Source organism: Solanum verrucosum, unplaced genomic scaffold, assembly GCF_900185275.1.
Source record: "Solanum verrucosum unplaced genomic scaffold, falcon-dt-bn FXZP01000126.1, whole genome shotgun sequence".
NCBI classification, from domain to species: Eukaryota; Viridiplantae; Streptophyta; class Magnoliopsida; order Solanales; family Solanaceae; genus Solanum; species Solanum verrucosum.
In genome coordinates, this window is record NW_026020033.1 from 467165 (window position 1) to 539253 (window position 72089).

General features: G+C 36.3%; 1 protein-coding gene across 1 annotated transcript; it reads right to left on the minus strand.

Annotated features, from left to right (window-relative positions):
* Positions 1-8500: 8500 nt before the first annotated feature.
* Positions 8501-56121, minus strand: LOC125821597 (uncharacterized). The gene is made up of 13 exons (XM_049501016.1): positions 55690-56121; positions 54189-54915; positions 43363-49343; positions 40919-42396; positions 31945-32208; positions 30211-30431; positions 22339-22610; positions 18268-21313; positions 18052-18184; positions 16695-17209; positions 15587-16489; positions 14954-15145; positions 8501-8766 (listed from the first exon to the last, which is right to left on the minus strand). The coding sequence occupies exons 1-13, from the start codon at positions 56031-56033 to the stop codon at positions 8569-8571; spliced, it is 14274 nt and encodes a 4757-aa protein (XP_049356973.1). The 5' UTR covers positions 56034-56121; the 3' UTR covers positions 8501-8568.
* Between the last annotated feature and the right edge of the window lie 15968 nt (positions 56122-72089).

A 72089-nucleotide genomic window follows, 5' to 3' on the forward strand; every position in this document is an offset into this window, starting at 1 on the left:
TACTTAAACATGTTTTGACTTCACTTTGATCATGCATCCTCATATTGTTATTCATAATGCCTATGAAACTATTTCTTGTATTTCGATTGTGTCCTTGTCTATTGTTGTGTTGCACCCCGCATACTTAGTGCATTCCAAGTACTAACACATATTTTGCCTACATGATGTCACCATGTAGGGACCGGAGCTACTCTTGATCCTTCTCTCCATTCACGTGGCTAGTACGGTGCTTATCCGAGTTTGTTGGTGAGTCCTCAATGATTCGAGGGCTATGTTATGTTTCCTACTCCTATGTTTTGAGACTTTAGCTTGCAATTGTATTTTGACTATGAGGGCAGCCGGTAGTATGTCATGGCCCCCGTCCTATCTATGTATGTAGAGGTGTGCGTTGGATAAGTATTTTGTAAATGAGCTTGACTCTTGTTCTATGATGTCTTTTTGAAATGGTTTGCCCTTAGTCCCTATTTCCCGTTAATTAATGTTGATTGTACTTCCGCGACCGATGAAGTGTGATGACAAGTTTGAGAGACTTGTTTGGGGTTCCTTCGGGTTCCTCATTCGCCATGTCACGTCTAGGCCCTAGGCTTGGGTCGTGACAAAACTCAATCATGGATAGCTACCAAACCCATATCCTCAAACTATAGGCCATAAATATGCTCCAATATAGTGGAAAAAGCCTTACCAAAAGTTAGAACTTAAATAGAATCGAAGATATCAAGCCAGACCAACTTGTGGGCTAAAAGTAGAATGTCCAAAACCAAAGGTCTCTTCAAAACTGAAAGGAAAACTCCTCATATTCACCACCTTCTACTTCAAGGCATCCAAACCACATTCGCTCTGCAAGGATGGTCAAAATAGAGAGGACATAGTTCTTCAGGATCTCAATTAGCCTCGAAATGAGGTCTTTCTGGATCAAAATATACTAAAGAATCACGTGATCCATGAATATCTCACAATGAACTCTGTATGGGTAGTACCTTGAAAGCATAAGCGTGAAAAATACCACCACCAACCCCAAATCATGAGGGGGTTAGTTGCGCTCGTGAACCTTAAGCTACCTCGATGCATAAATAGTCACCCGACCCTGCTGCATCAAAACACAACCCAAACCAATGTTGGATGCATCATAATACATTGTAAACCCTTTGCCCTCAACTAGAAGAGTTGAATAAGAGCGGTGGTAAGCAACTCCTTGAGCTTCAGAAAGCTCGCCTTACACTCATCGGATCACTCAAAGGGAACATCCAATCTAGTCAGCCTAGTCAAAGGCACAACTATAGAATGTTACATGTGACTATTGCCATAAGGATAGGCATATCAAGAAATATTATTTCAGGTACAAGAGAGATATGAAACAACAAAAGAAAGAAGGCGATAATGAAAATCGTGTTGTTGTTGTTGCTAACGATGACCTTATTGTTTCTTGTGATGAAAATGTCATCAATCTTGTTTACGATGAGTCTAGCTGATTTGTGGATTCTGGTGTTATTTCTTATGTTATGCCAAAGAATGAATTATTTTCTTATACTCGAGGTAATTTTGGGATGTCGAAAATGGGCAATAATCATGAGGTTGCAATTCTTGGTATTGGGACAGTTTGTTTGGAAAGCAACAATGGTTACAAACTAGTTCTCAATAATGTCAAGCATGCTCCAGATGTTCACTTGAATTTAATTTCAGTGGGATACCTTGATGATGAGGGTTATGTTAATACCCTTGGTGCTAGCCAGTGGAAGCTTACTAGAGGTTCGATGGCTGTGGCCCGTGGTGACAAGTTGTCTAACCTATACATTTTTCAAGGCTCTATTTTTAGAGGCTCGGTAAATTTGGTGGAGAATGATACTTCATCAGAGTTATGGCATAAAAGACTAAGTCATATGGGCGAGAAAGGGATGGACAATTTGGCTAAGAAGAATTTTCTTTGTAGCGTGAAACAAGCAAAGTTGAACAAATGTGTTCATTGCTTAGCCGATAAACAAAAAAGAGTTTCTTTTCAGATTCATCCGCCTTCAAGGAAGCTTGATTTCCTGGAGTTGGTACATTCTGATTTGTGTGGTCCTTTTAAGGTAAGGTCTCATGGTAGTGCACTTTACTTTGTGACTTTTATTGATGATCATTCTCGCAAACTCTGGGCATTCCCTTTGAATTTCAAGGATCTGGTACTTGATGTGTTCAAGAATTTTCAAGCCTTGGTTGAGAGACAGACAAGGAAGAAATTGAAATGCATTCATTTTGATAATGGTGGTGAGTATGGTCCTTTTGATAGATATTGCAGAGAGCAGGGTATTCAGCATCAGAATACTCCTCCAAAGACTCCTCAGCTAAATGGTTTAGTAGAGAGGATGAACAAACTCTTGTTGAAAGGGTTTGATGTATGCTTTCAGATACTAAGCTATCACATTCCTTTTGAATTTGGTCTGGTAAGAATGTTTCTTCTGATCATCTTAAAGTTTTTGGGTGCCTTTGTGCATGCTCCTAAGGATGAAAGACTTGGGACGAGCAAGGCAGATTCTTGACATGCAGATTGTCTGTGATAGAGAGGCCTAGAAGTTGTTGTTGTCATATGAGAAGTACATTCATAAAGTACTTCATACATTAAACATGGACAAAGTTAAGGTTGTCACTACTATACACTTCAAATTGAGTATTAAGCATTATCCTTCTAGTGATGGTGAGAAGGAAGTTATGAAGAAAGTTCCTTATGCTTCAGTTGTTGGTAATTTGATGTACGCAGTGGTGTGTACAAGACCAGATATTACTCATGATGTTGGTATTGTTAGCCATTTTCTTTGAGCACCAGAATGTTGTGAAGTGGATTATTAGATATCTTTGTGGCACTTCTAGTTTGAGTTTGTGTTTTGGTACAGGGAATCCTATTCTTTGTGGTTACACTGATTCAGATATAACTGGTGATGTTGATACTCGTAAGTCTACTTCAGGCTACTTGATTACTTTTGTAAGGGAGGGTTGTGTCTTGACAATCTAGGTTGCAAGAATGTGTTTCTTTATCTACTACAGAGGTTGAGCTTATTGCAACTATTGAAGCTTGCAAAGAGTTGTTCTGGATGGGGAGATTTTTGGGGGAACTTGGTTGTGCTCAAGAGAGGTATGTGCTTTATTGCGACAGTCATACTGCCATTCATCTTGGTGAGAATTCTACATTTCATGGTCAGTCTAAACACATTGATGTGACGTATCATTGGATTTGAGAGGTGTTGGATTCTAAGTTTCTTGAACTTGAAAAGATTCATACCAATGATAATGGTTCTAACATGATGACTAAAGCATTTCCAAAAGGGAAATTTGAAGAATGTTGCATGATCGTCGGGATGGCGGTCTCTTCCACATAGTCGGTAAGGGGAGAATTGTTGGGTTTTGAGTATTTTTCTCTTCCTATGTGGATAAATAAAAGTTCAAGATTTTGAGTCTCCTTCCTTTCCTATGTGGACAAATTTAAGCCCAATTTGGACTAGCTCACTTTGCCCATAAATCTAATATTATGGTGCATATGTAAGACTTTCTTTTAAGTCTTATTTTGACGAATCACAAGAGTTTGATCAGCAACCATATAGAGAGAAAAGTGAGAGAGTGCATATTTTCTCACAAACCCTAGCAGCCAATTTCAATCGCGATTCCCGCTTCGTTTCTTGTCTGATTGAGCTGATTTTGGATAGCTTGTTCCTTCAACTTAATCTTTGACTGGGAACTGAGAGAGGGTGATTTCAAGTCTTGTAGCTCTAGATTTCAGCTCGTGAACATTAGCTGCGGTTTGGTATGTTTACTCCTTTTTTATTCTCTAGTTTTTGGTGCTATCTTGTAGTTGTGTTGCTCATTGTTTGACACTTTGTTGGTGGCCATTTGGAGAACACTTTCTAATTCTTGTTGACTTTAGTGGAGCTTTGGCCTTGTGGTTTAAGCTCTTCACACCGAAGAGGTTTTCCACGTTAAATTTGGTGTTTCATGTGTTGATTTATTTTCTTTGCTATGGTTGATTTGTTTGCTGCCCCCAAACAATGTTTTTCTTGTATTAGTTTGTCTTCTCTTGGTTCAAATAGAAAGGAAAAATTTGGACTTGAGTTTCTTCCACTATTGCCCCATCGTGCACATTTATTTTGTGCTTGCCTTCCCAACATTTCAAACCTGTACTATAATGCTAATTTTGAAGTGGTTAAACTTGTAAAAATTTATAAGCATATACTATGTCCTAAATAGGGATCCTAGAAACGGCTCTAAACTTTTCATAAGTAAACAATGAAGCTATCAAAAGCTCCCATCATATTTTTTTCTCCAAGTTAATAAATTATAGTGTCTTAATCGGAAAAGCTTAGTTCGAGGAGGTCAAAGTTAGACTTACCACATATTACTTGGACTTCTTTCTAAAATGAACGAGACATGGAGTATATGTAATGACATGAAGGCAAGTTCTTGTCCTTTAGATATGATGCAGAAGTGCCCTTGGTCTATCCTTGATTAGAGATTTCTCTATGAAAAATATGAATCGGAATTTGAAGTAGGGGAGGGAGAAGGAGCCCTTGACCCGCAGGAGGATTTATTCATGGGTAAATCACATAAATATGCTAAATTAAAGAAATATTTACCATCTATGTCAATATAATTTTTCTAACTAAATATAACAATTTTTTGGAATTAAGAAAATTGTACATTCGCTTGCCTCTTTCTCTGCCCTTTATTCCTCTTCCTCCACGCTTTTTTTTATTCTTCTTCTTCTTCGTCTCTTTCTCTATCATTATTATCTTCCTCCTCTTCTTTCTTTTTTTTTTTAGAAAAAAAATCCTCTTCTTCCTCTTTGAAATTCTTATTTAAATAACTATTTTGAAATCAAATTTTGCCCATATTTCATTATTTTACCCAAAAATACGACGAGAAAAGGAATGGAAAGATGAAAATTTGTACAAAATCGTGTTTTCAAGCAGAAATTTCAAATCTCTAAAATTACAGCAACAAGAGTTCACCATTGATGGACATTATAAAGCTTCAAATTTTGAATTCATTATTTGAATTTTACGAATTTGTGATTAGTTTGGATAGGTTGTTCCTACAAATAATTGAAAATGTCGTTTGAAATTTATATCTCAATTTTAAGAGGGTTTGGTAAAGTTTAAATTGATTTTAGGAGAAATATTAGATTAAAACTTGAAAAAGGTGAAGTTTATGGAACTGTATGGCAATTGTATTAAAGTTGTATTAGATATGTTTCATAATTGTATTAAAATTGTATTAAAATCATGAACAATACATTTATAATACATATTACAAACTTCACTCTTTTTTAGTGATATCAATCAAAATAATTTAAGTAACACACCCGTAATACATTTATAATATAGGATGCAATACATTTGTAATACATATTGCAAATGCCGCTCTTTTTCTTAGTGATACAAATCAAAATAATTTATAAGATATATATAATACAGGTTTTATTCATGAATAGTACATTTATAATACATATTGCACACTTCACTCCTTTCTTAGTGATACCAGCAAGAATAATTTAGGTAACACATTAATAATACCTTTATAAGACACCTACATTACATTTTAATACATATTGCACCCGTCACTCATTTTCTTAGTGATAAATTAAAATAATTTATAAGACACATATAATATAAGTTTTATTCATAAGCAATCCATTTATAATGCATATTGCAACCATCACACATTTTCTTAGTGATACAAATCAAATAATTTATAAGACACATATAATATAAGTTTTATTCATGAACAATACATTTCTAATACATATTGCAGACTTTACTCTCTTCTTAGTGATACCAACTAAATGATTTACGTAACACACTTATAATACATGCACACTACATTTTTAATACATATTGCAAACATCACTCGTGTTTTTAGTGATACAAACCAAAACAATTTATAAGATACATATAATACATGTTTTATTCATTAATAATACAAGTTTAATTCAATCTATAGATTATTGTCTTGTCTTTCGTTAGTAACGTTTTTTATTCATTCTTAATTTTCTCTTCTAATTCTAATACACTTTAAATGTAAATTTAATTCATTTTGTAGTTTATTATTTGTTACTATTAGATTACTTGTTTAATTCATTATTGATATAAGTTTAATTCACTCTATAGGTCATTGTCTCGTGTTTCATTAGTTACATTTTTTATCCATGCTTAATTCTCTCTTCTAACTCCACTTTAATATTTGTGTAATACACTTTTAATACAAGTTAATTCATTTTACATTTTATTGATTTTTGTTATGATTGAATTACTTGTTTAATTCATTATTGATACAAGTTTTATTCAGTTTACAAATCACAGAATGCTCTTTCATTTGCTACATTTTGCATGCGTGTTTAATTCACTTCTAATTCAACTTTAATATGTGTGTAATACATTTTTAATTCAAGTTTAATTCATTTGGCAGTTATTATGTTTCTTCATTTGTTACGATTAGATTACTTTCTGCTCTTTCGTTTGCGATTAGTTTGGATAGGTTGTTCCTACGAATAATTGAAAATATCGTTTGAAGTTTATATCTCAATTTCAAGATGGTTTGGTTAAGTTTAGAATTGATTTTAGGAGAAATATTAGATTGAAGCTCGAAAAGGATGAAGTTTACTGAACTATATCGCGTTTGTATTAAAGTTGTATTAGATATGTTTCATAATTGTATTAAAATTGTATTAAAATCATGAATAATACATCCTACATTTATAATACATATTGCAAATTTCACTTCCTTTTTAATGATATCAACTAAAGTAATTTAGGTAACACACTTATAATACATGCACAATACATTTTTAATACATATTGCAAGCATCACTCACGTTCTTAGTGATACAAACCAAAAATAATATACAAGACACATATAATACATGTTTCATTCATGAATAATATAAGTTTAATTCAGTTTATAGATCATTGTCTTGTCTTTCATTAGTTACGTTTTTCATTCATTCTTGGTTCTCTCTTCTAATTTAACTTTAATATTGTGTAATACAATTTTCATGCAAATTTAATTTATTTTGCAGTTTTTTGGTTGATTTGTTACTATTAAATTACTTGTTTAATTCATTATTGATACAAGTTTAATTCACTCTATAGACCATTGTCCGGTCTTTCATTAGTTACTTTTTTTATTCATGCTTAATTCTCTTTTCTAATTCAATTTTAATATTAGTGTAATACAGTTTTAATACGAGTTTAATTCATTTTGCAATTTGTTGGTTGATTTGTTACGATTTGATTACTTGTTTAATTCATTATTGATACAAGTTTTATTCAGTTTACAGATCATAGAATAGTCTTTCGTTTGGTATATTTTGCATTCATGTTTAATTCTCATCTAATTCAATTTTAATATGTGTGTAATACATTTTAATTCAAGTTTAGTTCATTTTGCAGTTTGTTATATCTCTTCATTTGTTACGGTTAGATTACTTGTCTAATTAATTATTGATACGAATTATTGACTACTATACGAAAGAAAGTAGAGAGAGAAAGAAAGGGAGAAAGAACAATAGAAAGAGAGGGAGAAAGAGCAGCATAAAGAAAGAAAGGAGAAACAACAATGTACAGAAAGAAAGAAATGGAGAAAGAACAACGTACAGAAAGAACAAAGAAATGGAGAAAGAATAACAGAAAGAAAGAAAGAAAGGGATACAGAGCGAGAAAGAGAGACAAATTTAAAAAGGCAGGAGAGAAAAAGAAGAAAGAGGCAAGAGAGAAAGATAAATATAATAAAATACATAATATTGTTAGATATTGCTATAAATGGTAATAATTAAAGAGTATATTTAAAATAAGTAATTATTTTGTAAAAGGAATTCACTCAAGTAATTAATCCTTTATTGAATCACATAGTTTGGGCTCCTAAATTATGGCACCCTTGGGGCTTTCTATTTGATTGTATCGAAAGGCCCAATGAATTGAAATTTTCCTATTAGTCCAGGTCATTTCGGGGCAAGTGGATCATCCATGTAAAGACGTATGGTTGGAACTAGGTGTATTATGCCAGTATCCAGACCTTCTGAGATGCTGGTACAACCTGGGAGATAATATAAGGCATAAAAAGTTTCAATCAGTAATTATTTCCAATTTCACTGTCCTAGAATTAAAACACACTGTAAAAAAATAGTAACACTTCAATTGTGACTTGAATAGACATCATTTAAAACACCATAGCCAATTTATATACATGATTAGACCTTATCAAGAAAAAAATCTATACATGACTAGATTATAAGAGACCCTTATGAATACTACCATATGCCATTTTCTGTACATGACTAGATCATAAGAGACCCTATCCTATACAATTACCTATAAAGTTGAGCTTTATATATCGCTCCATCTACAACAATTTCTTTTCTGACTCTATAAAAATAAGGGGTTTACTCTAATACGGTATCCAGAAGAAAGCCCCTTGGAAACTGGGAGAACAATTCAAGTAAACACTCTTCAAAACTGCATCAGCTCTCCTTTAGCAAATGATAGCATACCACACAAACGAATACCAATGAAGAACACGGAAGGAGGCTTGGTTGCAGCAATAATGTATTCAGGGCCGGAACATCCTCATAACCTTGGAGACTTGAAGCCGACAGAATGGGCACCTTGAAACTGCAGACGAGCATCTACGACAAAGCACATGACCACAAGGGACTATAGTAACATCAACTTCAGTGTTGAGACAGATGCGGCACAGCCATGCTGCTTTAGCTGTGTCAGCTTCTTTCGTAGCCATGTCAGACTTTTCCTGCAAATTCACAAGATTCACCAAGTTCTTATTCTAATAATTTGGCTGTGTACTCTGCACAAAATTATATTTGCAACTTTGAGAAACCGATCCAGATCATATGGTGGCATTCATAGGGGGACCAAGAAATTACATTCTGTAAAATAATGCAACCATTGAAAAGACAGGCGGGGATTTTAGAATTATATTGCGACACAGTTCATTTCTATTTCACAAATGAAGATACGATTTTTAGCGAATCGTAGATTTATAATCAGTTTCAGAGAAAAAACAGCTGCTTATATTCAATATTGAGAACCAAACTTGCACTGATAATAGCAAGATAGAGGGCAACACCAATGGAGATAAGAAGGGTAATGAAAAGGAGATGGACTCAGAAAAGGAATGAGGGGAGAGAGAATTTTGCAACAACAATATACATACCCCATTCTTGCTAACCTTATTTCCTTTTTTACCAGTTCCCTAATTGCACCCCTATTTTTAACAAGCCTACTGACCGGGATCCCAGATATAATCTGTTAACCTTTGTGAAGACCTTCTGGCCCTATTGATTCTTCTCAGCCCAATAGCTGTTTATGTGATATCCACATCTGACTAGGGTTGATTCATGGCAATAACCCATCCGCAACAAGAACCTCATCATCAGGGTTCGAGTAAGGCAACATTGATATCATAGCAGTGATTCTATTAAGACTTGAATGTGGATCAGGCACTACCTCTCAATAAGATATAGGTCTAGAGAACTGCTAGCAAACAAACCCATGAGAACAATGTAGACAAGAAGCAAGGCTCAATGACTCAAATTCTTCTTTGACTTTGTACAGCAGAACATTAGGGGATAACTCTTCTACAGATCCAGCCAACTTTACTTATCTCTGCCCAATTTCAAAAGAACTTTGCTATCAGCTAAGTTGCTCGTACAGAGGTGCGGGTGTGGGTATCCAAGACGGATGCAAATCCGAGAGTCAGATTCGCCAAAATCTAAATTTTAAGATTTGGGGGTACAAATCCGAGTATGGATACGGGTGCGGGGATTCGGCTAAAAGGATGTTATATGAGTGTGTGTGTATATATATATATAATTTAATTGAATTATACCATACATACTGTTAGAATAGGAATAGGTTTATACAATCCTATCAGAATAGGAATAGGTTTATACAATCCTATTAGAATAGGAATAGGTTTATACAATCCTATGAGAATAGAAATAGGTTTATACAATCCTATTAGAATAGGAATAGGAATAGAAATAGAAATAGGAATACTAAATAGTATTCTACTTGGTAAAGGATTGTATTGTAGTATCTATAAATAGGGTCTCAATGTAATAATGTACACAACAACAATTCAATAATATTCTTTTTCTATATTTCTCACATGGTATCAGAGCTTCTACGATCTTGGTAGAAAATCAAAGAGCTTCCGTTGCCGGCGGGTGGCTATTACCCATATATGCTGCCCGTCTGACCAATGATTATGTTAGCAAAAGTTGGGTCACCGTGTATCTTTCCGGCGACTATTTTCTCATATTTGGTTAATGTAATCACCGTGCCATCTTTTCGGTGACTACTTTTCATATTTAATTTGTGTAGCACCGTGCCATCATTCCAGTGACTACTTTTTCATATTTAATTTATGTAGCACCGTGCCATCCTTTCGGCGACTACCTTTTTTTGCATATCTTATTTGTGTAGCAGCGTGCATCTCTGCGGACTACTTCTCATATTTAATTTGCGTAGTACCGTGGATTTTTTCGAACTACTTTCTCATATCTGAGTGGCACAACACCGTGTGTCTTTTCGGTGACTCCCCAAATTTGATTTGTGTAGTTTCATTCATCTTTCCGGTGACTCCTCAAATCTGATTTGCATAGGATTGTGCCGTCATTTCAATCCTACCCATATAATTATTATTTTTTCCAGTAGGGTTGTGCCATCATTCCGACCCTACTCATATTATTTCTCTTTTTCAATAGGGTCGTCGTGCCATCAATCCGACCTCTCCTATATTCCGACCCTACCCATATAATTTTATTTCTTAGATTGTGACCACTTTCGGCCATCAAATCTAATACTCCGACGTATGAGCATGTTCTGGGCAATTTTTTGGTGACTTGTTTTGTTTAATATCGACTCATCTATTGATTCCAACATGATCCATATATTTATACTAGATTTTGAGCACTTTGTTGCTTAGGGGGAGCTTAATAGCCTTGTATGTCGATTATGTGAGTCACTCTATTGTCTGAAACAATCTTTGCAAGTTTGGTTTGGGAAGTTCGACATTGTACTTTTATCACTCTGTGTTTTATCGGCATTATGCATCAAATTCAGTATTTCATGAGAAGACCAAGCACATTGAGATTGACTGAATTATGCATCAAATTCAGTATTTCATGAGAAGACTAAGCACATTTAGATTGACTGTCAAATTTGTGAAGTCAAGTGATCAACTTGCAGATATCTCACCAAACCCCTCATCGGTCCTCGTATTAATTACATTTGTAACAAGCTAGGTACATGAATTGTATGCACTAGCTTGAGGGGGAGTGTTAGAATAGGAATAGGTTTATACAATCCTATTAGAATAGGAATAGGAATAGAAATAGAAATAGGAATACTAAATAGTATTCTACTTGGTAAAGGATTGTATTGTAGTATCTATAAATAGGGTCTCAATGTAATAATGTACACAACAACAATTCAATAATATTCTTTTTCTATATTTCTCACACATACTACTAAACAACGGCATAAAATACCACTAAGAAAATTTGTGAAATATATATAATGATTAATTGCATACAAAATAAAAGGAGTGTAGTTGTTAAAGAAGAGAGAATATTTAGTGATTATTCAATTAATTTGGTTAATTAATGAAGTCACGGTATTTTGCCGACCCAATTGTACACAGTTGTGGCATCTTTTATTTACTAATTAATCACAGTAGTTCCTTTTTTTCTAAAATCTTTCTTTAGCGTGTTTAGTTTATTTAATGATCTCCTATGGTACAGCTTTACACAACGACTACCAAAGAAACCCTTCGTCTCTAAGTTCTTTTTCAAGAAAAAGCTATGTACTTTTTCAACAAAAAACGCATCTTCCTCCTCTGTGCTTGAATCCTCTGTACTTTTTCAAGCTTCTCCTTTCAAGAAGCTTCGCCAGCTCCACCTCCTCCAAATCTGAAGACGTCGCCGGCAATTTTTTTCTAGGCTCCGGTCAAAGTGTCCGGATCAGATTGACCGAATCCAACACACATCCCGCACCGGTGTTGCGTCGAGACGGGTTGGCCTCCGAAAATGAAGAGTCCGCGCCACTTAGGCTATCAGAACCGACCAACGCAAACAAACACTTTACCACGTGTGTCAAGCAAGACGTCCTCTTTACTCAATTGGAGGTTCCAAGAGCTAGTAACATGTTCATTATAGTGGAACAGGATGTTAGTAAAACTCTCTAACTCAAAACTTTTATACAAGAGCACTGCCATACTTTGAAAGTGTACGAATAAGAATCTAGCAACTCGATGAATTTGGTACACACCCATGTTTTTTCACGTCTCTGAGAAGTCGACAAGAGAAGTCTACCTCATTGACTATAGATATTGCTTGTATCATTCAAGCATAAGTAAATATAGAAGGAGAAATACCTTCCACAGCATTTCTTAAAATACATTTAGAGTGACTTTTGAACAATATCCAGCCAATAGAATTTCCTACACCTGATCGTACAAATTACAACCTAAAAGTGGGTTCACAAGAGAAAGTATTCCACATATGCAATAGAATTCTATTTGCTTGCCCCTGGTGAACCAGTTCTCTTTGAGAACAACCTCTTCATCTTAATAACAATCTATCTAAAATTCCTTGGCTATAGCCATTTCCTTGGCCTTTTACTGATCGCAACGTAAGTAAATTTTCCCAAGTGATGAGAAACTATAAGTGCTTCAACCTGTACTTCAGTTTCCAAACATAAACCGTCTCTCAGTGTGTGCAAAACAACAGTAGAAAGCATAAGGTAGTCCAGACGACCCATGTTGCCGGCAATGGTTGTTTTACACACCAACAATACTATTCTCTTGATGAATATTAGACTCATGCTCTTCAAAGTGTACAACATTACCAAAGTTTTCAGCCAAAACCCGAAATTCAATATGCTAGTGTTGTGAAAGGCGATAGCCATTGCGCCTTTGGCGAGAGGCAAGGCTAGGAGAAGCCTTCACGCCTACTACTGGCAAGGAGTGGCGATCTCACAAAGGAGAGAAATAGCGAGTGGTGATGTGGTGAGGCAAAGCAACAGAGGCGAAAGGTGTTATTAAAAAAATGTGGTTTAATAATTAAAAGGCAATATTAGGGTTTATTTTAACAAAGCCACAAACCATGACTCTCTTCTCCGTATTTCTCTTCAGCAACACAACTCCTCCTCAGCTTCAGCCTAAGTGGTGATCTCACAAAGGAGAGAAATAGCGAGAGTGGTGATGTGGCGAGGCGAAGCAACAGAGGCGAGGTCTTTCCTATTGTTTTTTAAAAACGTGATTTAATAATTAAAACGCAATATTAGGGTTTATTTTGACAAAGCCACAAACCATGACTCTCTTCTCCGTATTTCTCTTCAGCAACGCAACTCCTCAGCTACAGCCTTCAGATACTCGTCTTCTTTTCTCTTCTTCTTTCTTCTTCTTCTTTCTTCTTCTTTCTCCTCTGCTTCGTGGCTACTCTTCAGCCACAAACAACACTCTTCTCCTGCTCCTCCTCCCCCTCCCCCTCCCCCTCTTCAGCAACGCAAATCCAAAATTTATGCAGCTTCTTCTATCCCTTCCTCTTTACACCAAAAATAAAAAGTAGTCAAGCAGTTCCATTTGACTTTCTCTATTGAATTAGCCTTGTTATCATAGCATCTGCTATTTCTTTCTTTCCAAATAGACCACCAAATGCATGATGGTATTATACTCCACAACTTTTTCTTAGATTTTCTCCCCCCTCTGCTGATCCAACAGCTAAGTAGATCTTAATTAATCTCACAACTTATGCGCAGATTCATTCCAAAAAGAGAAATAGCCTTGCATTATCACATCTCAATGATCTAGTGTACATCAAGTACAATAGAACATTGAAATGTCATTATGATGCTTGTGATACCATTGATTCAATTGCCTTGGATAATATTGATGAGGCAAATGAATGGTTAGTTGGACGCCCCGAAGATCAAGAAGATGACTAGTATATGAGGGAGGTGATCTTGATTGGGATATTGTTGCTATGACAGTGGAGCTGACGAGAATATCTATCGTCTTAGGGGAAGTTCTTCAAGTTCAAGATCGCTTAACAAGGGCAAGGAGTACATACTACTACATCTACAAGTTCAAGTCAGACTCGGACCCTAACTGATCAAGAATCTGACAAGGAAGAAGATGAGGAGCAATATATAAATGGATCTTGGACTTCAAGAATTTGAAAATCTTGAAGAAGAATAGACTTCTAGAGTTCTAGTATTGCTTGTCAATTGTCTTATGAATTATCAAATCATTCAAGTTCTAGACTTTTACTATCTACTATTAGTTTTTGAATTGAAATATTTGTTAATGTGTTATTACTACTGAGATTTTGGTTATTTATGTATGCAATTAAATACTTTAGGTTTTTGGTATTAATTGGCGCCTCAATTCAAAAAGCCACTCGCCTCATCACAAGGCAGACCCGGGTCGCCTTTCACCATCCAAAACACTGCAATATGCATAGGATTTTGAATGCACTTCTCAAGGGACACAACATCATTTCCAAATGCAACTGCTACTTCATGCCTCATACTCAATCCCAACAATGGGTTTATTTTAGAAGGAACACATCAAATATTCAGCATTTAAGCTGGTGATTGCATTTGATCGCTCCAAATATGCAGACTCAATATCTGATGTCAGAAGGCATGAACAACACATATTCCACCTTTCACCAAACGCTTGGTCCACTCTACTGTCCAATTATTCCAGACATGCAGTAACAGTTTCAGTTTGAATGAAAGGAATTTTAAGGTTTGGGAAAATATGCAACCATGACAGTCCGTTGCCCAAGGACACGTGTGCATCATAAACCAAGAAGAATTGGGGGAGGGACAGAATGATCATGTTGTAGTAGGAAACAATGCTGCGAGAACCATAAATGGCAAATGTGCCGCTAAACAAGGAAAGATACCTGCTCGAGTAAGAGTGCCGCTTGAGAATCCTTGAATTGCTCTTGCAATGTGATTGTTGTCTCCAGTAATGATTGCTTTTCCACGTCCATACTGATTCCTGCCGCAGAAAGCATCTCCTGAACTGCCTGGACTAATTCTGCAGCAGACACTCGGCCATGTTGGAGTGCTTGAAGCTGCTGCTGGTGGTTCCCCTATCAGAAGCATCATTCAACTCTTTAAGTAACAAATATTAGATCAATTTTCGCAAAAAGTAGACCTAGAACCAACGTTTTGTTAAAATTCCAGTCGATTACTATATGAGAAGGGAGGGGTTTTTAGCAAACACCCATTTATCGCAGGGAGGGTAGATAAGATAACATGTACAGATGGTTTGCTTGGATGTAGTGATAGGAATGCAGGTCTTTAAAAATCAATTACAATTGGGGTACTCATTAAATATTACTGCAATGAAAGTGGAAATGTGGAAACACAACTGATCAATTATTAGGAAAAGTGACTAGAATTTTCCAACTCTACTACTATAAGAAAAAGATGGAGTTCAAAAAGTTTTTGCTCAAAGCACTAAAGAATGCACACTACTATAAAATGTAAATCATTTGATTCTAAATAGGAAATTTAGCACGGGTATGTACCTCAGAAGGTCTTGACTGAACTCTTCCAGTAACACCCTCACTCCTACTACTGTCCATCGTACAATAACCCTCAGGAAAAACAGCCGACGAATCCTCACCAGAGATGGTGACACTTTTGAACGAGAAGACATGAGAAGATAGAAGAAGCTCAACCAATCCCAGTGATATTTCTACTTTGAATCTGTAGAGGGCTTGGCCAGCTGATGGTCTCACATTCTCTGAAACCCTACCATACCTCAACTTTTCTCCATTCTGCTGCCGCCAAGCTACTATTTCTCCAGCATAAAAGGGTCTTAATGGGTGAAATTGCACTTGTAAAGCATCGTGGGGTAGTATATCCATGCCAAGAAGACCATCTTTTTCACTTCTGCATCCATTAGCTTGCATATGAGAATTGAGTTTCAAGATATCGACAAGGGCAGTCTCAGAGCCCTCGGGACAGAGGAATAGAGAGCCTATTGGCAATGGGATGGGGAAGTCCAATACCCTGCTTACAGCAATCGCTATCACATCAGCAATAGACACATAGTCTGGTGGTTCAGCAATCAACACAGAAGATTTAGACGGTTCAACAAAGTAAAGGGCCCGGTGACGTGATGTATCCTTCCACTCTGGGAACATCGATTCTTGTCTAACTCGAGTAATATCCAAAGATTTTGGAAGGAGCACAAAGTGTGTATGTAGACATTGAACAAATCTCAACTTCTCCGCAACCAATTTCAATGAACTTTGTATATCCTCTAAGGTAGCATGATCAATGCCAGGGATGTTGCTTTCCATGCTACTGACAACAGTCCACACTGCAGCTTGAAAGGATCTGCTCAACAACTTGTGTCTTATAGCTTCAATTGGAACTGATCCAATGCATTCCAAAGATTGCAAATGTTCTTCACAGTATAGTTCCTGGAAAGATAGCCCATCAATTTCATATTAGAGACTCATGTGGCCATACAGAAAAACATGTTAGCATGCTAATCATTCAGGGAAGAAAAAGGGGGTAAACAATTTCAAATACATATAACAAACATGACGTCTGCAGCTGCACGAACATGATCAGAATCTTATATAGACTAGAAATACATACAAGTAACCAGATCCTTCTGGGTACCTCTATAACCACATCTGAAAGCTTTTTGATTCCAAAGGCAATACATAACTTCTCTGGGAGATCTTGGTGGACGAACCTCAGCTTGGAAATCTCAATAAACTTAATATAGCTAGAACCATAAGAATCTATGTATACACATGACTTAGCATGTACAAGTCTGCAATCATTATCAGGGACAATTGCTTCAGAATGCCAACTGCTCATGTCCGAAGTGTTTGATTGATCACAGATGAAATGCACAATTCCCGTCACAGCACGGAATTCATTTGGATTTAAACGCTGATATCCACATGCTTTTTGAAGATTCAAAAGGAGAGTCTTTGCAGATGAGATGGAAAGTGTGTCCTGGAGGCCCAAGTCTCTAAGTATATTGACATAAGGCAGGTAGAGTGAAGGGAGTTCAAAGGCAAATGGGGAAAGATTAATTGTCAGACGTGTGAAAAGGCAGCTTGCTGTCACCAAACGTGTACCATTTGCGGCAGGCATGAAGGCCACTTGGCACAATGCCTCCTTGTCTGCCAAGAAAAAGAAAAGATGCAGAAAATTTTTTATCAGCGGACAAACAAAACCAGAAATGCAAATAACACAGGCTATCTACTTCAAATCAAATCAATTTCAAAGTGACTGAAGGAAGTCTTTCAGGAAAAAAAGAAAGCAAAAGTTCCGATCTGAAATAGTAGCTATCCTTACTGCATCCACCAAGATTTCTACAATGGAAAATACCTTGCGCCTAAGCCAACTCCTTATAACAGATGGTTCATTGTCCTGATAGTTCATTGTCCAGTTTCAGAAAAACATCTTGAGCATAAGGTTATCCATCTCTTCATCACATTGTCCTGAGTCAAAGATGCTTCTTTGGCCAATAACCAGATGAAACATAATGTTTTGTAAGGTATCCTATTTTTTCAAATTTGTTTCCACAGCCAATTTCGATTATGATGGCTAAGGTTGATCCATCATCCTGTAAGCTTTGTTAACTCTGAATACACCTTTGTTGTTGCCACTCCACCATATTATATCCTCCCCAATCTGAAGCCCATTAAAGGTGTCCACTATGTTAAGAAATTCAGTGACTCTCATAATTCCCCAATCATTTAGCTGCCTCCTAAAGGTAAAGTTCCACCCATGTGGTGTCCATAGCTTTGCTATGGATCTTTGTTGGAACAAAGCTAGATTGAAGATATTTGGGAATAAAGCTTCATTGCCTTATTCATCCTTCCAAAACATGGGTCTTTCTTCCATTCACCACTTTTTTCTTTAAGGAGTTAATACACCTCAGCCCACATATCTCTTATAGATCTCCATAAACTGGCCCCATATGGATAAGCAAGAAAAAGGATAAGCAAAACACACATACCTGAAGAAGAGAGAGAACTCCAGACTCTGTCAAGATACTTCAATACATCAAAGGAAGCTTCATCAATTGTCTTTATGCCTGTAGTAGCTGGCCAATGAGCAAGTGTGTCTTCACCACTATTTCTTCCAATAACCTATAGTAACATTTAGCTACATGCTTAAATGACTCGGTAAAGTAGTATCATTTAATATAAATACAACGAAATAACCACCATACCTGGAGGTGCCTCAAAACTGTAGGAGATGCTGGAGGACTTCTCAAATTTAGACCCCCCCAAGAGTATTCTGGTGGGACAATGCTCTGCCTAGAAAGAATGGGGGAACAACTCCAAGCAAGCGGCCAATCCTTTAATATAATAGCTTCAGAATATGAACACAACACTCGCTTCCCACTTCTCTTGCCACCAGCATTTGGAAAGCCCTTCTCAGCAGGAACACATGCTATCTTCCCAAAAATACTGCAAAAGTGGTTACTGTAAAGGACAGCAAAGTTTGATATTATAGCTTTCACAAGGCTTTCTGCCAACAACCAGATTTCAAACGATACTTCATCCTGTGAGCTGAATAAATCTTTCTCAAGATCATCAATAAGTCCTGAAGGTGGCATGAAGTCTCTTCCAAGTGACTCAACTCTCTTGGCACATTCAAGGATAACATCAGATTCAGCTGAAGTGTGAAGGCCCACTTTCTTCAAAATGCGTAGCCATCCTTCGGAAATAAACCTTTCTCCAGGAAATCTAATTCTCATGCCTGAGAACACTGATGTTAATAAAGCATCACTGGGATCAAACAGATCAGTTGGTTTAAAGAGTTCTGCAGACATTTCATCAGCGCTCCTAACAAATTTAGTCTCCTTAAGTACTTCAATAATTGATGAGTCTTCTTGTAGGTCCTGCCAATTTGAGTATAGGTAGATCAAAATATCTTCCTGTACAGACTGAGGCTTCTCATCAAATCCAGGCAATCCAAATTTGACAAAAATTTGTTGATCTTGCAACTCCGGGACCCCAAGGGCTCGAAAAAGAGGTTTCTCATTAGAATCAGTAGAAACAGATAGACAGCGTTCATCAAATGGCTTAAGAAAGGTATTGGAAGGAATCATACAAAGCTCATGACTCTGCAATCTCGTATACGTTCCCACAACTGTCTTGTATATAGGCAAATCACGCAGCACTTCAAGCTCCTCTCTTCCATAGCCAGAGCTATTTGCAGAAAAATCAGAAGCAAAGAGGGTAAAAAGCTCATCACGCTCTGAATCTGGAAAGGAAGTGAGTTCTGGAAAGTAGCCAGCATTTTTAGCTGCGACAAGCTTCGATGTTATAACTTGACCTAACGATTTCCCCTCACTGGGTAAGCATTTGCAACGACCAGCACAATCCAAGAAAGAGCTATCAAAAATGGGTATATTGCACTGGTTCAGCATCGACCTCAACCAAGGGTACTTTCTCTCTGCAACTTTAAATGATAAGCTGTAGGATTGAATTCCTTCAGATTCCAAAGGTAATCCAGACAAATCAGCTTCTCTACTTGACCTATCGTCAAGTTCAATAGAGTCTAAATTACTCACAACAGGTGGAATGAAAACAAGTTTTCGCTCCTTTACACGGCATAGGACTGGACGACCAAGAAAAGCTGGAATAAGTGGCCAATCAGCGAAAAGTTCCAGGTCATCTGAACAGTCCTCGACCATCTTCCAGAAAAGTCTAATCCAGTTAGGAGAAGGACCACATTCACTTGAAGAAGTAGCATTGTTCTCCCATGAGAACCAGGGTGCCATATTTGAGTCAACCACATGATTCACCCAGTTTTCATGGAAGAGAAACCTCATATGATTAGCCAGCAAAATAAGGGAGAAACTCTGCAGCTTTAATAATGATTGAATTGTGCTGTTAGAGAAAATGCTCAACAATATTGATCTATCCAGTACTTTAGGATGAAGAAATTTAGCAGCTAAAGAAATCATTAGTGATTGTTGATCCTTGTTTCCAACCCAAAGTTCAGTAGCTCCCAGCCTTGTAAGATGATTTGTTCCTGTTGGACAGGGTAACCCTCTGAGTTCACTAGCTACAGCTAGTAGCTTTTGATCATTTCTATCTCTAATACTATCCCCGATGGTTCCCGAAACAACATTCCTTTGGGATAAAGGACCTCCTCCACGACCAATATCTTCAACAACAACTCGGCCTAGATCAAATAAGGCCTTTCCTAAACTTGTCATCATTTCAAGGGCGTCTCCTCCAGAACTGCTTGAAGGTTGCAGAGTGTTGTGAGTTCTACGAGAACTGGAGCTTGATTCAGAGAAAGAATTAGTGTGACCTTCACTAGATTCTTTAACAGAATCTAAGTTGCTAGTGTCTCTGAATGAATCAGGCATACTTGGTTCACTGGTTTCTAAAAGCTGGATATCTGATAAGCAATATTCAAGTACATCTATGTAAGTCTCAACTGATCGGAGAACAATAGATGTTGAAGAAGCCCGAAGAAGGTCCCGGACCATCTTAGGTTTGATTTCCCTGACTGTAACCCCTAAGGCTTGTATTTCACTAACCAGCTCCCATGGTACTGAGAAAACTGGATAATGTTCTTTCACAAAGGCACAAACTGTAGTTGGAAGCAAGCCACCATCCATTCCAGTGCCAGGCTGAGATAGAAACATACCCTCCTCGGCCTTTACTAGGTTTCCTGAATACAACTGCCAAACAGGAAGATCCATAAGACGAGCATAGAATGGCTGAATAACTTGCTGAGTGACACATCCCCAATCTGCTTTAGAAACCTTCATTGACATGAAATCGTTTCCATCTTGCTCTTGTTTAATCAGCAAATTTCTAGTCGACCTGGGCCAAAATGAATAGATCTGATCACCATATGCATTCAGAGTCAAACTGACAGCTCGGGCCACACTAGGCTCCAGAAGAGAAGTTGATGGTTCCCTCCTCAACTTTTGCATTTCCAATACCAGCTTCACATAAGAATCACGAACACAACACATAAGTTCTCGATTCCAAGCTTCAATCAATTGATTTCCAGCATCAAACTGTGGCCCTGCCAAAGACTCCATTTCTTGGTCCTTGAAAAGAAAACGTCCCTGATTATGACACACTAGGAAATATCCGAGTATAGTGACTGGTATGTTTATAGTACTTGACAGTGGAAGTGGGGACATGATAAAGCTTGATGAACAAGTATTGCTAGGCTGTCCATTTTGCGATATCAGTGCTGCAACACCACCAACAGGTGTAAGGTTGTATGCCATGTACCGCCTGCAAAAACCGCTAGTAAGAAAGTTGCTGCTCCAAAAATGGCAGATTGATGGAGAACATGCTTTCCAGGGAATTGTTACAGTAAATATCAAGGGGGATGGGGTGGGGTGGGGGGGTTCAATGGTGGATTCTAGAAGGAATTACAACCCTGAAAAAGTGCATTCTATTCGTTTTCCAAGAGGCATTCAAATTCCTAAGGATAATCTAACAGTGCTCATTTGTTCTACACAATAGTCTATTTATTTGTTCTTGCAGACCTACCAGAATGATACCAATTACTATATTTTAACAAAAAGGGGTAAGATTGGATCTGTCTGTGACTTCACTACAAGAACAAGTATGATATTCATCAAGGAGTAAGCGTCAGTCTAGTTCTATATATCAGACTAAAGGAGCCAACCCTCCCAGTAATGAAATTGGAGCTTTATTTTTTTAAAATAAAACTCAAATATAAAATAAAAAGAAACTACTGCAAGTGAATCACACAGTTAAAAACATATTCCATTCTAGTTTACCATCAACGGGAGACTGCATAAATGAAATATTATGAGTCAAACTACTTGAAATGTTCAGGGACATATGAAACACCTTTCAGATTTTCAGCCAAAGCCAACCACCAAACATCTACCATAGTCGTGAAGGTTCCATGACTAAAAAGTTTTGTCTATTCCCCTTCATCTAAAGTTTTATTTCCAGAAGATTATCCTTTAACCAGAAAATCTTTAAAGAACTACTTCACTAAAGTTTCCTGAAAGTACTGTGTGCCGCCTTTCTCCCTGCTTAAATGTCCAAACTTCATCATTGCCAGTCCCAAACAATGTCTACTTCCCTTCAAAACCCTACCCTATTGGATTTATCAATACACTTCTCTTTCTAACTTTTACCTTTTTTCCGTTAGCAAAACAAAACACTACTAGTTTCTGTGACCACCAGGGGTGCCCAAGTCAGAAGAGGACCATTCACCTTGGGATGTAGGGAAAATGAATTTGCTCATTGTACATAGTTCAATGCATCTGGTAATTTACCTGTCAAGTGCCATGTTCCTTGTTTGTCCTGAACCCAGACTAAGCACAACAAGCCAACGGTCAACTATTTTAGTTCCTTGTTTCCAAGAATTCACATCTATGACTTGTAGCTTGATTGCTGAATTTGAGCTACTGAATAGACTTGATAGCTGGAACTTTTTCCACTTCTTCTCTGAGAAAGGATTTCTACTAACTGAATACAACGGATCAAGGTCAACAGAATATTCCAAGGATGGTTGAGGGCTTCCTTGCTCCCATATTGACGATGAAATCTGAAAATGTTGTTTCACCAACAGAGCAATGTTATGGAGATAAGATCAACAAAGGATAAGCACACAGCCAATTGACAATGAAATTTAAAAAATGTTGTTTCACTGTTGACCTACTGAACAATGTTATAGAGATCAGACCAAAAAAGAATATGCACACAGTAATTTAAAATATAAAGCAAAAGATTGAATGAAATAAATCAAACATTTATGTTCAGATCTTCCTCAAAAGCTAACCAAGAAAGGACAAATCTCCAGCCCCCAAGGCCTAGCTCAAGTGGCAAAAGGTGGAGGATTTGTGGCTTAGGTCGCAGGTTCAAGCCCCACACCATGCAAATCGAAGGCCGGTATTTAAGTGGAGAAGGGTAGAGGGGTGGGCCAATTATCCACTAAGTTTAGAAGGTTGTGATTGGTCCAAAGGGCGGGTCACAAACGGATTTCTCGGTCATTAAAATAAAATAAAAAAGGACAAATCTCCAGTCCAGTTCTTTGACCTAAACCTTAGGTATAACAAATATAAAGAACCTTCACCATTCAAGAACTCAACAGCTCTCAAACCACTCTAGCCAGTATGGCTGTGTTTCTTGTGCTCTTCTTCCTTTTTCAGTTTGTTTATGTGCGTCCCAAAACATTTTTAGCAAGAAATACAATATTAATAGGAATAATACACAAATGGTCAAGATAGAAAATGAAAATAAGGAAACTGGAGATCAGATTGGCAAGATTAGCAAAATCATACAACATACATATTTAGCATTTGAGGTTTAGGAGAAATGTTCAGCAATGGAAAATCAACTAATTTAACTAGCTAGACCTGCTTCATAAGCATGTCACATTAGATGATATATGGGACGTGGAGATCGAGGGAGGACAGATGGCATGTTCACAGTCATATCTTACTACTATTGATTGCTATAAGATTGGTCTTCCCGTATCAACGATTTGGATCCCCTGGGCATCAGAGTTGTGCTGCTTTAAAAGGTTGGCTGCTAGGAGTGTGATATTAACTGCTGAAAAACTGAGAAAGGGAGGAATCACATATGTGAGTTGGCGTTTCATGCACTAAAGCTTGGGGGAGATGTACATCACCTCCTGTTGCATCGTAAGGTAGTTATGAAGTTGTTGTGGATAATATAAAACTGGTTTGGAGTGCAGTGGATGATTTCCTGCTTGTATAGATGCTTGGGCATCTTTCCCAGAGAATCATATATTTATTTATTTTTTGAGAGAAGTACCAGTTAGTCTATATTTATCCACAGGTATACTACCTCAAAAGTGTAGTTCCCCTCCAAAAGTGTTGTAATTACATAGGATCCTATAACTACCAAGTTACAGCCAATCTATAGTTGTGCTGATTACTTTTGAGCTATCTAAGACTACTTGTTTACACCAAAAATAATATAGAGCTAAACAATTAAGCTTAAGTCTTTGTATGTTGCTCTACTTTCCTTCAAAACATCTCTGGTTCCTCTCTAGCCATATTGTCCACCATATACATGATTGGACAATCTTCCATCTCTCCTCCTTTCTTCCTGCATTTCCATCCCTATTCCAGCACTTCAAAACCTCTTTGATCCTTCTTGGTTTCACCCATTTGATCTCTCTCATATTTGTGAACATTTGCCACAGCTGGTTTGTCCATTTGCAGTGTAAGAAGAGATGGTTGACTGTCTCTCCTTGCTCTTCACACAAAAAACACCTGGAACACAGGTGAAAACCTCTTTTGTTCAAGTTCTCATGTGTCAAAACTACCTCCTTAGCTAACAACCAAGTAAAACAGTTTACTTTAAAGGATATTTTAGTTTTCCATATCATCTTCCAAGGCCATTCTACTTCCTCAATGCCAACTGTGTTGAGATCTTCATATGCTGAGTTAACAGTGAAACACCCTTTGCTTCCCACATTCCATACCAGTTAATCCTCTTCATCAGACAAGTTGCTAAATTGTGCTAGGGTGACAAAAAACTCTGTTATTCTACACATCTCCCAATCATTTAAGTTTCTCCTGAAGTGCAAATTCCACCCTTGATCATTCCATAATTCTGCTACAGTTGCTTGCTGCATTTGACATAGATTGTAGAGGTAAGGAAACCTTTGGCTTAGTGGAACCTGTCCACACCATTTGTCCTTCCAGAAAACCACCTTTCTACCATTTCCCACCTTACAGTGTGATCTTTCTAGCACCAGATCCCATAGATCTCCATACACTAGACCCATATGGAGAGGCCACCTCTGTTGTCATCCACTTATCCCTCATTCCATATTTTGCAGCAATTACCTCCTTCCACAATGAGTTCTCAGCAGATGCAAACTTCCATAACCACTTCATCATAAGACTTTGGTTCTGAAACTTCATGTTCTGATGCCTACACCCCCAATCTTCTTGCTTATGCTCATTTCTTCCCATTTGACAAGATACTTTCTCTTATCATCATTTCCTTGCCAAAAGAAGGTTCTTCTGAGTACCTCTATTCTATTGATTACACTAGCTGGTGCTGGAAAAAATGTATGTTGGTAAGGCATCCAGTACACTGTTGATCATAGTAAGTCTTCCCCCCCAAGATAAGCATTGACTTTTCCAGTTTGCTAATTTTCTCTCACGCCACTCCAAATGCTCATTGACTTACTTTTTGCACCTAATGGCATGCTATGTTGGCGGACTCTTCATTTTTGCAGGCGAACCCGTCTCGACACAACACTAGTGCGGGCGCGGGTGCGTGTCGAATTCGGTCAATCCGATCCGGACACTTTGACCAGAGCCGAGAAAAAAATTTGGGGAAAAGGAGATCAGTTTCCGGCGACCTCTTCAAAGAGGAGGCGGAGCTATACGAAGCTTGAAAAAGTACAGAGAAGAAGAAAGAGGAGGAGTTTTTTCTTGAAAAAGTACAGGAAGTACAACTTTTTTATCTTTTTTGAAAAAGTAGTCTTTTCAACTTTTCTTGAAAAAGAAAACTAGAGACGAAGGGTTTCTCTAGATAAGTGTCTTCTTTTTTATTTATAAAATAAATCATACTTTTAATGTTTATTATATTCTCTCTCTTCTTTAACAATTAGTAGTCCTTTTATTTTGTATGTAATTATACCAAAATATGCAATGCATTACTATATATATTTCATAAATAATTTTAGTAATATTTTATTATATATATATATCCACTTATTTGATTATATTAGATATACTATTATTGTTGTTATTGATATAATTTATTTTTAGAGGTACGCTAAAAATAATAAGCAATTATACCATGTATATATAATATTACACCTTATATTATATATACCTGGTATACCAATTAGCCGTATCCCCGCACCCGTATCCATACTCGGATTCACACCCCCGAATCTTAAAATTTAAATTTTGCCGAATCCGACTCTCGGATTCGCATCCGTCTCGGATACCCGCACCCGAGTCCAAGCAACTTAGATGGCATGCCCAAGTAGATGGTGGGTAGCTCCCCTATTTCCCCCCCAATGTATTGGCCGGCTCCTCAATTTGTACTACTTCATTAATTGGGTAGATATAGCTTTTCCCCCAGTTTATATGAAGGTCTGAAAATTATGAAAATAGTCCTCAAAATCAGAAAATGGTCCCTCACTGCTTTACAAAAAACTAAAGTATCATCCACATACTGTAGGTGAGTGATTTCTAGGTTGTTTCTTGCCCTGTTTTGCACTTGGAAACCTCTGATCCAGTCTTTGGCCTTTGCTGTGTTGATCAGCCTGCTCATCCCCTCCATTGCTAGAATGAACAAGAAAGGTGAGAGTGGACCTCCCTACCTCAACCCCCTTTGAGAAGAGAAAAAACCAGTGGGGTTTCTGTTAATCAGAACTGAAAACTTGACTGTACCTATACAATATTTGATCCACCTGATCCATTTAGAAGAATCCACAAGGAAAGGTGAGGTGCTATTGGAATATTAGAATCTAATCAAAAAAAGAAGAAATTGCTTGGAGACAAAGATCAAGAACCCTATGGTTGAAAGAGAGGGACAGAAACACTAAGTATTTCCACAGAATTGCAAATGCCCACAAAAGGTACAATAACATTGATCAATTGGAGGTAGAAGGTGAGATCACACAAGATACAAACAAAATTGAAAAAGAGGTAATTGACTTTTATCAGAAACTTTACACAGAAACTTCCAGATGCAATATCCCAAACTGTCCAGCCATTTCATTAGAGGAGAAAGAAAGTTTACAGAGGAACTTTGAAGAAGATGAAGTATTGAGATGTCTTAAACTATGTGCAATGGATAAAGCCCCAGGACCTGAAGGTTTCACCATGGGCTTTTACATTAAATGATGGGAGATTGTAAAACATGACATAATGAAGGCGTTCCAAAATTTCCATGAGCAAGAAGTGTTGGAAAGAAGCTTCAATGCTACTTTCATTGCTCTCATTCCCAAGAAGAAAGGTGCCACTAAGTTGAGAGATTTCAGACCCATAAGCCTGATAGGAAGCATCTATAAAATCTTCTCCAAAGTCCTAACAGAGAAATCGAAAGGGGTGATGGAAAAATTGGTAGATTCTCATCAAATAGCATTTATTAAAGGTAGACAGATTATGGATGCAGTCCTAGTGGTAAATGAAGTTGTAGGCTCAAGAATGAAGCAAAAGAAAGCAGGAATATTGTGTAAGCTTGACATTGAAAAAGCTTATGACCATGTTAACTAGGGATACTTGCTGAATGTTCTGGAAAAGATGGGATTTAGGCTGAAGTGGATCAAGTGGATAAAATTTTGTATATCTTCAGTGAAATTCTATCTTTTGATTAATGGTGCACCAACATGATTCTTTGGAGCTCAAAGGGGCCTTAGGCAGGGGGATCCTCTGTCCCCTTTCCTAGTTTTGCTAGTGATGGAGGGACTTAACAACATGCTCAAAACAGCTAACACAAATGGCTGGTTGAGAGGTTTTGATGTGGCCAACGATGGAAGGGAAAGTTTAGAGGTGACTCATTTGCAATATGCAGATGACACACTCATCTTTTGTGGGGGAGAAGAAGAACAACTCAGATTTCTGAGAGTAATATTGGTCCTGTTTGAAGGAATCTCTGGGTTGCCTACTAATTGGAGAAAGAGTTTTCTTTATCCCATTAATGACGTACATAACATGGAGGCACTAAACATAATCCTAGGTGGACAAGTTGGGGCTCTCCCAACTACATACCTTGGGATGCCTTTGGATGCTAAATCAATGTCTAAAGAGATCTGGAGCAATGTATTAGAAAAGTGTGAGAAGAAACTGGCTAGATGGAAGAGGCAATACTTGTCTCTTGGAGGAAGAGTTACGCTAATTAACTCAGTCCTAGATGCTATGCCTACTTACATGATGTCTTTATTTCCCATTCCAGTAGTGGTCACAGACAGATTGGACAGAATCAGAAGGAAGTTCCTATGGCAGGGAAACAAGGACAAGAAAGGTTACAATCTGGTAAAGTGGAATGATCTGATAATGGGAAAAAAATATGGGGGTTTGGGTATTAAAAATCTGCAGAATCATAGCAAGGCCCTCAGAATGAAATGGTTGTGGAAATATGCTAACGATAAACATCCGTTATGGAGAAAAGTCCTCAAAGCCAAGTATGAGGAAGAAAATAGGTGGATGACAAAGGAAGTAATTTCCCCATATGGAGTGAATCTGTGGAGATCTATAAGGGCCTTGTGGGATGGTTTCAAGATCAAAACCAAGGTTAAGGTTGGAAATGAGGAAAAGACAAGCTTCTGGGGAGATGACTGGCATGAGATGGGGATTCTGAGGAATAACTACCCAAATATCCACAATTTAATGTTAAATCAACAAAGAACAATTGTAGGAATGTGGACACTGAAGACAAGTAAATGACTGGGAAATCACAAGAGTTGCAGATTTCCTTGACACTATTGGCCAGTTTAAAGGAACACAAGAAGGGAAAGATGAGCTTTGGTGGCAGGGCAGTGACAGAGGAACCTTCAGGGTAGGCAAAGCATACCGATGGTTGAATAATCACAATCAACAGAATGTCAACTGGCCCTTGAAAACTATATGGAAAGTGATTATACCCTACAAGGTATCATGTTTTATTTGGCTCCTATCTAAGGAAGTTGTTCTTACACAAGACAATCAGATGAAAAAGGGGATAATTTTATGTCCGAGATGCGTTTTTTACGAAGAACAAGCAGAAATTGTTCGAAATTTGTTCCTTCACTGCAAGATCTTATGTCAGATTTGGAGGCTATTCATTAACCTTGAAGGTTTCTCCTGGACTATGCCAAGAAAGGTTACAGAGGCCCTTCAAAGTTGGGAAGAAGTTGGGGTTCTGGCAAGAAGCAGAAGTAGGTGGAGAATCATACCATCCAGCATATGGTGGACAATCAGGAAGGAGAGAAATGCTAGGTGTTTTGAGAACATAGAAAATAGTATAGAACAAATCAAATTGAATTGTATCTTGATTCTATGTTTTTGGTGTAATCAGATTCGGTCTAATGATCTTGTATCTATTATTGATGTGTTAGATTCATTATAGACATAGGATCATAGGATCTGGATTTACTTGTAAATATGGCCCTAGTACAACCCATGTACTGATCTGTTTCTATCAATAAACACAAAGTTACCAGTTTCAAAAAAAAACTTGGAGAAATTAGCCAGATGGAACTTGTGTGATAACCAAGTGTCCTTCACATCTCATTGAATCCGGTATTTCATGGGAGAACTAAGCACATTGAGATTGACTATCACTTTGTCACAAAATAAATACTCTTTGGAGATATTCTTACAAAAATTGTGAAGTCGAGTGATCAGCTTGCATATGTTTTCACCAAGCCCCTCCCTAGTCCTCGTACTAGTTACATCTATAACAAACTCGGTATATATGACTTGTATGCACTAGCTTGAGGGGGAGTGTTTGCCTGTTTAGATAGAAATAGGATTTGTATATAATATCATATGTAGAAAGGATTATCATATAATATTTATAAATAGGGCTCAATGTAATAATATAGATACACAATTCAATAATATATTTCTCCATTATTTCTTGCAGTTCTATTTTTGGTGTAACCAGATTTATGTTAATGATGTTGAAGAAAGTGATAGAACTATAGAATCCCTTTAAGAATTGAAAGGGATGCACTCTTTGTAGTTTGTAAATACTTTTGACAGGTGCTTCTTGGTGCGATATCTGTAATACACTTGCCTTTTTCTCAACAAAAAACAAGTGTATTGGTCTAAAAGGAATAAAAAATTTAATAGAATCAAGCAACCAACAGTTCATCTTATAAGTATACGCAGTTCAACCAGTAGTCCAAATGTGGTGTTTGTGCATATCCCATTAAATACTTTATAACTCAACTTCCATTTAAGTACATAATATGTTATCTATGTTGCATTTATCAACTAACTATACTATACAAGTATGTTGATAACATGCCACCTCTTTATTTGGTAGGAGAATGCCATAAATCGAACGAAATGATCTATAGGTGGATACTTCATCCAAAAAAAATCAATATTCTGGTAACTGTTCAAATTTAGCAGGTAAAAGAGTGGAAATAAAAGAACGTGCCACCACTTAAAAATTAAAGGTACAACACATCCAACTTGAAAATGGAGAAGCATTACCTGCAAAACTGACTTCAAAAACAAGATCGTCGCAGAAGCATTATTTAAGAATTTATCCAGCATCATTGAAATCTTCTTCAAGCCAAACTCCAATCCATCTGTCATGCATTCCGGGGAAAAAGGCATGCGTATGACAGTAGAATTGGACAATGACCACGGCACATTTTGATCAATCAACAAAGGACTGAACTGATCACGGAATCGCTCAGTCAAATTAGTCCCTAAACAAGGCCAAGAATCTTGCTCATCAATGCCTAACAGTGTTGAATGTAAAACTTGAAACCCTTAAAGTCTCATAAAGAACATGTTAAACAGTAAAGATAATGGTTGATCGAGCAGAACCAGAATTTCTGGGCAGCAGCATGAACATTTAGCTAGGAACACATCAGCCAATGTACGGCCCCATTTGGACAATATTCAAATGAAGTTGAAACAGCAAGTATTTGAAGTTGAAGTTGGTAAAAAGTACTTGTGTTTGGACATGAATTTCACTTGGAGAAAAAGTTGAAATAGTGCGAGTGAAAACCATCATTTCACTTGAAATACTCTTCAAATAAGGTCATCAACTTTAAATTTCCTATTTCAAGTTTGAGAAATGGACAAAATAGTGAAACAAGCATTGATTTGCGAACACTATCTCACAATTTGCATTATATATAGTTTGAAGTTGTGTCTAAACACTTGTAGTAGTAGATAACTAGATATCTCTAACCAAAAGAGTCTGTCTAGATGGGAATTGGAGACTTCTACCAACACAATTCACTTTATTAATTACAGGGCAATGAATACGATTTAGATCACTTATAATTTTTGTTCTTTGGTCTGACCTCATAACATATCGATACCATTTCCAAGCGTGAGTTCAACCATTGCATGAACTTATTACGCTTTAGTTTCATGTTATCAATTTTACTATTCATATGAAGGAACATAAAGCAACAATAACTTCAAGAACCTGTCTTCTTTCCTTCTTTTATGGTCTGATACCCTTTTACCAAATTTCAACAGGAATACATTAGTTAGTGGATTATATCACTTGATATTCATTTTGGAAATTCTCCGGTAATTTAAGTCAGTAATTTATATTACTTACTGAATGAGTTCCTACAAATCATAGCAAAACAGGCCTTTAAAAACTATTCACGTGTCTTTACGTACTTTTGCAGGTTGTTAGGGCCAATTATCCCATTTACCTACTTTCACATTTGAAAAGTATATTTTCATCAGAACAAATTAAGTTTGTACATAGATACTGTAAAATATATGTACAAGCATAAAATAATATGGATGTGCACATAACCCAAAATTTATAACGAACTTTTGTATGAGATCATTACAGACGGTGGAATGGAGAAAATGCACAATCTGTTGCCTATGATCATATGTAATTTGCAGTGGCAGGTCATGTCATCATCATACTAAATTTATCTCAACGTTACATATTTACATGTAAGTATACGACAATGAATATTTTCTGTTTCAACATGGTAACTTCTAATAGCAAAAGCTCAATTACATTGTTTTTTCTTTTTACCAAATTATTTCAGACAAGTTTTTTATTAATGATGATTTAGAATAACAGTTTTAGACCATCAAATTTAGCATTTACTGATCAGTACCAAATTGTATCAGTAAAAACTAAATCTATCCACATTTGCCCAGCACAATTAGCATTAGGCACAGGAGTATATAAGCATGATTAAGCACTAAGTAGAACAACAATGCAGTATGTACCTCTTAGCGAGAACATTTTCGCAGCTGGTCCACGATGTGAAGGCATTGCAAGAGCTAAACCTTTAGGATCAAACATGTACAAGAAGCCATCTGAAACAACTGATACAAAATCACTTATTGAAAAACAACTAAGCAACCCCAGCCCATAGTTCATGGTATCACCACGCAGACCCCAAGGTGGAAGAAACTGAAGTCCAGCTACTTCATCTCTACTTAAGTTAGCCCCTTCAAGGATGACAACTAGTGCAGGCCCTTGAAAGTCACCTGCAAAATAAGAGGTTTCTAGAATGAAGACAAGGGAATCTACAGAGCATAAAATCTAGAATAGCTACTTTCAAGAGACAGAATGTAGGAAGAGAGGTAGCACAGAAGTTATTCTTCAGAAAAGCTATAGAAGTACATATTACAAAGTACTTCAGTAATCCTTTCGGATGTCGGTTATTCGTTAAGTTCTTACTGTGTTAGTAAATTATTCATAATCTGCATTCCAGGGGGGCAAGATGACAATAAAAGCTACTACCCCTTTTCAATTTATGTGAACCGATTTCCTTATTAGTCCATATGAAAACGATGACCCTTTTCTAATTTTGAAAACAAGTTAAATTTAAATTACCTTTTTACCCATAATAGAAAGCTTTTATGGCCACACAAATGTTATTGCAAGTCTAAAACCACAAGTTTCAAGAAAATTTTGTATTTCCTTAAACTCCATGCCTAGTCAAATCGGTTCACATAAATAGAAACGGAGGAATAATGTTTTTAGAAGATAGTAGAAGTAATGGAGAAGTTCATGATGTACTTTAGTAGTCCTAAAAAGCAGGTTCTTAGGATTTGGGTTATTTTCTAGGTTACTATTTTGTTTAGATTACTTTTTATTATATAAAATCTAGGTGCTTTTGCAGTTATCTTATGGTATACTTCTTTCCTTTTATTTAGTTTTTGAACTTGGTAACTTTGTATTATATCACAAAACAGTACATGTAATGTAACCTTATATACAAGTGTACTCCTGATTTCACTTCTCTACGTCTAAATTGAGTCCAACACATCAATAATAGAGACAGTGTCATTAGAGTATAACTGATTACACCAAAAGACTAAAAGTAAAATGCAGCTTAGTTTAACTTTCTGCACATTGTTCTCTATGCTCTCAAAACATCTTGAATTCCTTTCTTTCCAAACATCCCACCAAATAGCCCCGGGGATAATTCTCCATCTACCTCTGTCCTTAGCATGTACACCTGCTTCCTCCCAGCATAGTAATGCCTCAGCCACCTTCTTGGGCATTGTCCAGGAGATGCCTTTGAGGCTTAGGAATATCTTCCACAGATGATGGGTGTACTTGCAATGTAAAATTAGATGGTTAACAGTCTCAGATGTTTCACCACATAGGAAACACCTGGAACACAAGGTTCTCCCCCTCTTCATAACATTGTCCTGTGTAAGGATTGCTTCCTTAGCCATTGACCAGACAAAAAAGGAGACTTTGTTAGGGATTCTGCTCTTCCATATTTACTTCCAAGGCCAACTTGAGCACTGTTGATCTGTCTGATCCATCAACTTGTAGGATTTGTTGACTTTGAACACTCCCTTGTCATCTCCTGTCCACCACAATTTATCCTCTCTTGGTTGTAGTCCAGTGAAAGTGTTCACAGTGTTTAAAAATTCAGCAACTCTCACTATTTCCCAATCATTAAGGTTTCTTCTAAAAGTGAAATTCCATCCTTGTGGTGACCATAGATCTGCTATAGTGCTTTGTTGAAACATGATTAGGTTGTAGATGTCTGGAAAGAGATCTTCCATGTTGCCTTTCTCATGCCAAATGTCCTTCCAAAATCTGGTCTTACTCACATCCATTACTTTTGCCTTTGAGTTACTTTTAACTTCATTCCACAAGCTTCTGATGGACCTCCAGAGGCTAACACCACAAGAAGTGGTTACTTCTTTAGTTATCCAGTTGTCCTCTTCTTCATATTTAGCTCCAATTACTTTCCTCCATAGCATCTGGTTGTTGTTTGCATACTTCCACAACCACTTCATACTCAGAGCCTTGCTTTGCAATTTCAAATTCTTTATTCCTAGACCTCCATTTTCCTTGCTTGTCATGACTTCTTCCCATTTAACCAAATGAAAACTTTTCTTTTCTTTGTTGCCTTGCCACAAAAAATTCCTCCTGATACGATCCAACCTCTTAATGACCCCTGGTGGGATAGGAAATAGGGACATCATATAGGTTGGCAAAGCATCAAGTACTGAGTTAATAAGGGTCAGTCTACCCCCCTTTGATAAGTACTGAGACTTCCACTTGGCCAATTTCTTCTCACACTTCTCAATCACACTATTCCATGTCTATGGACTTGGATTTGGCCCCCAAAGGCATTCCCAAGTATATAGTAGGCAGAACTCCTATTTCACCACCCAGAATTGATGCTAAACAACTCATGTTGTTTACTTCATTTATAGGATACATCATACTCTTCCTCCAATTGATATGCAAACCAGAAATACCTTCAAATAAGACCAGAATCACTCTTAGATACTTCAGTTGTTCTTCCTCAGCATCGCAGAAAATCAAGGTATCATCTGCATATTGCAAGTGTGTGACTTCTAGTCTCTCAGTACCTTCTCTGGCCACATCAAAACCCCTTAACCATCCTCTCAAGTTAGCAGCTTTTATCATGTTGTTTAAACCCTCCATAGTGATCAGAAACAAAAAAGGTGACAAGGGATCCCCTTGTCTGAGACCTCTTTGGGTTTGAAAGAAACCTGCAGGGTTACCATTGATGAGTACTGAGAATCTTTCAACCATTTCTGCCCAAAACCTATCAGATTCAACATCTTCATTAAGTATTTCCAGTTAACATGGTCATAAGCTTTCTCTATATCCAACTTACATAAGACACCTGGCTTCTTTTGGTTATTTCTGGAGTCAACTGCTTCATTTGCAATCAAAACTCCATCCATTATCAGTCTCCCTTTAACAAAAGCCATTTGTTGTGAGTCTACCAACTTGTCCACCACCCTTTTCAGCCTCTCAGCAAGAACTTTGGAGATAAGTTTGTAGATGCTACCAATCAGACTAATTGGCCTGAAGTCCCGCAACTCCTTGGCACCTTTCTTTTTGGGTATAAGAGCTATAAAAGTTGCATTGAAACTCTTCACAAAAACTTCATGTTCATAGAAGTTTTGAAAGGTGTCCATGATGTCTTGCTTTACCACATCCCAACATTTAATAAAAAAACCCATAGTAAAACCATCTGGACCTGCTGCTTTGTCAACAGCACACAACTTCAGACATCTCAGCACCTCACTTTCCTCAAAGTTGCTTTGTAGAGCTTGATTATCTTCTTCAGTTAGGACAGGACATTGCACATTTATGTACTCAAGCCTCCACTGAGATGATTCCTTATACAACCTTTTATAATATTCAACAATTTCCCCTTTAATTCTGCTTGGCTCTTGATTCAGTTCTCCATGTATCATAAGCTGATCAATGTTGTTGTATCTCCTATGTGCATTTGCTATCTTGTGAAAGAATTTGGTATTCTTATCACCTTCATTCAGCCATAGAGCCCTTGATTTTTGTCTCCAGGAGATCTCCTCCTTTTTTATCAACTCTTCATATTTCAACATCAATTCAGATTTTTTGGGCAGACTCCTCATTAATTAGGAAGGATTCTGTCTTCCCTCTCAGCTTCTAGATCAGCCAACTGTTCAAGCAATTTCTTCCTCTGTATACCCAAATTTCCTTCTTCCCCATTCCTCCATTCTTTAAGTTTAGTCTTCAGAGCTTTTAGTTTGCAAGCCAATCAATAATCAAGTTTCCCTGTGAAGTTGAAAGAAGACCACCATTCTCTGACTCTGTCAATGAAGCCCTCAGATTCAAACCACCAATTTTCGAATTTGAAGGAACTTTTGTTCCTTTCCCAAGACCCCCCTAGTAAGGCTATAGGAATATGATCTGAAATCAACCTTTGAAGTGGAATCTGTTTCAAATTTTGGAACTTGTCATCCCATTTCTCTGAAATTAGGATCCTGTCAATCCTGGAGGCTGCTTCATGTTGGTCCCCTTTGAACCAAGTATATGTGACATCCTCAAGTTGCAAGTCAACTAGTTTCATGTCTTCAATGAAAATCAGAGAATTCCTTCATACCCCTTGTTCTTACGGTACAATTCTTCTTCTCAGATATGTATCTTCTTACATTAAAATCACCACAAATAGCCCATGGTCCTTCCATTAGTCCTCTGACTTAACTCACCTCTTCCCACACTATTCTTCTTTCCTTGTAACAGTTTGGGGCATACACTCCTGTGATGTGGCATTAAAAATCTTGGAGTTGAGATTCAAATTTACATGTGATGGAGTATGCCCCTATTTCTAAGATTTCCCCCTTCCAAGCTCTCTCATCCCACATCATCAAGATCCCCCCTCTTGTCCCACTGGACTCCAGATATGCTTGTCTGATCCACCTTCCTCCCCAGACCTGCTTGGCCAAATCTACGACATTGCCTTCCAGTTTTGTTTCTTGAAGGCATATGATGTCTGCCTTCCACCCCCATATCATGCTATTTACTAGCCTCCTCTTTTCTAAATTATTAAGTCCCCTAACATTCCAAGATACTAGTTTAAAATTCATCAAAGTACTAGCACTTGCACTCCTCCCCTTTCCTCTGTTCCCTGTACTTTTAAATTTGACATCAAAACATACCAAGTTTTTTAATTCTTGTACACCTTTAGTGTTAGTTTTTTTAATTTCACTACACGGTTCCAGTTTTCTTGCTTGTCTGCAACTGTCTATTTGCATCAGAAGTTCTGTGGTTTCCTCTTCATGACCTTGGAAATCAATCCCAAAAATTTTCCCCAATTTAATGAGATTTTGCTGCACCCAATTGGATGCTTCTTTTTCCTTGCCCTGAGTTATGAGTTGTTGCTGCACCATTAGAGGCTCTACATCATCAACCTCCCAGTTGACAAACTCTGTTTCAGAATTTTGAGTAGTAACCCCACTGTTGATTCGATCATCCCCACCCACGTCAAAATTCCTTTCCAGTTGACTATCAGCCTCTTCTCCCACTATCTGCGACTCCTTTTCCCCATTAACTCAATTGATTTCTCCGCTACCGTCGCGTGCGAACTTCTCTTCTAGGGTAACTGAGAATTGTCGTTCATGGCCACTTGAACTGTTATGTCTTCGATAAAGTCAAAGGTGCTCTGGACTACCGTTCCTCTTGAAAACTATTAGCAATTACCAGGCCTGCCACATTTGGCCCTTCAATCTGTAACTTGGCATTAGGCCCAACTCCACCTCCAAAGTCTCATTTAAAAGACTCATGTGCCCCTCACATGCTTTAGATTTAACTTTCTCTGACGTTGTCACCTGCTGAGAGAGTAGCAAATCCCTAGTTTGATGGGATCTCCTTGCATCATCACCAACGACCTCCTCTAAAATCCCTTGGGTAAACTTCTGGACTGGAAAATAGGCTTCATCTTCCCCCTTGTCATTTTCCGGCGAGGATTCAAATCTTGGCAAGCATTCCGGCTAGATTGGAAGATGAAATTTAGTGCCGTTGCACGACACCTCCACCTCTCTTGGAATACTGCTACCGTCGTTAGCTACTAGGATCCTAGCCCACTTCATTTGATTTTTTAGCTCTGTTCCTCTTCTGTAGCCAACCAGCCTCCACAGATTTCTCCTATCTCTTGAAAAACCTTCTTTGACCAAAGATGTAGGGGGATCCCCACAACCCTAATCCATGTTTCTTTAACAAATGCATATTTAGGAGTACAACCTGTTGTTGGTTTCCACCATTCCAGATAAAATTACAAGACTTCCAACGCCACAGCTCATTAATGGTTTGTTCTGCCATGTTTCTGTTTGGGAACTCAAACAAAAACTTCTCATCATTCAGTTCGTAAATGTTGATTCCAAAGGCTTTCTTCCAATTAGTTGATGACCAACTTCTTATGTCTGCTAAAGTTGTCCTGTCCTTGGGCTTCTCACTGCAATACCCAACTAAGCATATAGATAACAGATCACCCTCCTGGGTACTTATTTTATCTAGAACTTCCACCTTACCCATAATGCTTTAGACCTCTGCACTGCGTAGGTTCCTGGATTGCCATTTACTATCACGTATAGCATTAGCATATGGATAATCAGCAACCACCCTTGTACCGGGTATTTTCTCCTTTCCCTTCTTGCATTTAATGAATCTGTCAATCTTCAATGCAACATCCAACCACCCCGCATTCGATGCCAACTCAGGAATAATTAGGCTTGACCTTCCCCCTCTATATACTGTTATGATGCTTATGAACCTCCCATGTATATTATGTTTTCTCGTGCAAAAATGCACTGCCTCTTGCTCAGCTAGTTTCCACCTACTTGTCTCCTTCTTTTTCTCTTTGGATGCTTCTCTTAGACAGAGACAGATCCATTCCAACACCTTTCTACTCATGGACGATCTGCGCATCATCTTTCTGCTTATTTCTACCCATTTGTACCATTCAGCTTTCTCAGTTTCCCATCTGGTGATATCAAAAGACTTGAAACCAGCATTGAAATAGATTTGATTCTCCTCCATCCTACTAGTGGGTGATTTATCAATAATCACAGTGGGTGATTATTGTTGGCTATTTATAAAAAAAAAGGCTGATTCCGGTGGAGGATGCCGGAAAAGATGGGTTCCTCTCTCCTAAGAAGTAGGAGAGAGAACGAGCATTAGGAACTGTGTCTGGGAAATCTTTTTATGGAAAAAGGTTAGGAAATTAGTTTGTTGATAATAATAGGTCTTAAAAAAAAAATCTGCTTATAAAATGGAGCAAGAAAAAACGTTAGTCATTCATCCTCTTATCTGGGATATCTGCCACTTTTTTTTTAAGGAAGTAAGAATATTTGCCACTTCTGAGATCTACAATGGAACTTGGGATTTCTTTGCTTTGTAGCAGTCATATAGGCTTTTCATCCGTTTCCTTCAGATATACCAAGGTTTTTATAAGAATTGAATGCATAAAAACTACTGTACTTCCTACTGCATCACCACATTAATGTAGGAAAGAATTAATCAGAAAAAGCAATCAGAATAACAATGTTAAGGGAGCACAGCTCAACTGTAATGCAGAGTGCAAGACACAATGGAAGCTCACAAAATATTTAAAATGCATAGTGTCTTTCACTAGTGATCAACAGTGTGGGTGAAAACACATCATATTGGACATGGAACTAGTTGTGGAAATCAAAGCCACTTTACAAATTTTTTTTAATGTGGTTGGCTGCTCATAAAGCTTGCCTCACTCATAGCAATCTGCTGAGAAGGGGAATGACAATCTCAAGAAGGTGCTTTATTTGTAAATAAAGAGGTGGAAAGCTGCAGCCACCTCTTTCTGGCATTGTCCAGTGACCCACCAGAGCTGACCATTATTCTACAACTTATTCAAGGTACAATTTGTTATGTCATACTCATTCAAAGTGCTAAACTGCTGGGGACTCGAGGAAATCAGTAAGCTATTGAATAAGATTTGGATTTATAGTGCCTGCTTGTATATTTTGGGTTATAAGGAAGGAAATGGATGGCAGATGTTTTGAAGGAAAAATAGATAATGTACAGAAGCTCAAATACAAATGTTTGTGGTTGTTGGCTTTTTTCCTTGGTGAGGGATGAACTGATGCGGCATATTCAAGGGGAGGTACCATATTATTTGCCGATGACATAATATTGATTGACGATGCACGGAACGGAGCTTACGATAAGCTTGAGATTTGGAGATGGACCCCGGAGTCTAAAGGGTTTAGGTTGCAGGACTAAGATATAGTACTTATAGGGTACAAGTTTAGTGACGCAACTCATGAAGTGGATGTAGAAGTGACGATTGGTAAACAGGTTATCTCCAAGAGAGGAAGTTCCAAGTAGTTTGGGTCAGTAATCCTGAGTAATAATGAGAACAGTGAGGATGTTACACACAGTATTGGAGTGAGGCAGATGAAATGGACGCTTGCACCCGATGTCTTGGTGATAAGAATGTGTCACCAAGACTTAAGGTAAGTTCCATAAAGTGGTGGTTAGACCAGTATGTTGTTTTTGGCAGAGTATTGGTTGGTCAAAAACTTGCACATTTAGATAGATGTGTGGGCATACTAAGAATAATAAAAGTTAGGAAAGAGGATATTTTGGATAAGGTGGGTGTGGCCCCTGTGGTGGACAAGATGAAGGAGGCGAGACTTCTATTATTGTGCAGTAAGATGCATCAACAATCTACCTCTAAATGAGAAAATATACTTAAGTCATCCAATCAAAATATTAACCTTTAAAACTCTGGTGCTTTTCTTGGTCGGTTGCACAAGGTGCATGTCAGTAGGTATTTAACATAACAGTAGGTATTTGCTTTGCGGACAACAAACAGAGGATGTCAATCATCTATTTCTTCACTGTACCTTCACTTTGCAGATATGGAACTTCTTTCTAAACATTATAGGGGTTAAATGGACTATGCCAAGGACAACGAAAGAATTATTAGAGTGCTAGCACCTGCAAGGTCTGAGAGCGAGAAAGGCAATTATGAACACTTGGAATACCATCCCTTTATTCATCTGGCAGACTCTTTGGAAAGAAAGTAACAGTAGAATTTTTAAAAGAAAATCAGAATCTCTAATTAGCATGAAGTACAGATGTAGATCTTCTCTTCTTTTTTTTGGCGAGACATGGCCCATGCAAATGACATTGAGGATATGGTTGACTTTCTCAGCTCATAACACATGTCGTAATGCAGCCCTTGTCAATTTATACAGCAGTTACTTGTTGCTAAATCAATATACTTACTTGAACAATCAAAAAACATGCAGGGAAGAAAATAAGCAAGTCATACAGCATGTGGAAGGTGCTCCAAACTCGAGAACACACAAAAATCACATGTTTCTGCCCTTAAGACTGTCAGAGAAATAACCAATCAGTAGGAGGTTCAGAAAACTACATTACCTAGATTATGCTGCAGAAGGGACTGACACCGATGTTCCCTTCTGTCGAAAATCAGATGAAGCTTTTTTGCTTTGCAGCAGTCTGCCAACTCAAGTAAGTCGTACAAAAGGAAATCAGTTTTTCCATACAACTCCAAAAGTTCACATATTTTTGTGTAATCCATGCACGGTAAGTCTTTTGTCATCTCTTCACTGACTAATGACACACTTCGAAGTGATTGAATACCCAATCTGTCCGCAAGATTCTGGCTTATAGATGGATGAACAAGACGCTTTCCACCAACGGTATTGCTCTCCATCCAAGGAGCATCGTTATAAACAAGATTCCCAGCACTCATAAGAACTCCAGAAGAATCAGGAAGTAATAAAGGAGTACTAGAAGACTCAAACATTAAGCTATCCATGTTGCAATCTGCAATTGCTTCTAGCACATGATTGACAAAACTCAGTTGATCGGCAGAAAGGGGGAATCCTTTCACATCATTTTGCAACCTTTGTAAAACATGGAAGTAATCAAAAACATCAAAACTGAGTCTAACGCCCAACTCCACAAGCAAATCTCTGAATTCTGTTAACTCAGACGGTACAACATACAAGTAGGGGCTGAATTTCACAGGAGAGTCAAAAGCAAGTACAGCAGGAGAAACAAAATCATCTCCTATCCAAACCCACCGAGCACCATCTAAGGTAGACTTGAGAATCTCGAAGTCGTTCATACCAATAAATTCTTGCAACTGCAAATAAATTAAGAGCACCTGCTTCTGCAAAACTGAATCCAGATTAGGTGCTACATCTGAGCTTTCATTTTCCTCCACATAGAATTTAGGTAGTCCAAGCAATTGTTCAGACAGAGTCTCTATACTTGCGCGATCCATCCAACCAAGTTTATGTTGCAGATGCTCGGAACATTCACCATCCAGGATATGCATCTTAGATGAAACCATCCACATCTGTGACTTGGGCCGAACATTAATTGGCATTGCAATTTTTCTACCTGAGGCTAACCACGGCAATCCTCTGATAGGCGGTTCTACTAGTACAGGACACCAACTGATGGATCTCAGTGCTGACCAAAATTCTTCTCCAGTCATATCATCAATCCAGTTGCTGAGAAATGAAATAATTCCTGACAGGTTGTCAGTAACATCAACAGCTCCTTCAATGCAAACATTAAGACATGACCCCTCAGAAGTTTCATATCCAGTACTGGAGTCCCTGTCCAGTGCTGAGAGCTTTGACACCACAGTGTCCAACAAGTGAAGCAACCTGCTACCATTTTTCACCGCTTCTAACTCTTCGGAATTATGCAACAATGCCACAGATGTGGCACAATCAAGCAAACCAGTAAAGCTTAAAGATTGCCGAAGCCCAAGGTCAACCAGAATCTCAAGAAACTCCGGACTAGAGAACTTTTCACATGGAAAGAAGGCACCTCCATGCAACAACATTTTCAGTTCTGGGATACGAGGATCATAAAGCCTACAGAAACAATACAGAGATTCCACAATCATACATGTAAGAACATACTCCACATGTTATAGATAAATATATATATATATATATATATATATATATATGTGCACACATACACACATGAATGTGTATTGTATGTAGATCACATAGATACATCATACAAAATATATACGGTTAAAACTTTGAAGTAAAGGTCGAATAGGAGAAAGACTGTGTGTTGGCCCTGAAAATGTCAAGCTTACGCTGATTTTACTAGAGCTACGTTTTTTAGCATGTTGATTTTGAAAAAGAAAAACTGATGTAGCAAAACCAAAAAGGACTGAGCATGTATCAATAATTTTATATTAAATAAACTTCAATACTGCTACCGATTATCACTTCTGGTAAAGAAATGGATCTTGGGCCCAACTCAAACTCAAAAGCTAGCTCATGGGGGAGAAATGTCCAGGACCATATAGGAGACCACCCTCCCAGTAACCACCATTGTGGGACTCCTTCACACCCTCCCTCATGCCCGGGGCTTCAGATCTGGTGCATGAACAACATTTTAAAAAAATGGATCTTGGGTCTAACTAAACTCCAAAAGCTTAGCTCAAGAGAAGAGGATTGCCCAAGACCATATAAGTAGACCTCCCATCTCATTAACCATTGATCTGGGACTTCTTCACACTTCTCATAAGAAAATGACTCCTCATTCAGTTTATATTTGTGAAATATGATCTACAACCTAGCCCGGGGAAATAAATGTTTTACCCATAGTGTACTTCCTGCATCATTTGGTGACCCATTAGAAAAAATATACCGATAACTTCATCTTTTACATTGTTTTACAATTGGTAGCATTATACTTATGCATAACTTCTAACCAGAACTAATTTGACTGAGTGAAAAAAACAACTATTTGAGATCATCAAGGATTAAGTCATTCACGCATGACATAAGCTAGTTTAGTGAATGGATAAATAAACACACCTGATAGGCTCTTTCCAGGAACCATCACAAGTTAAAACAAAAGAAGCTTTGGAGATTGCTTCTTTGAAGGAGTCATCCTCTTCCATCAAATATTTGATATCTTGTAAGATGGATGAGAGTAATCCATCTTGAGAAATAAACTCAGGCATGTGAGTGATTACATAATGTTTGATGAAGTCCGCCTTTGTAGGTTCTGCAACTTCTAAGTATTTATTCAAAATGATCCTTTCCTTCTCTGATTCGATTCTCAAGAAATCATCATTCAATAGATCTTCATGTACACCATTTGGTTTTAGCCATTTAGCTGGCCTACTCAAAGATACCATTTTTCTGCTCTTGAATGATTCAAACATAGGAATCTCTTTGATGATAACCATCTGACTGCTATTCAGAGAATCTTCACAGAACCACTTGGACTGGAGAATATAGCTCCTAAGCTCATGCATTTCTCCCTCCAATGCATTACTAAAGAGTCCCTCAATCTTTTCTATCTTCACAGCGGCTGCCAACAATGCATTTAATATACCACTTGCCGTGGGAGGCTGGACATAACGCATTAATTGGGGATGGTCTATTGGGAGGTCGCGCGTCAATATCAGGCATCCAACACGCAGCAGAAGTGATGACATATTTTCACTCCATCCACCATCTTTGATCACATTGGAATTTTCCACTAGCTGCAGGAGACAATTGTTTAAAACAGGCAAAATAGGCCACTTCGAAAACAAAGAGAGATCATCACAAGAAGACTTGAGATAGCTCCACAGCAGTCTCATCCATTCCAAGTCAGGATGTCCTTGACAACCAGGGACCCAATTCACCTGTTTAGCCAGCTGCCAGTCTGCTGGGAGTAATTGCACAAAAAGTCTCTCAAGCAAAGGGCAAGTCAAGAAAGTAATGTTAAAATCTTCACTTTGGGCTACTTCCCATAACTTGTCATAGAGAAAAGCAGAGATCCCAGCATCTACAAGTTGGTGGGGAAGAGAATCCTTAAGAAGACCATATCCGTCACCTTGAACAATATAAATTCGATCACCCTCCCCCCTCTTCTGAAACTTTGTAAATAAACCATTGGAAAGAGGTATCAAGGATAAGCCAAAGTAAGTGCTAGATTGAACTGGAGTTCTTAGATCAAGCAAGCAGTATTCTAGGGTTAAGATCATAGCATTTCTATCTCTAAATTCACGACTCCTCCTAATTAAAAGAGTACGGAGCAGTTGAGGTGTAAGAAAATGCACTCCCGGGCATATCTCCTTAAATTTTTCGACAAGAGCCTCAGGGATGGTTGCCAATGGCAAACCAGCATCTGATAATGCATCCACAAGTTCCCGTGCCTTGTCAAAAGCGAAATCTGGAAAAATTGCTTGCTTCGTTGAGATCCATTGTCCACCTCTAGCTTTTGTATACAATACTCTAAGACCGGAATCTGAGATGAAGTTATAGAGTTTCCGCACCACTGACGCCCATGGTTCATATCCCATCTTGATTGGCCAAAAGGAGAAGAATGAATCACATGGGCCAATTTCTGAAGCAACTTTCTCAAGTAAATAACCATAAGCTGGAGCAACAACATCTTCAAGTAGGTACATATTCCACTCAGAGCGTTTCTTCCCACCCCCTGCCATGTCATTACCAAACCATATATCTCTTCGGTTAGATGATAACTCAAAATATGCATTGACATGCACAGGAAGCCCAGTAATCACTGGCAGGGGCAAAAAACAGAAGGCACGACCCTCAAAATTCTCAATAGAACCAGCCGATGCCACTGGGAAGTCTAGCAATTTAGGAGCAATGAGATCAGATTTCTCAAAACCATCATCCAAATCGCTTTCAATTTTCATTGTGTGTAAACAAGTAGCAACACATGCCCAAGGAATGGCTTTGTGGTACTTATTATCAAGGTTGTCATGGTTATTCTTACCTCGAATGAATCCTAAGCACTCACTAGTTAACCACAAATGTGCACGACCACCAGAAGTGCTCTTCTCAGACAACATAATCTTATGACACTTCCATGGCAAGTCTATATTCACAGACTTACATAATTGGTTAAGGAACTGAACTTTATTAGTTTTGTCATGCTGCTTCCCATACATAAGACTGAAGACCTGATGATTTGGATTACTTTCATCCTCGGGATCACCTACATTTTGCTTGTCAACACAATGTAGCACTTGCATTTCACTGTTAGCACCTTCTTTGACAAAAATCGAAATACTTTTCACATTCCGCAGGAAAAGCAACGTCTCAGAGACAACCTCTGAAAAGGAATGAAATAGAGCTAGGACATCATCAGGTGTGTACCCTTCTTTCTTTATTTGGCTTCTAGAAGCAACATTTGTACTCCTAAGGGGGAAACGGAAGAGGGTACCTGGGAAAGAATGTTGTAGATCACACCCAAAATGCAGAAATGGAGAAAATTGATCAGGAAACTGTTCTAATATTCTTCTCCCAGCGAATTTGATCCGTAGTCCAGGATGCGAAGGAGATATACCAGGTAAATTGCAGGCATGTGGGTCAAACATAACAATATTTTCTCCCGAAACAAAAGTTGGAATATCCGTGAAGTGATAAACACAATTAAAGCCCAGCCCAAATCTTCCAATGGCAAATGGTTTCTCTAGTTTGGTCTCTTGACCTATACGAGAGATTGCATACAAATCTTGGGGAGTAAAAACAGAGTCGTTGAAACAGTACAAAGCAGGTCCCTGCCAATCCGCCATTTCAGGAGAGAGAACAGATGAAGTCCCATATTGAGTTTTATCCAATAAAAAAATCACCTTAGAAGCATTAGCATCCTCTGCATTTTGTACCAGCTCAAACAGAGTCCCAGGTCCATCTGCATACATTTCAAGTATATGTTTAAGCCTGGTTGTTAATGCCTCATGCTGCCCAAATGCTTCAGCAGCACCAGACAAGCTCAGGTTCATGGAATCAGAACTTTCTGCAAGCAACATCCTTCGAAGAGAGCGTACTCCAAGTTTCTCAGCGACATCATTAGAAATGTTCCCATGCACAAATCTATGGACAGTTTGACTTGCATTAAAAGCCATATTAGATGAACTACCGAATGAGGAACTGGGATCTTCTGAATCAAGCAACCAGGGAGCATCATTGAACACCAAATCCGTAGCAAAAAGCAATCTACATGACACATCAGGTAGGTAGATCTTAACTGGATCTTCAGAAAACTGAACTTCAGAAAGATGTTGTGCAATTAATATAGCAGCCCTGATTTCCTGAGTATCCAAAGGAAGGGAACCTTTCTTTATTGCCATTCGACTTAATATATTAGCATAATCATTAGGACACAAGAACTCTCGGATGCCCAGCTCCACAAATAGTTCTTTGAAAACTGCCAAATCCACAGGTATAACACGCATATAAGGAGCCAAGTGTAGAGGACCATTGAGGACAACCTCATCAGTAGTTGCAAATCCATCTCCAACCCAAATCCAGCGACAGCCCTCTAAAACAGCTTTGACAATGTCAATTTCATCTGAAGCAAGCATGTTCATCAATATAGAATATATCCTTGGCATTGCTAAGGCTAATTCCTTCCTTAGCATTGGATCAGTAACAATTTCACTATTTTTCCCAAGCTCAAGAAGCTGTGCAGCAATTACACTTCCTGCAGGTGGAGAAGACCAACCTAATTGATTAGATAAAGCTGAATAAGAACATTCTCCATCCAGTATGCGCATGCTTGCAGAGACCAGCCACAAGTCAGAGTATAATCTCACAAGTTTAGGAGGAGCAACCACGGATGAGACAGCAGGCCATGGTAAAGATTGATACGGCGAAGAAACAAGAACCGGGCACCAGCATACTAACCGAAGATCACTCCAGAACTTCTCTAAGTCAGATTTAACATGACGAGGTTTAAATGCATTTGTAGCTCTTGAGAACATTCTATTCATGGTTCCATGATCATCCTTGGTTGGATCAGGTAACCACTTTGATGCATTCACTTCCAAATATGAAAGAAGCACTTCACCTCTAGAATGGGCAGTTTCTGGATCGGTATGCATCAATTTTTCCACCCTTCGAGCACTTTGTATCACTGTCTCAGTGGACACAGTTGTCCTGAGACCCAAACCTTGTAATATGTCTAAAATACCAAATTCCTGGAAAGCACCATAAGGAAAACTATCACAATCTTCCAATAAAGCATATAATTCCTCATTTCTAGGATCATACATCACCGAAGGACTTCTCATGGAGCCATTAGACGTAGGGATGAAGTCCAAGTTTCTCAGATTTTCTTTAAAATGTGCATCCTCAACACAAAGATGAGGTAGCTCTCTCAAAATCATAATCATGATGTTGTCACGAAGGTCAGGGTCCAGCAAATTGACCCTATTTAAGACGTGCTTCTTGTAAAAGTCAGCCTTTCTCATTCGTTCAATACCAAGATATCTATTTAGCACCTCTTCTTCAGTATTTGAAGAACTAATAATGAACTCAGCAGAAAGGAGAGATGCAGAACAATCCGAAGGTGGCAAGTATTTTTGAGGGTTTACTAAATCAGAGAACTTAACACTTTCAGAGTGCTCTACACCATAAACTCGATAAACAGGCAACCTTTTGCATTTGCATAAGTTGGACACATCCATACAATTGCCAATATACCACCTCGGGTCCAGAAGAAATCCACGAAGCTCATCTCTTTCTTCCACTACCAGATGTTCAAGAAAATCTTCCGTTCTCTCACTAGAAGAGACAACATCAAAGATAGACTGCAGAACACCACCACCATCAGCATCACAGACATAATTAGGTAAGTCTGGATGTTGAATATCATGACAGCGATCTAGTATCTTGCATCCTATGTGAATCAGAACATGTTGCATTTTATCAGACAAGTTTTCTGCATTCAGCAATTTTAAGTGCCTAGACGGTCTATACAAATGCCCCGAAGTCGATGGTAAGATAGGCCAATCACCAAAGAAACTTAACTCTGCACATTTATCTCTGAGATAACGCCAGAAGAGCGCAAACCATGACACTGTTGGAGTAGAACATGACCCAGGGTCCCAAAGAACTTTAGTTTTATATTTCCATTCAGCAGGGAAAAATTTGGGCATTACTTGAAGGAGCTTGGGAACACTGAAAAAACAAAGGTTGGCACCAGATGCCTTCGCAACAGCTGTCAGTCGGTCCAATAAATTGCAAGGGATTTTCCTGTCGATTACTCTATCAGAAAGGTTATGAAGAAGTGTGTATTCCAAATCGCTGCATATAAAATAAGAGATTCCATTTGTTGGTCCAGACATCAAACCAAAGTCCCCATTTGCTAAAGGAAGTAAAGGCAAACCAAATGTATGAATGCCAACATCTGTATCAACAAGGTCCTCAAGGCAATACTCCAACAGCATATGCCTGTAAGATCTGTCTATTGCACTAGCAAACTTGCTTTCCCTAAGATAATGACGAACTGAATCCGGTGTAACTATTTTCCATTTAATACCAGTAACACAAGTCACAAGCATATTAAATAATCCATTTGGCAAACAAACAACAGGCATGCCTAGCTGGACGAGTGCATCATCAAGCTCTTTGCTTTTTGACAACTTGCTATCATGAAGAAAAGCTTCTCTTGCTGAAACCCAGTTTCCACCGTTGACATTGGAATAGAAAACAGGGAAATCAATGATGTTCTGGTAGATCTGTTCAACTAAAATATTCCATGGCTCTTCAAATGAACCAGTCGGCCATAAAGAATAGTAAGTCTCAGTAGGACCGAGCATCTGTTGCACACCCAGCAGTAATTGAGCATAACTAGGAGCTACAACATCTTCTAAGAGAAGCCTATTCCAGAGCGAACGAATTCTTCCAGATCTGTCCATATCAGATCCATACCAAATGCCTCGACGATTTGAGGAAACCTCAAAGAATCCATTAATTTGTGCACTTAATCCAGTTTTGACAGGTAAAGGCAAGAAACAGAAAGCCTGACCTTGCTTAAGTACATCATCCTGAAAAATGAAAAATAAACAATGACAGATATATCAGATGAGTAAGCACTGAAACTAACTAATAGAGAAGCCCTCCTTTCAATTAAATAATTCTTGATGGAAGAAGGAGGGGAGGGGGGTCAGAAAGGAAGCACAGAAGTCCAGAGTCCCCTTAACTTCTGAAGCCAACACATGAATTTCAAGTGAGACGTGGTAAAGTTATTTATTTCAAGTGATATTCAACAGGTATATACGACTCGTAAAATCTGGTTATATAAAAGAAGCCAACAAGTAGAAAAAAAGGGAACAGCTAATTCCTAACATACTTATATGTATAAGTTGGTTCATCAATGTGATTCCCATCCTCAATCAATTAGATGGGATAACTTTCGGCTGTTCTACCTTAAAAACAGAGAAGATGACACATATTAAACACCAACGAGGACTAAACCCATACCAATAAGCACTGATGCCTAAGTACTTTAGTAGCACCAACAATTTAGGTTACAAGCCCAATGTTAAGCACAAGAGACAATCAGTGGTGTCACGAACCCACAGGATACCATAACATGAGCAATTTCAAACATATGACACATCAATTATAGGCGCCTGAAGCATATCCCACAAAAATGTATTACCAAAATGAAAAGAAGGGATAGGCAAATTAGATAATCCGCATTTGTTTTCCTTTTTTCTCTCAATCTGTTTTGTTCATTAACAAGCACAAGGGGGTTGGGGGTTGGTGGGTATTAGAGAAATAGGAGAGATTTATTGGGAGACGGCCTATTGTGTTGTCCAACCACAAGAGTAACAAAGGTCTGGTCTGAGTACTGGCAGAAGTAAGAAGAAATTCCACCAAGTACTTCCTCTACTTCATTTGCAATGACACTTAACCTTATCCCAAACTGTTATGTGCCTCTATTTCATTTTTACATGGCACAACTATTTCATTTTTACATGGCACAAGGCCCTTTAACGTATCCCAAATTGTTCCAACCACTTCACGAAATAACACAAATAACGTTGTGCATACCATTCAAAACTTCCGATGGCGAATTGAATTGAATTTAGTACATCGTAATAATGCAGGAATCTAAAACATAGTCAATAGTTTGATGTGGATTTTGAGGAGAGAATTGGATCAAGGAGGGCAAGTAACCTCCTCTAAATGTTATGAATTTTACATACAGGAGATGTACTAATGGGGTGATTTTTTATTTCATTTTGTTGATCAAGTAAATGTGTTTCATTCATATACATGGCCAAATCGTATATACAAGCGGTATACCAACAGGTAAAGAATCTACATGATATGATTCTCCACAAACTCCATCCAAATCATCTATACAACAAGGAACTTTCTGTTTACACCAAAAAAAAATAAGGGAACGGACACTACTCCTCAACTGAGAGAAACTTGACTCTACACCTTCAAAAGCTCTTATTTCTCTCTCCCAACTACCTACATCAAAACAAGTGGAACCACGTTCCAAGCCCTTCGTCTTGTTCTCCTTCTCCCACTCTTCCAACTTAACATCAACAACAACAACATACCCAGTGAAATCCCACTAGTTTCACAAAAATATCCCACTAAGTGGAGTCTGGGGAGGGTAGGGTGTACACAAACCCTACCACTACCTAGAGAGGCTGTCTCTGAAAGATCCTAAGCTCAAGTGCATCAAGCTCAAGTAAAAGAGGAAGAAAACAATGAAGAAAGCATATCAGTAAATATGAAAAGTAGTGTAACGTATATAAGAAAGGAACCAAGGAAAGACAACACTCTACCCCTATTAACCTCCTACCCTAATATGCAACCTCCACTTCTTTCTATATAGGGTCATATCCTCGGTAATATGAAGTTGCGCCATATCATCTAATTACCTCTCCACAATACTTTTTTTGGTCTATACCTCTACACCTCTTTTGATAACCCTCTACAACTAGCCTCTCGTACCTTTTCTCTGGGGCGTCAGTGCACCTCCTCTTCACATATCCAAACCATCTCAGTCTCGCTTCCCTCATCTTGTTCACCACAAGGGTCACTCTCATCTTCTCCTGAATAACCTCATTCCTAATTTTGTAGATCCTAGTATGCCCACATATCCATCTCAATTTCTTCATCTCCACAACATGCATTTTCTGAACATGTGAGTTCTTGATTAGCCAGCACCCCAACTTAACATCAAATCTTTCAAAGATTTCGGTATTGCCCATAAAGTATCAAACCACCTTAAACATATCCTACCATGATCTCAAGTTGTCCCGCAAAGTAGAAGAAGATTATCCACGTCCTTGCCCGTCTCTTTACACATGTAACACCAACTGACACATACAACCTTCCGTTTTCTAAAATTCCGTTGTCAAAATTCCCCTCTAGAATCTAGCCAAGTGAAAAGGGCACACCTTTCTTGGCACCCTTGGAATCCATATTGCATTACAAGGAAAATTCAACTCCCCCCTAACCAAAAACTTCTCATAAAAGGACTTCAGAGAGAACAGTCCATTATATTTTGAGAAAGCTCCATTATTTTCCAATCCCCAACAACAAGAATCGGGATTATCAACTAGATTGACTTGCCTATGAAGTAAGGGTAACAATCTTTGAAACTCAGTTTACTTCCCAATCTTGAAATTCCCTTCTAGATCTCAATTCCAAAAAATCTCTTCACTTTGTGTCCCCCTAATTTGCTGGCTTGACAAGTCTCTTTGGCAGGACAATCTATACAAACATTGGAATTCATCTTCTAATAAAACGTCCCCACACCAATTATGTCCCTAAAAACAAACTCTCCTTCCGTCTCTGACCTAGGATGAGTTATATCCCCAAAAATTGCCCCATCCCTTCATGATAGGCAAGGTGATATCCCGGGTGCTTCAACCTCCTTTCGCAACCCCATATTTATCCGTTATCACCTGCCTTCACAAAGCATGTACTTCCACCCCGAACCTCCAAAGCCACTTACCACTTAGTTGTTTCTCATTTCTCCCCTTTGTTCTTTCCTACCATAGACGTTTTGTTAGCAATTGTCTTTTCATAACTGCTTCATTTGATATCTTGCTTTTTCTTTATGAAAATATTTTTGTATCACAGCCTCACTTCTTTTTTGGCATCATAGCCTTAGTTAATGTAGATAACTACAGTCTACAAGTCATACTTTTTTTTGAAACTGGTAATGTTCAATACAGGTCATACTTAATTGTTAAGTTATGATATAAATCATTTTATATAACTTAAAATATGTTATCTAATACATTTTCTAAAGACACTTTTATCACAAGATTTATTACTAGCCAGGTCAGCATAAGTATTTAAAATTATCCACACTATACCAAATGTGGGATACAAATACAATAATTCATCTTGATTGTATAGTTAATATTCAATGATATTATTGAATTGTGTGACCATCTCATCTAAAAGCTTAGGTTGTTAGAAAGAGCACACTTCTATTTACTTGAGTATATTCTCAACATGCCTCTCACGTCCTGGCATAATACTTTTTCATGGGCTGGTATGGAGATTCTTTTTGAATCTGGATTGCGGTAAGATTTGAACCTACAATCTTTGCCTACTCTAATATCATATTAAAGGCACGAATCTTGAGTCTAACTCAATACCAAAAGCTAGATCAAGAGTGAAGATTGCTCAAGCCATATGAGAATACCACACATCCCTTGACCAACTAATGTGAGACTTTTCAACTATCGAGCCATAATATAATTAAATAATTAAAATGTGTGATCCCTCTAACGGCATTATGCTAATACACTTTAGCGTGGTATCAAAGTAAGACTCATCCCAATTTTTGGTTTCTCAATGTTGAGCCCCCCATATTATATTGTTCACGTTCCATACGTTCAATCCTAGGCAGGCGAGGGGTTGTAAAAGAGACCAACGTCGGTTGGCTAAGAGATGGGTGATCTCTTTATATGGCATGGGCAACCCTCACCTCTTAAACTAACTTTTGGAGTTGAGTTAGGCCAAGATCCAGTTTTTTAACATGCCATAAGAGTAGGCAGAGGTTCTAGTCCAAATTTCACCGCCACCCAAGCAAGAAAATAACAAAATTCCATGTGTTTAGCCAATGAAAAAGAATCAAATCAACACGTGAGCCAGTATGTCGAGACATAATATAATTAAATAGCAAAAAAGTGTGTTCTCTCTAACCGCTTGAACTTTTAAATAAAATATTCACACTTCTTCAACAACAGCATATCCATTGTAAGCCCACAAACGGGGTCTAACCCACATTTCTCACAAGTGGGTCTAGGGAGGGTGGTGTGTGTAGTCTTTGCCCCTACCTTTTGAAACTAGAAAGATTGTTTCTGATAGACCCTTGGCTCAAGTGAAACATATCAAAACAAGTATGGGAAGGAAATACAAAAGTATAGAAGTAGCGGGAAACTCCTTGCCGAGGGCCTGTGCACCCCCGGGATTAGTCGGGGCTCAAAGAGACTCGGACACCCGGTGCAAATCAAAAAAAAAAAAAAAGTATAGAAGTAGGGAAGGGAACAGTAATAACAACAGATAATACGATAACCGAATCAAAGGAAACAGCATGCAGCAACAACAAATGAAAAAGACTATAACAACAACAAGCATGAAGAACAACACAAAAATACAATAAGCAAGGCTGAAGGAACAACAAATAGAAATAGAAATCTAAGAGTACGAAAACACAAGACTAATAATTGACTATCTACTACCCTTTTTTCCTAATCCTCAACCTCCACACCCTCCTATCATGGTCACACACTTCAACAAATATTGAAATTCCTCCTTATCCGTAAAGCATGACTTCACCTATTTACTTGATTGATTGAGTTGTAAATTGTAAAATAACTGGAAGGGATAAACTACATTACCTTGGATGAATTATCTGATACGCAAACAGCAACCGATGCCCAAGGCAGAAGGTGAATATCGAAGTCCTTTGATGCTTTTGCCGCAAAAGCACCTATCCTGCTAGACGGTGAAGACAATCTTTGTACTATATAAAACCTATCAGTTCTCTTCTGAGGATGACTCCCATTGACCGCCTCGCTCAAGAATTCCAATGAAAAGGTATCAACGAAGGAATCATTTGAATCAGTCAATTTCAATTGTCTCAGAAGTGCTTGACGATGCCAAATGGTATCACTGTTGTCAGAGTTCACGGAGCAGGAATATGTCTTCCGTGGCTCGGCCAAACCAACATCCCATTCATATATCTCTATTGATAATACACTCTTAAGAAAAAGTAGTGAGAAAACTCCTTCCTGATAAAGCTGTCCTAACATTGACGAGATATCATCCTCCAAGTAGCCTTGCTTGGAGAGCTTACTTCTAGCAGCCTGATCTGCATTTCTCAAAGGGAAACGGAATAAAGTTCCATGGAGAGGACTTCTCATGTCACAACCAAAAGCACAATATGGAGAAAACTGATCTTTGTACAGTGAGATGGCTGAAGAACTAACATACTCAATCCGTTTTCCAGGATTTGATGCTGAGACATTTGGAAGATAAACACCCTGGGGATCAAACAGTACAACATACTTTCCACTTACAAAGGATGGCAAATCAGTTAGATGATACACCGAGTTGAAGCCAACCCTGAAAGAAAAAACACCAATTCAAAGAAATGAGATGATTGCATTTGCCAGGAACTTAACAAGATTGAGGGGAAAAACAGTACAACTTCCCCTCGACCTTTCAGTTATTTCCCTTTTTAAGCAAAAGGAGCAAAATTTTCTTCATTTTAAATTCAGTACCAAGTTCCCATTGTGAATTAATATGTTCGAAATTCAGATCAAACAATGGGAAAGACTCTTCTTCAGAATTACTAATTACTATTGCAGAAATCCTCAATTATAAGAAAAGAAAAAAAAACAGTAATATTGATATCAAAGGTTCTTTTGAAGAAAAATAAACAATTTCTATACTATAGCAGTTGATATGTCTGCACCTTCTTCAGAGAATTATAGCTTACATCTCCTTGATTGGGATATAACTACTACTTAAAATTTTGACTGCAATAGCTTCTTTCTGGCATAGGTTCCTAATAATTTTAGTTGTTCTACACTTCCCTGAATTGCTTCCATGTGACCTCCGAATATTTGTACTCAACAGTAAACACAGACAAAATCACAAATTTACAAAATCAGCCTAGTACCAGTCCAGACTCCAAAACCGGTAATCTAGTTTAAGCTCTCATAATCTCAAGTAGAATTTTGCAATTTTAATATCAAAAATACTTGAGATAGCACTTTAGCACAAATTTGATAAAGTGGCATTTACTCAAGTATACACATTACGCATCCAATTACCAAATTACCAAAGTTCACATTAAAACCAACTAGTGAGGACAGATTGAATATATGAAATTACCCGAAGCGACCGGTTTTCCAGGCCTGGCCATGCTTGCCACTGCCACCAATCCTAGAAATACTAACAAAATCCTCTTCAGAGAAAATGGCATCGTTGTAAGCTAAAAGAGCAGGGCCTTGCCACTGTGCGAGCTTATCAGAGAGCAATGACTCGGTCCCGTGATTCCGGCGGTCAAGGCAGAGGCAAACTTTGGTAGCTCCGGCATCGTCGGCGTTTTGAATGAGCTCCTTAAGTACCGTAGTTCCCTCCGGATAATTCAGCAAAACCTCTCGGATTCTCCGAGTTAGATCTACTTTCTGACCGAAATCTTCGAGGAGGATTGACTCCGGCGATGTAGAGTCCATTTCCCGGCAATAATTATTAGGGATCAAGTCAGAGGCAACCGCAACTTGTGAGTCAAGTCATTACAACAAGTAGATTTGATGTGCGAATCAACAATGACCGACTGAAGAAGAGGAACATTATATATATAAAAAATATAATATACGGTAATATTTTTATATTTTAGTAGTTTAGAATTAAGGGGTATAAAAATGAAAAGTTTTTGGCCAAAATCATTCTTAAACTATATCTCAAATTTAAATTATATTTTTAAAGTATTATTCTTAGCAGAAAACATCCTTCAAGTATTTAAAAATGTACAATTTTCATCCTACTACTTGAATTTATCAGAAAACTAACAAATCTCACAAAAATCAAGTCATCCCTTCGTAATTATCATTCTTAGATACACCAAAAATACTATCGTGAACTTTTTCAGTAATTGAGTTTAGCATTATGCAATATCTTTTAATTTGATAGCTTTTTTTTTTCATTTTTTTTCATGCAATTTCATATTAAAAATATTATTAATTGAAATATGTTTCTTCTCAATTGAATATGCTAGAAGCAGCGTTTGCTGGAGACTTCCACTTCTAATAATGTAGAAAGAAACTCAAATGCGAGACATAATTGATATTTTGATCACTTCAATATCACATTGGTCCAAAAATTTATTGATCTAAATACAATTGGCAATGAAAAAGGTAAAGATAATTAAGCTCCAACTTCTTTCCGTTACTAAATGAGAAAAAGAGCAGATCATGTATCCTTACACCTTCCAAACATTTTTTGTTTCAGTAAGCAATAGTGTATAAGATTTTTAATATTTTTTTCAGAAACTTCTTATAGCAAGTAATGAAATTATGCAGGAAACTTTGTTAATAGTCGCATGAACTACTCATATTTTTGTAGGATCCCTTAGTTTTTTGATGATATCTAACAGAAGGACGAAAATTGTTCACTTTTAAATACTTGAATGATGTTTTCTGCTAAGAATAATATTTTAAAGATGTAGTTTAAGTTTGGGGTATAGTTTAAGAATGTTTTTTAAACTACTCATATTTTTGTAGGATCCCTTAGTTTTTTGATGATATCTAACAGAAGGACGAAAATTGTTCACTTTTAAATACTTGAATGATGTTTTCTGCTAAGAATGATATTTTAAAGATGTAGTTTAAGTTTGGGGTATAGTTTAAGAATGTTTTTTACCAGAAACTCAAAAATGAACAGCTAGTGTATATCAAGTGTTGAAATTAAAAAAGGTGATAAAGGTCAAAGCTTCTATTAATTAGGGATTAAGGGGTCGTTTGGTAGAAAAAATTAGTAACGCAGGGATTAGTAATGCAGGGTATATTTTTTTATCAAATGTTTGGTTCATTGCTTCCCACCTCATCTTGTGTTTGGATTAAAACTCTATCAAAAAACTTCTTTCAAATTATACCCTTGAATTATTATGAAATTTTATATTTTATGTAATCGGGAAAAGGTAGATAATTGCAGGACAATATTATTTTTCTATGGCCTTCTAACTAGCTAGGAGAAGAACAATTTTGTTGTCATGATTGTTATTTTCTCACTGAATTATTTGAGGGTAAATAATTGTCATTTTAATAAATTAATCACTTAAAACGTTAATTTTCAATTTAGAATAGATAGACCATCTACTTTAAACCGAAAAAACGGTAAACAATTGTAAAATCGAATAAATCATCTACATTTATACATAAAAATTGCAAGTTGTAGTTTTAAGTGTATGCAATTTATAAATTGTTCAAAATACAAATAAATAGAAACCACATATAAATCAACAAATAATATATTCAATTAAGATCACAAATGTCATGTGGGTGATATATTCGTCTTTTCAATTAGTATATGTTAAACAACTCACATTTTAAATATTATATTGATATGTGTTGCATTTATTTATCAACAAACAACTCTCTCTAAATAATAAAATTTGTAGGCCAATTTATTTTAATAAATTTACTATTACAAATATAAATTATGAAATCAAGAAAATAAATAAAATGATTTTAGGGATATTTTTGTCTTTACATAGATAATCCATGGTATCAAATCAATGTATTACTAATACCACCAAATGAAAGGTATTAGTAATACATCCTATAATACCATGTAGGGTGTATAACTAATCCGTGAATTAGTTATACATAGGCCCAAAAATTCTACCAAACATAGTACTAATTAATACCATACATAATACATTGACTATTTCTCTTAATACTTTCTACCAAACGACCCCTAAGAGTACATTTGGCATTGTTATAAAAACTGCTTAATTTTAGATCGGAAAAAAAGGTCAAATTTTTTTCTAAACTATGTGAAATAGACCATTTATATACCCTTTGTTACATTTTTGGATCAAAAATGCCTCCGTCGTTATTCCAAAAGCCCACAAATACCTCAAGAGTTAGCATCCAAAATTTTAGTGACGTGGCAAGCCACGTGGGACCAACCCCTTGATCTAAGCATTGCCAACTAGATTTCCATTAAATTATGGGTCATTAATCCTGACGCAATTATAACCTACCCGATTTTTAATATAATCAACCCTAACGCTATTTTCTCTCATTTTACGGATCGATTCATCCTCCCAAATCAAACCCTATTTTTATTTTTTTTTGAAATTTGACTGGAGATCAACAACTATTATGGTTGGTTGTTGCAGTTAAGGTGTTGTTGATATGGTATGAATGTCTATAACAAGTTGTTGTACTTATTTGCTAATGTTGTTCAAATGACTCGGCTTTACTTAGTCTATTAGTAGAGGAACCAAACTAGATGAAAGAAACTAGATTAAGTGTGAGTGAATTGTGAGTTGCACTATCTGTTTTATTGTGAAGGCATGTGACCTCATTTAATTATCGAACTGTGAGTAACATACTATTAGTTCAAGTTTCATACCAGATTATTGAATTAGATTATTCTTAAAGTCCTTTCTTTATGCTGCCAGGGATTTTTCCTTGACGATGCTACTGATTTATTAATGAACGGAGCCATTGATGTTGATTCGGTGTTTGTTGCCTACTTCCCAACAATACATCCCAATTTTGATTTGGCAAGACAAAATAATTGGTTTGATTTGGTAGGATGAATTGATATGTAAAATAAGAGAAAATCGGGTTAGAGTTGATTATATTAAAAGTGTAGGTTATAAATTGGGTCAGAATTAATGATCCATAATTTACTGGGAATCCTAGTTGACAATGCTTAGGTGGAGGCGGATGCAGGATTTTCATTCAGAGGGTTAGAAAAGGATGATTAAAAAAGCGAGCCATGAAAAATAAGATTAATATTTACTCGCTTCGTCATGTTCCTTTAATATTTCTTCCTACTTATGTTCTGCTTCATCGAGCCTTTTTAAAATTTATTGTGCTTTTAAGGGGGGAGATAGTTATTTTTGAGTTGTAGCTTCTTTTCAAAAGTTGAAAACACAACTTTGTCAAAAAACATTTTTGAAATTTTTGACCAAACACAAATTAAATCTCTAATATTAACGGGATAAAAAAATCAAATTGATTAGCCAAACACAAAATATTAATCTACAAAAGTTTTTTTTTTCATAAACCACTTCTAATAAAACATACTTTTCATAATAACAAGTTTTATAAATTTGGCTAAGCTTGTTGTAACACCTCAAATTTTGGAAAAGAAGGAAAATAAATTTTGGGTTGCAGGTGTTGACACCTAATTTTGACCCTCCTTTCTCTAATTCATTATTTTCGAGCTTCTAATTTAATAACATATCAAATTATTCTTTTTCACAATTATTTTTACTACTGCAACTATTTATCTACTAAAATTATATATTTTATTATTGAAATTACTATTATCATTTTTATACCTTCTTAAAATAATTAATTGTTGCATCCCTTTTTTTCAAATTACTTACTTATTTAATAAATTATAAATTCTTATTTTGTATTTATATTTTATATTAGCGTAAAGTTGTAATATTCATATTTTATTATATAAATTATTAGTTATCATATTTTAACATATATTATGTTAGTTATTAAATTAGAAGGCTAAAATAATTTAAAAGAAGAAAGGAAAATCAATAAATTCTTAACTAGCCTATTTATTCTAGCACGCTTCGGTCCATATTTTTGCCCAAATGTTAAGGCCCATAATACTCCTTAATCCTAAACATGACTTAACTCTCCAGATTGTCTAGCTAACGCGCCTCTCTCACGATACCGACTCTTTTGTCTTCTTCATCATTTTCAGAAAGTTCCAAGCTCTTTTGTCCATAGATCAAAGTTTTGCCTCTCCATTTTCTAGTAAGAATATCTGTCTCTCACTTAATTTCTCCAAGTTCTCTTTTTTTCTTTTCTGATTCTACCTGTAAACTTATCCAGTGAGTCCAACGTTTGAGTTTGATCAAGTTCAAATTTTGAAATTCAGAATCCCGCTAGTGCTTGGCTTAGAAATCTTAGATTTCTCTATAAATACTTACTCTTTCAGTCATTTCAAGGACGTTTCTGGCTGAAAAGCACCAAAAAAAACTACAACTTATCTACTCTTAACAGTGTTCTTCTTTTTCAAGAAGGAAGTCTTCTCTTTCACTATTGATCTCAGTCCAGGCTCTTAAATCTTAGCTTATTCAAGCTTGGAGGCGTTGGAGTTTGAGTGTAGATCCTTGATCGACGACCCAACTTTACTGCTCCGCAAAATGTAATATTTGAAAATATCATATTATAGTGTATAAAACATGTAATAGTATTTTTTTTTCCTCTGTTTGAAGCCCTGTTATTTCTTAGGAGTTTTCTGCTTCTTTTACTGTTTAGGTGTTGTATAATTCTCTTCTACATTTTAGTATGTTGCTTATGTTGAAATATCAGGTTTAAGTTCTGTTTTAGAGCGCTTTTCCTATAACCTATATATCGGGATGCATGTTATGACTTTCAGATATTTTTATGATTCTTCATGGATTAGTTTACCGAGTACTCTATTTTGTTTAGTATTTGCTGCTATAGAACCTTCATAATGTAACATTTTCTTAGCTTGGATAAATACCATTAAGTATGCAAGTAAATCAACTTATTTTGGTTTATGTATCATTCAATTATTTTTTTTTTCTTTAAGCCTATATGTTATGTAGTTCAAACCATTAGACCTCTACTTATTGTGATCAGACACAAAAAGAAAAAGAAGTAAAGAATTTCATTTTTTAGCTTTGTACAAAACTTGATTTATGATTCTCTTCTCCGTAAAAATCAAATATATTCATGTTATACACATTTTTTTTGCTTATTTGTTTTATCAACTTTGTTATGAACCTTTGTTCTTATTTCTTAAAAAATCATGTCTTGATAGTAACTTTATTTGGTTTAGTTGTGATAATGGATGTCAAGAAATGTATTTGAGTCTCGTTCGAGATACGTATTGATTTGAAATCATGTTTCCCTCTTAAATATTAATTTTGTTTTAGGATTACATGTTTGCATGAAATATGTTATCTTTTCTTTTCCATTTTTTGTTATTGTTATTTTTGTATAGAAGTTTACATAAAATTCTATGTTCAATTCTCTCAAGATAACTTTTGAATTAATTAGCTAATGTATAAGATTTATGTGAACCTAATTACCGTGTTTACTGTGTGTTTCTTAGTTCCTTTTTTATCTGAATATTTAATAAATGCAAGGAATAACAACATGTTCTTTCATCTTTACTTAATAAATATAAAGCATGTATACGTATTTAAATAACTTAAACCTATATCTTTAGATTTGTCTTTACATTTTGTTTGAACACTGGTCATTAAAAGAGACTTATTAGAAATCCTTATTCATCTTAAGTGGTACAACTTGGGTTTGAAATCTACACCTTTTGGTTCTTTTATCTTTAGCATAAAAATTTATCCTCTACTCTTTATCTACTTTTTATTTTTCTTTGCATGTACACCTTGGGGAGCAAAAATGAACTCTTGATTCAAGAATCTAGCAATTCTGAGTCTCATAGACTCGGTGCTACCTCTCATCCGAGCAAGAAGAAATCAACATTTTATATTCTTAAGTCATACCCGATAGCAAAAAGGTAAGCAATATGCTTGGGATGCCTATGACGTCCCTTTCCTTATTCCTTATGTCTAATTTTTCATAATCTTGATTTATTAATGTGTTTAGACTTATTTTCATGGTTTGGATTATGTATTGAGACCTAGAGTTAACATAAGAATCAACTAAAAAATGCTAGTTAATTACTTGATATCTTGTCTAACTAAATACTTCAGTTGGCCGTAAAAATCTAACTTCTCAAATATTTTCTTAACCTTGAAAAAGATTTTAAATGACTTCTTATAAATTTACTCCTATATTTAAACAAAAATATTTTAAGAGAAAAAGGTCAAATGTCCCCTCAACCTATTACCCGATTCTCAACTACACACTAATACTTTATGGGGATCCTATTACCCCCCTGAAGTATTTTAAATGGAGATATTGACACCCTTAAATGGTGATGTGACATAGCAAGTGTATTCACTTTCCTATTAGCAAGTAAGTGTGAGGAAAAAAAGGAAGTCAAAATTAATTAATTTGACAACTATTTTTTTGTGTGTGTGATTTTAGTTGATTAAGTTTATTAATTATTATAGTATCTAATTATTATTTCTGTATCTTTTCATACTTTCATTTTTAATTCACAAAATATTTTTCAGTAGCAACACCATTAAAATCTTCCCCTAATTTTAGACAGAACAACAAAAGAAAGAAAAAAGAACGCTTCAATTTCTTCACCTCGGGGGAAAATATTTTTAGTTCAACCTCGAAAGATAAAATTACAGCTTCCCTCGGAGACATCTTTTTGTTTACAGTAGTAATCGAAGTTTCTTGACTGCAAGTGAAAGTGAGTATTAGAATTTGAGATTTCTCAAGAAAAAATTCATCTTCAAATTCTTTGAGAAGTGCAATTGAGAACCAACGGAAAAATAACTATCTTCAGAGATAACGATGATAGCAAATTTAACAATAATAATCGAACTTTATGCAAATAGATGATTGGAAAGACATTAAAAAAAGGTCAAAGGTTGGTGAATATGGTGTGGGACTGAAGGAGATGAGCCATCTAGGAACAGTGAAGAAAAAAGAAGAAAGAAGATTTAGAAAGAAAGAGAATGATGACGAGATTTGGTAATGGTGATTAGGGCAAGAATGGTGGAGAAAAATTGGAATGATTATTTTTCTTTTTTTCTATTTTGAAAAGAATAAGCGCGTGTATTACACTAGGCAACAAAGATTTGGGGGTGGCGTTTTAAGGGTATTAATGTCTTAGTTTAAAATATTTCAGGAGGGTAATAGGACCCTCGTAAAGTATTGGTGTGTAGTTGAGAATTGAGTAATAGATTGAGGGGCATTTGACCATTTTCTCATATTTTAAATAAGTAACATTTATTCAAATTTATTTAGGCACTCGGGGAATTTTTTTTATTCTATTTCGTTTTAAGTATTAGTACGTCAAATACTTTGGTTATGATATACAAATAATTTATTTTTGTGTTCGTGCTTAGGCTTTTAAAAAATAATGGATGGAGTTGATTTTACTTCCATATTAAGAGAAAATGATTGAATTTACAACCTCATTTAATAAACTTGAATTTACGTAAAATAGTTTTTTTTCAACAATTAAATGTCTAAATATTTATTTTCATAAATTTATATTATAAGTATTCTATATACATATTACATACCACTTATCTACTTAAATGAAGTTTAAAGTCTAAATTATTTTATTATGTGCTACTTTTCTTAAAATAGTTATAATACGTTAATTCTATTGATTATGTCATATTTTTTAAGGTTTCTATTTTTAATATACCCGGTAATCGTGTTTAACGAATCTTAAAGGATGTTTAACCCCTTCCCTTTAGGATAAATTAGAACCCTTATCTAGAATCACATAAGTTAATTATCATTAAGGAGTTAATTTTTAGTATTACTTAGTTAAATATTTAGGTGTCCTAATTAACCTTAAAAAATAATTAGGTGGTGACTCCTTAAGTCAATTATTTAGGAATCACCAATATGTCGTACACTAATTGAGTTAAAATGGGGTATAACAACTTGACGACTCCGCTGGGGATTTTAAGTTCTAAACCATAACAAACTTAGGTTTTTAATTAAGGCTTTTAGCATTTGGTTGTTGTTTGTTATTGTTCGTTTTATTTTAATTGCTTAAATGTTTTATTTATCATGTTTTATGTGATACAAAATTGCTTATTTGTTACTGTTTTATATAAATTATTTATTTGTTAGTGCTACATATAAATTGTCATTTCGTTCATACTTTCTCCAATTCTTAAAAATTCACACTATCACACATACACGTGCGCACCCGCAAATTTCTTTTAAAATCTCAAAATTTAGGAGAGTTGGCGTATGCGCGGGGTGTTCGGATCTTTTTCCGTCTAACCGCGTAACCTTCTCACTCGAGTTGTCCACTCGGAAAACTTGTGTCTAGTAAACCCACTCTTAATCTATTCAGGATAGAGCTAAGCCAACACATTTTACGGTACATGCATCATGTAAATTGAAGAGACTTAATATCCTTGGTATATTAAGTTCATTAGTCAACTTTATCCAAATGTCCAAGTGGATTCACGACCCCGAGCGACTCTTATCATTTATGTGTGCATTATTTGAAAAATAATTGTGCCAAAATATGGACCGTTTGTTCTAAATTAATTAAACTTTAGGAGGGAGGTTATTACTAACCCTTTTGTGATGCAAATAGTTATGAAGATCTCAAGCTTTGGCCTATGGATATTAAACCACAAGCATAAGAACTTTTTTTTTATATCTAATAAAGCTTAAGGATATTTTTTGTATTTAACTTTGAGAATAAATTTGTTTAATTATTTAAAGAGCAATGTAATGAAATATTTTATCACATTTATTTTTCAAATGCGCGTTAGGCCTACATCTTGCATAAAGAGGTCACATATATATTATGACGCATCAGTTAATATATTTGTGTTATGTGCTTTGCAAATATTTGTTTGCTTACTTGCTACGTGACTTATATAAATTTATTTGTAACATGGTTTTAATGAATTATTACTAACATCATCTTTGTTTTTTCTTATTTTTTCAGAAGAGAAATTATCTTGCCTTTATCTTATTCTTTAATTGATACATGCTACATTTTTACAAATTCTTATGTCGTGTTCATAAATTATTTAGTTTTATATTAATACTAGGTAATTTACCCGTGCTTCGCGCGGGCATAAATAATATTTCTAAGCTTTTGAACAACCTTTTCAATAACCGACTGTTATAAGAAAAAAAATTAAATTTTAGTAGGTTTTAAGAACATTTTAACGAAAATTACATGATTTCATATTATCACATATCTCAAGAATAGTAAATATATATGAATGATTAAAAATATCTTGATATCTAATCATTTTTATCTTTTACATAATTTATCATAATATATGTTTGATGATATAATTATCTTGTTAAAACTCAGTGTTGTTTTTATGTAGAGATTAAACATAATTTTTTCTATTTTTTTGTACATGAAAAATATAGAATCTGATAATTTTATGGTTAGAATAACTCCTTGTGAAAAAAAATATGTAAAAGTTTGCGATAATCAATATTAATTATAAATAAGTTAAGACCGTTAAAAATGTAAATCACAACAACATAAATAATTTTTTTTAGAGACTATCTACTTGTCTGAGATCAAACGTTCACCACTTTTCGTGATTGTTACTTTGTTACTCTAACAAAATTTATAGAAGGAGAAAAATAAAAGTGAAACAACAATAAAATAATATTGTTGACCCTTTTAGAAATTCTATCTTCATTAAACTGTTGCTCTGAAGGCCCTTCTAGATGCTTCATCAATGCAACTTTACGACTTTTTCAGAAATATATATGTATAATTATTGCATTATGAAAGTATAACTAGATCAAAATGTTGGATTCTAGACTCATGTTAAAGAAATATTCTCGAACATTAAAAAAAAGAAAAATGAGCCTAACTTAGATAACTCAAATGCTCAACAATGACTTGGGACATAAAGGACAACAAATCTATGTTAATAGACATATCTTTTGTAGCTTAAGATATTACTTTTATTTAGAGCAGGTTTTGTTTCATATTCTTCAAATTAAGCTTGCCGAAAATAGTCATAACTCACACAAAAATATTTAGAAGAGCTGAATGAGAAGGAAAAAAAAAGAAAAACATTAAAAGGACGAAAGTTTTTTCCAAGTGAGATCATACACATACCAAACGAAAAATAATGAATACAATTTAAGGAGACAACAAAACAATGAGAAAAAAATATACATCAAAGGGAGTAAACTATGAGATATCCAATGATGACAACAAATCATTTTAACTAGAAAAAGTTCTCATGTTTTGAAATAACATACCTCAAAAAATTGACTAACACTTCAATCAACTTCAATTCCTTAAAGTACTCATAATATCCACTGATAAAATTTAGTAAAAATAGATAACAACAACGTAAAAACAAAAAAAAATTGGGCATGCAAAGTTATTAACTCTCATAGGATTTTCTAAAGAACACAAAATCTCATCCTTGTATGTGAAGAAATGAAGTTGTTGTTGATGAAGAAATTAGATATTTGTAAGGGTTTTTTTTTGTACCTTCAATAATTCCAGTAGAAAAAACATGCTTGAATACTCAATTAACATTTGTTATTTAATCTATACTAACAACTACTTGTAACAATAATTTTGTAGAAACATAAACAACAAAATTTAAAGGATGTACTAAAAAATAACAATTAATAATATAAGCATAAATTAATGACTGTAAAAAACTTACCAGGATCTATAACAATAGAATGAAACAGAATGGAAAAAATCGAGCCCACTGAATGCACAGTGTGCCCTTAAGGAAATTATTCCCTCTAGTACCCGAGATTTAAAGAAATAGATCCTCTCAGGATATAACGATTCTATTTACCAGTGTATTGATACAAAAACAATGGTGTCAGTGAGTCATTCAATAGGAGCAAAATACACAATTGTTTAATTGTCCAGAAGAAGAAGTTCAAAATTTTCATTGTTTTAAAATAAGAGGAAATTCCTCTATTTATAGACAATAAAAAGTAGTGTGAACAAATGCTTATTGTGTCTTATCGGAAAGGTTGCAACCCTTCGGAAAGGTCACAACCTTTCATAAAAGTCGCGACTGTTCATAAAAGTTGCAACTTTCCATAAAAGTCACAACTCTTCATAAAAGTTGCAATTTTCCACATAAAAGTCACAACTTTTCATGAAAGGGGAAGGCTAGTTTTGTAAATAAAATAAATTAAAAGGGAATCCTGGTTTGTGGTGATGCCACGTAGGCGGGCCTAGGATTCTCTTTTATATATATATATATATATATATATATATATATATATATGATATGATTTCCGCGCTTAGTGCATTTTTATAAATCTAAAGCATCTATTAGGCTCATATCATTCTAGGCTTGCGCAAATTTTTAATGACCTTGTTTAAATATTTTCTTACGTACTAAAACTCACTTTCTTCCTTTAAAATTTACCAAATTTGATTTCTTCCTTTGATTTTCTCAATATTCGTATCCGTGACTTGGTTTAAGAATTTTCTTCTTACTTTTTAAAAAATTGGCATAATTGTTCATCATTAGGTGTGATATTTTTTGCCCATTAACACTCCAAATTTTTATGGACTTGTGCCAAAATCCACTCTTATAAATCTTTACCTTCTCGAGCTCTTTCAAGTCCCTCCTTTACGGATATAATCCTATCTTTCTAACGATAAACACTTTTTTTACTAGTTCCGCATTTCGTAGAATCTATTTAGCATTCGATCTACGTTATAGAACTTTTACTTATGTTTTCAATCTCTTCCAATTTTCACATCATTTGTTGCTTCTTAATTTGGTAGATTCACACAATCTACCAAATAACACTTGCCGATATTTATTCAATTTTTCTCCATCAAGTGCAATATTTCTTTAATTCAAGATAGTCGTACAATTCTTTTACACACTAATTCCAAGTTTTGGCATGCAAATCTAGGGGAAATTTCGTTGGTCTCTAATTGTTTGAAACTACTTCCATCTTTGACATTTTTTAAAAAAAATCCGCCAATACTAAAATAGAACTTAAGGTCATTCAAACTTCCAATTTATCAATTCCAACTCTCGTGTGCTCAATTAACCATAATTTCCTTAATCTCGAGTTTTTTCAGCAAGTTTGGTTTATTATTAATTTATTTTCTTAAATAGTATCCCTTATAGGATTAGATCTCATTGGTTTTTAAATGCTCTACTCTTGACCTTTCGCTTACTTACTCCGCGCTTTCCAAATATTTCACTTTTCTTCCAAAGGTTGACTTAAGTTGAGAATCAAAGGGACAAACAAATTCAAGGACGACATGATCGACCGAATTGTGATCGACTTAGTTTGAAGATGAGTTGAACTGTGAAGAAGCCGAGTCATACCAATAAAACTACTAAGCTTGAGGGGAAAATGGCAAAAATGGAACAAGAAATTGATGACATCAAGAAACTGATAGCTGATCTTAAGAACACTTCCCATGAAAATTCATTGGATTACAATCTTAGGGACTCCTCCGATGAAGACTTAGAGGGATACTCCTTTATTCACACAACTGGATATCCCAACTTTGATTGTAATGCTCAACACTCTCCAGACATGCATCCACTTTCACAAAATGAGGCATTTGACAATTCAGAAAATGGTGGAAGACATTTTAATACCGAGACTAACCAAATTTCCTTCACAAATGAGCTTGCTTCACAACCTTGGACAAATTTGATTGAGATGAAAATTGAGAACGAGACACCATATAACCTTGTTGATATTCCAACGTATGATAAGACATGTCTCCCCTAGAACCATTTGAAGGCATATCTTGATTGGTTAGCAAGCATAGGGCAAGGTAATGACTTTAATATGATACTTTTTGTTAGGACGCTTACAGGGCCAGCCTTCATGTGGTATGCAAACCAAGACACAAGGAAATGATTCTCTTAGGTCGATATGGTCAAAGATTTTATTAAGCAATATGGGCCTCCTAACAGTGCATCTAAAGGGTGTGGTTTGTTGAAAAGGAAATCTATAGAGTCTCCTGAGGGAATGAAAGGACATGAATCTCAAAAGAAAGTAGCAGAATCAACTTTGGGGCATTATTGTTTGAATGAGGCACAATCTAGGAACAAAGGGAAGACAATTGTCACTGAAGCACCAAATGTTCCTCCACTAATGCCTGAAGCGAGAAAAGCTAAAACTATCATCCCTTTGAGTGAACCAATTTCATTTATATTCGAAAAGTTGATATCATTAGAAATTTTACAACCAAAGCCTCGTTAAATTCCTTTGCATCCTTTAAACCCAGCCAAACAATGTGCTTTCCATTCAAGCATGTTAGGTCACACAATGTGCCAGCGTTTGAAAGAAGAAATCCAAAAGCTATTGGATAGTGGCATGATCATTCAAAGGCATGTAATTCGCCCTAAGTTTGTTTGGCATCAACTTTCAGCCGTCATGCCGACGTCAAGTCACAATCAAGCAATTTATCCACAAGGTGTCAATCCAGTTCCTCCTTACAACCAAGCAACTGTTGGGTAAAAAATTATTGTGTCAATTTTATCATTTCATGCATCTTCTGCAAGCTATTTTGATCTAGATGAACATAGTATAAGGAATGGTTTCATTTAGAACAACCATTAGGCATATGAGGGCTTTCTCAAAATATGACTTTTAAGAGGCTTAAAGCACGACAATTAGTTTTTGTGTATCATCTTTTGAAAACAATTATGTTTTTGCGAGCTTAAGTGATCAACTTTTTTGTATGTTTTGAATTCCTTTTTATGTAAGGCGAACTACGCTTGACTTGATTTTCTTGGTGGATTCGTAGGCAGCCCACATAGGGACTCGATCATTTTAAACTAGAAATTTCAGTATATCTTTTGCGTGTAATTGGAACTCATTCGACCTGATTTCCTTGATGGATACGTAGGCAGCCTATATAAGGCTCGGTCAGTTTATTATAAAATTTTAGTATTCCTCCGAAGAAGGAGAATGAAGCTGGGGGAATAATTTTGGCATGCAATTGAGATAATTTTTGGAAACACATCAAATTTTTTTAAGAATAAGGATCAAGTTGAAGTCAAGATTTGATGCTCGACATGAGTCCACCTTTCCTAAATCAAATTTTCTTTCCTTCCACTTTCACTGTTAGAGCCTACAAGCTAATAACTCACTCTCATCCACTCGTCTTAGACTTAAATCTTTGCCTCAAGCCTAAATTTTTTATTTTTTACAAAATCACAAGCATAAACTATTTTATCTAATATTTTATTATTTTTGCATTTATTTCATGTATTCTCATGCACTAACAATTTATTTTTGTTTTTATAGTTGTGTTTCTTCTTTAGAGGTTGTCTAACATTGAACACTGTTTTGGTGGCGAATCTGCGTTAAGGACGAAACTATAATGGTAGACAAATTGAAAGAATTCAACATCGACGTGAGATTAGTGGAAGGACAAAATAATGATCATGAGAAGAATGTGGTTCGAAGAAACAATCTTGTCAATCTAGAAACTACATTTAGCCCACTTCCTACTACTACTAAAGCTTCCAGTGCAACTAGTAATATTTGTTTAACCATATCTCCTCACCCAACTTCTACCTATACAATCTCTCACAAATATCATCGGTATTCACTATCAATCCCAATAACTTTCAAGTCACCATGATGCTAAATATTTATCCTCATATAATTTTATTTCCTTACAATGAAAACAAGCATGAACAATTAGCAGCTCATCTATATTCTAGACGTGAGAAGGATTTTCAACTAATTTTCCATGAAGATTTGGGAAAAGAGCTCCACAATATGAGAAAAGCTTTTGATGAAGAGTTGCGCTCAAGAATTTGCCATGCGTGCATCCAAATATTGAACTTTCGCCAGGGTACAAACTACCTAAGTTCAATACTTTCAATGGAAAATGAAATTCCGTCGCTCACTTAAAGGATTATTGCAACAGATTAGTTGGTATTGGACATGTTGAAGCCATACCAATGAGATTATTCATTCAAAGTTTATCAGGATTGACACTTGCTTGGTACACCAATAAAGACTTTAGCAAATGGCATACATGGGAAGATATGACCCGTTACTTTGTAAAATAATATGAGTTCAATAATGGAAATGAATTGCATATATAAGATTTTCTCAAAGTTAATAAAATTTCGCATGACTCTTTTCAAGAATATGCCATACGTTGGATGTTAGAGGCTTCAAAGATACATCCTTCGTTGCCCGAAGAGGAATTGATCTCAACCTTCATCTAAATTCAAGAAAGTTTATATTATGATAAGTTTCTTGGAACTTGTGCACACAACTTCTGTGGTTTGATTAAGGTTGGAAAAGAGATAGAAAATAGTATTCAAGGAGGAAGAATTGTAGACAACTCAACAACACAAGTCGTCCACCAAACATTCCAAGCAAAAATATCATTAAATCTGCAAAGCAAAACGAGAGAAAACAACTCATTCATGACTATGCAACAACCACAACACCATCCAAGTAATCAATTTTTGCAATCTCATGCTACTTCCAACTATTGCAATATGCGTCTCCAGCATCGTTGCAAACAAGAGTTGCACCATGCACAATCTAGCTCGCGACCACAGAAGAAGGTGAAATCTTTCTCCTTCACTCCTTTAGATATGCCATATGCAGATATATTTGAGAGATTGAGAGCAAATGGGCTTCTGCAATCAAGAAAAGGATTCATTCCTGAGTATATTCTTAAACACTTTGATCCATCCAAGAATTGTGCTTACCATTCGAACAATCAAGGACATGACACTGAAAATTGTCATGCACTAAAATTCAAGATTCAAAGAATGATTTATAGTGGAAAGATAAAGTTACAGCTAGAGCCTTCAAGCAACAGTGGTAGTATCGCAGACACGAGTACAATTGTTGTTAAAGGTAACCCATTGAAATTGGCATCAAGACGTTTGAAAAGAAGGTGTGCAACCAGTCACGAAGACTAACAAG

Bases quoted from the DNA above. Each gene is read 5' to 3' on its own strand.
- LOC125821597 (XM_049501016.1), bottom strand. From the start codon at position 56,033: ATGGACTCTACATCGCCGGAGTCAATCCTCCTCGAAGATTTCGGTCAG. The intron at 32,209-40,918 runs GTAATGTAGTTT...CTTATTTTGCAG, and splicing joins CCTTCTGCAGCATAATCTAG to GTGACTTTCAAGGGCCTGCA. The intron at 17,210-18,051 runs GTATGTGTGTTT...TTTTCTTGGCAG, and splicing joins GAGTTCTCTCTCTTCTTCAG to ACAAGGAGGCATTGTGCCAA.